Consider the following 72,089-nt stretch of genomic DNA (forward strand, 5'->3'; position numbering starts at 1 on the left):
TAGAGCTGATTTGTCCTGATGCTTCAAATCATGATGATTCATACTTGGAGATTTTAATGGATGTACCCTGAAGTCTGTGCTACCCACCTACAATCAGTATGTAACATGTTGTAAACGGAAAGACAAGATCCTTGACTTGTATTATGGTAACATCAAGAACGCCTACAAATCATATAGTAAACCAGTATGGAGCTTCGGACCATAATTCTGTGTATTTGCTGCCCACATATCGTCCAAAGTTAAAAACAGAGAAGGCTATTGTTAAGACATGTCAAATCATGGAACAGAGAACCTATTGAAACCCTACAAGGATGTTTTGCGTGTACGGATTGGGACATGTTCTATGATGCAGAACAAACATTAGAAGGAATGTGTGACGTCATTACGGATTATATAAATTTTTGTGTCAACAACATAGTTCGAGAAAAAGAAATCAGAATTTTCCCAAACAACAAGCCCTGGATCACAAAAGAAATGAAATCTTTATAAATTAAACGAAAAGAAACGAGCATACATGAAGAAAGATAGAATAAAACTCAAATGCATACAGAAGGACATCAATCTTAAAGCTCGTGAGTGTTTAAACTAGCGTACAAAGAGAAAGTTGAGAGACAGTTTCAGCAAAGCAATCTGCAACAAGCCTGGCAAGGTGTGAACGCGATGATTGGCAAGAGCAGGCGACGACAGAGGAAGAGTAGAAGAAGAAATATAGTTTATTAATGTGTCACATGCTGCAGAACATTAAAAAAAATACGGTACATTATTGCAAGAATTTAAAAGCAGCGTCCGGCCATAAGGCCTATGAGACACAAATGTCACAGTTGTATAAAACATTAGTAATAAAATCACACCCACACATACACACACGCAGGCCGAACCGTATGCACAAACACAAAACGCATACACCTTCACACACCCACACGCACGCACGCACGCACACACACACACACACACACACACACACCAACACACACACACACACAAGCGCACGAGCCTACAGACAGACACCTACGACAGACAGACAGACAGACAGACAGACAGACAGACAGACAGACACACACACACACACACACACACTTACACTTTCTTACCTAAAATGCATAAATTACATAAATAGCAAACATGTTGAACTTATTATCAAAGTACATTGTAGAGTTAACTATTCTACAGAAATATTCCGGCGCCTAAACATAGTATAGATGAGTGCGGCAAGGGGCTATACGAACTGGTTATTTGTAAGTAAGAATACCATTTTATCTACTGCTGACATAGATGGGAATGTAGGATGGACACTGGTTATTTCCTTCCAAAGATTATATCTGAGATCTGAATAATAATCACAGTTAACAAGAAAATGAATTCATCTACAACGGCATTGCTACTACAGCGAGTACACGCCCTTTCATGAAGGGGAGACTTCGGACGAGAATATCTACCCAATTCTACCTCTAATGGCAAAGTGCCACAACGGAATTTGCTCAAGATACTACGATGTGACCTAGGTAGAATTGTTTCAACATAATGTTCAACTTGTAAAAAATCTTTAAAAGACGATAAGTACGTAATTTATTTCCATTGTCCTGCCCTTTATCATTCCAAAGCCCAGAAAACCAATCAAAACTGTCTAGCGCCTTAAGGTGTTCTTAAGCAACAACAAACTCCTCATGTGAAATACTAAACAGATCACTTATAGGTAAATGAAAACTAACTAATAATGTATGAGCTCCAATATACCAAGATCTCCTCCAATTAAATGACCATCTGCTAATAACGCTGGGTTAAAATTCAAGTAACTGAAGTTTACGCCAAAGACGAAGAACCTTAATTTTTTGTTTGGTATGCTGAGAAACCCAGCCCATTTCGCCATGAACTGCTAAATTGGGAGTTTTTCTAGCGACGGCTAAGAAGAATCTGGCTGCCCGATGTTGAACTGCATTGATACAGCTATACTGCCGTGTTCCCCAAATAGAGGCTCCATATGAAAGAATGGGCTGAACAAGATTATCATATAACTTATTATAAACTTTATAATCCATACCACCAACTGCCTTAAACTTACAAAAAATCACACCCAAAGCTCTATTAGCAGACTTAGCTATTTCCTTAGCAGTAACATTTAAATCAAGATTCTCATGCACCCACATACCCAAGTACTTGTAAGCACAACAGTGTCGGCGACAAAGCACAACCTTGTCGTACACCCGAGTTTACATCAAACACTTCAGTGAAGCTATCATTAATACGAACTCGTGACAAAGTGCCCTCGTACATCGACTGGACTGCATGGAGAAACTTACCATTAATACCCAATTTCAACAATTTATACCATAAACAATTACGATTAACCTTATGAAAAGCTTTCATGGCATCAATAAAACAAACAAACGTAGATTGTTTAGATAACTTTCTGTTGTTAACAATGGAGAAGAGGCTATATAAATGTTCACATGTGTACTACGTGAAGAACGGAATCCATTTTGGACTTCTGCCAATAAACCATTAGCTTCTAGCCACTTGCTAAGGCGCATATTTAAAATGTCTCAATATATTTTACAAGGCACACATAATAGCGAAATGCCTCTATATCCCAGAGCATCACGTGCATCACAGTCCGTTTTCTTGATTGGGTAGATGATGCTGTTTTGCCAGAGTTCAGGACACACACCATTTTCAAAACAAAAGGTCATCAAGGTAAAAAGAAGTTGTATGCACGTATTATTTTTAAGAGACTCAGCTGGGAGCAGGTCAATACCAGCAGACTTTCCACGTTTAGCGCGTGCCATCGCGCACTCGACTTCTTGGAAAGTGATCGGCGAATTGAGATCAGTTGTGTCATACGTTACATCACATGTCGCAAGACCATTGATGATTTCATCCCGGATGTTTTGATAGTGAATGTCATCGTGATTCGGCGATGTTGAGTCACCAAAAAGAGAGGAATAGTCTTGTTTCCATTTGTCCAGAACAACTGTTTTATCAGTACAAACATTGCCATTTAGCTCCACCTCCCAGGGAATCACAGTAGTCCTGTCGTTGGCGATACCAAGTTTACCGATCTTTCTCCAGAAACTCCGGGAATCATTGTCATTACACTTATCTAGTAATTTCTGTTGTTCAGATAACTGATGTTCACGCTTATGTTTTCGTAATAGTTTGTCAAAACATTTTCTCTCCACAACATACAATTCCCTGAGGCATTTACGCCTTCTGGTACATTTACAAGATAAAAAGTTCTTCTCACACTCACATGCCTTATCCCATTGAAGCTGCAGCTCCTCGCACCAGTATGGTTTATACTTGGACTTGGAGCTAGATCGAGTAAACGCTTTAGGTTTGGCAACCTTGTCCAGTTCTGAGTACATGAAATTTAGAAAATCCCTGTAAGCATCATTGATGTTTCTTGCTGTGGCAGGTTTTGTTTCAATATTTCTAATTACAGAGTTTATCCTTCCCAATAGTTCATTTTCCTGCAGAAACTGGTTGGAAATCTTATTGGCGTTGTACCGATCAGACTTGTTACTCGAGATAACGTCATATTTATCCTTGCTGGGAGGAAGCAACATTTCCCACGTAAGAACAGAATGATCGGGAATATTTACGGGGACGTTGGATCCATCAATGATGTCCGACATTTTTATCACATTAAAATCTTTAAAATACTGCAAATGCTCATGCGCAGTCATGACATAATCTACCACCGATGATCCGTTCCTGATGCATGTGTATTCCTGACTGCCCAGTCTACCGTTCAATACACACAAATTAGCTTCCACCAGGAAATCCAGGAACAGCTGACCATATAGGAATTATCTTTGTGATCAATTACCTCTCTCTCTGGTACTCCATCCACACCCTGAACATAGTCCAGGTGATTACTTATCCTGGCATTAAAATCACCACAGATACACAATATTCCTTCATGCTGGAATGGGTACAGCTTTTCGAGTAGCGTATTAAAGAATAATTCCGCATCATTTGCCTGGGTTGATCCCAGGGGTGGTAAATAGCAAACACACAGCACAATATTAAAACTATTATCACTGAATGGAATTAACTTTAGCCACATGATGTCGTCGTCTTCACGATCCAATACTTCCACTCTAAATGACTCTAGTAGAGAATTTCTTATAAAAACTCCAACTCCACCAGAGCCTCTCCTAGCACGTTTACTGATTTTTAACCTGTTATTTCCAAACCAGGTATACCCGTCTAGTGCAATACTTGCAGAGCCCTGTAGAAATGTGCCACAAACACCAAACACATCATAATTTAAATGACTAACTACATGTTCACGGAACTGACTATTATCCAGATCTCGTTGTGCCCAGCCCCCTACATTCCAGAGTCCAAGCCGCAAAGGATCCTAGGCTTTGTTTTTGTTAGCAACCAACCGGTTTCCATGGAAACGGAATGTTTTCTCTATTCCTATTTCCTTGATCAACGTTTGCATATTGGCCCTTGCAATAAGATCCTCGTTGGAAAGTGCACCGTCGATATACACCCGAGAAAAGTCTTTGGTATTCTTCAGATTCTTTTTATGCTTTAAGAGTTTATTTCTCTCTTCGTAGATGTTCAGTACACAAACAACCACACCCGGCTTCGTGTCAGTGCGAGTCTTACGAGTCGCACTCACAACCTGAACGTCTTTCAGTTTTAGTCCGTCCCTTATTACCTGATGTACTCTATTACAGAGCACCTTGGGGTCATCTGCTTCTCGTCTACCAATAGGCAGATTCCGAACAATGACACTTCGCTGTACTTCACTTACAGGGATGCCTCCGGCCTCCAGCTTCTCCAACCGATGCTCAACTGAAGCCAGCTGATTTGATTTACCTTCCGACGTGATTTCCAGCCGATTTAATTTCTCTGTTAGCATCTTTATCTGCACTTCAAAGTCATTTCTTATCCTCAACATTTCTTGCCTCAGAATGTCAGTCATTTTTTCGGTCACTCTCTTTTCGCTGTCCTTGAGCTCTTGACGAAGATCCGTGAAACTATTATGCATTATGCAATAGCGTTCATAAGCTCAAAGTTAGAAACTGCAGTGTTACTGTCCTGAGTGTCCTTATTTTCAGAAGCTGTCTCAAAAGCGTCATCTTTTATTATCTGTTTTTAGCTGCTGACGGTTTACAAAAAACACTCTTATTGCTTTCACTGGTGTTAGGCATCAGCACTGCCTGTACATATTCAGATGAGTCCATCAATGCGTTGTCTCCCATTTTCGAAATGTCACACTAAAAAATTCTCAAATATATATTTTTGAGCAAAACTTCACCAAAATATTGGTTGGGACTGTCAATAGTGATTACAAATAGCAGTAGCAACTTGTTTTTAAAGTACCTTGCACGTAGGATTAGTATATGACATCTAACGCCGGGGATAATAAAACCTTTACTGAGGACCTCAACACTTTCTACAGCCGCTTTGATTGTCACGACTTTACCAATGAGAGAGCTCAAGTTAGTGAAGCCGTACATGATAGTGAAAGTCGTATCCATATAATTAACATCTGAAAAGCAAAAGGACCTGACAACCTTGACGGCATTGTGTTGAAGGAGTGCAGACTTCAACTGTGTACAGTTTTCATTAGATTGTTTCAATTCTCAGTGAATACACACGTTATTCCTTCGGTCTGGAAAACATCAGCAATTGTACCAGTTCCTAAAAAGACACAAACTAAAGAACTCAACGACTACAGGCCAGTTGTTCTCACATCTATAGCAATGAAGTCGCTGGAACGCATCTTGTTGAGACATCTCCGTCAGGAAGTTGCCGATGTACTGGACCCGCTTCAGTTCGCCTACAGGTCAAGGAGAGGAGTTGTTGATGCCACACTGTCACTCCTTAATAATGTCTATAAACATTTAGAGACACCTAAGTTCAACATCAGGATCCTCTTCGTTGACTTTTCATCTGCGTTCAACACTATCCAGCCACATATCATGATACAGAAACTGTTAGACATGGGCGTTAACTCATACATCATCAAGTGGATCGAAAACTTTCTTGTGGACAGACAGCAGTACGTGAAAGTTAACGGGGCTGTATCGAGTAAACGGACCACCAACACTGGTGCACCACAAGGCTGTGTAATATCTTCTGTTCTTTTCACCCTCTACACTAATGATTGTGCAAGCTCGAATTCAACCTGTTCAATTGTAAAGTTCGCAGATGATGCAGCAATTGTCGGCAAACTGAACGACACTGATTCTGAAGAACTGTATAAAGAGGACATTAATCATTGTAAGACTTGGTGTGCAGAAAACCACTTACTCTTAAATGTCACAAAAACAAAGGAACTGAAAATTGACTTTCGGAGTAAACCCACAGAAATGCTTCCAGTGATAATCAACGGTGAATGTGTTGAGACAGTGTCAGAGTATAAGTATCTGGGAACCTTCATTGACTCTAAGCTGAACTGGAACTCTAACACTGAAGCTCTATACAAAAAGTGTCAACAACGTCTTCTTCTCATGCGTAAACTGAGATCTTTTAATGTTAACCCGTCTGTGATGTCATCTTTTTATGTAGCATTTATTCAGAGTATTTAAACATTTTCCTTCCATTGTTGGTACGGGTCTCTCTCAGTTCATCTCAAATCTAAAATAGACAAAATTGTTAACACTGCAAGTAAAATCGCTGGAGTCAGATTTGAATGTTTATCATCAATATATGAGCGGCAAATCGTGAATCAAGCTGTCAAAATCATATCTGACCGTACTCACTACTTAAATTCGGAATACAACCTCCTCCCTTCAGGCCGCCGCTACAACTGAAAACTAAGAGAGCCCGTACATCCTTTATTCCAAGTACCATATCTCTCTTAAACAAATGTGAAGATACCTAAATCAAAGAATTTATGTAAATATGTTTGGTATCTCTCTAATGTGTCAGTAGCTCTGCTGATGTAACACAAATTCCTGAAAAGGCATTAAAGTATTATTCTATTCTTCTATTCAAACACCTTTATATTTCTATTTACGTGGTTACTTTAGCATGCAACTTTAAAATTAAATATCTAATAAGGGCAATGCAGTATAAAAACGGGCTTGAAATCACCAGCAACTGACGGTAGATGTGTACTTACATTTCGCGACGACATTCACGTTGTCTTCACTGCGTTGTGCCCCGTAGCCCGCTGACACCATAACCTTGTATTTTTTGTCGGGGTCAAGGCCAGTGAGGTCATATGATGTGTCATCTTTGGGCACGGAGACCTCATGGACTGGCCCTGAATCCGACTGGTAGCTGACCAGTATAACTGTGCGTTCGTGGCAAGCAGGGGCGTGGTCCCACATAACACGGATAGATGTTGAAGACAATCGTTTGGTTCTCAGGTTTGAGGGTGGTAAGTCTGGTGAAAGATCAAAACATTTCTGAAACAGCTTTACTGTTGTTCCGTAAGATCAAGTTTTGCCTCTTTTTGCAAAATAGATTCATTACGGTACTTCAAGTCAGTCTACATCAAATTTGGAGGGACGTAAAGACGGGGTAGTATCAGCATTTGTTGATTACTTACAGGTCGTGGTACCGTTTAGTTCCAACAGCTTCGTTACCTATGAACAGAAATTGTCAGAATGAACACACCAGTGCAGTTTGGAATACGCGCCATCAGTGGCTCTTATGAGCTATGTCCATTGTATGTCTCTCCAATTAATTTCACCTTATCTGCACTTGCTTCAAACAAAGTATCTGGCCGATAATCAAGATTTATATTGACTGTAATAAAACAGGTCTTATAGTTACTTTGCGAAGTGTATGAAAGTACTTAAGAGCCCTGATTAAAAACACAAACAGATCTGCAAAACATCTGTCGACGCCCATTGGACAGTTGACATGTTTTGCAAAATCTCCAATCGATTGAAATCTGCACGGCATTTCATGAACCGGATGTCGATTTCGTTACGCAATTTTGATTGGACAATGCATAGACTCGTCAATGAGGCCAATACAAGTCAACTCCGTCTTGTATGGGAACTGGACTTTTAAAGTCAGTTACCTCCCTTATCTCGAGACTTTCACAGTCAGTTATGTCACTTCTCTCGAGACTTCTAAAGTCAGTTACGTCCCTACTCTCGAGACTTTTGAAGTCAGTTACGTCCCTTCTTTCAAGATTTTTGTAGTCAGTTACGTCCCTTGTCTCAAGATTTTTGTAGTCAGTTACGTCCCTTCTCTCACGAAGATGCTATGGAAATAAGGTATTGCTGACAGACGTATAGATAACACCCGTGCAATCTCTCGAAGAATGCCAATTTCCGGCAATCTTCTATGGATACTCACCACCTGTTCCTCATATGTGGAGCTCTTCAGCCCCGCCCTGTTGACAACGCGCACCTGCAGCCGAACCTGGGCAGTCGCTAGGGCGTTCTCGGCCACCATCAGCCAGCAGTTGCTGATGTAGACTTTGTTGATCCGTTTGTAACACACGTTCAGGGCGTTGGGGCAGTAGCAGTCGTGTACCCTGTCTGTGCAGTAAAGCGGCTGAAATAATAACATCATGTTTTATTCAATCACATATATCCCCATGCATATCAGACTAAGGAATGCCATTACCGTGAAGATCAGGGTTACCATGCTTGTCGTAAGAGGCATCAGCTTGTCGTAAGAACGATCAGGTGGTCAGTTTCGCTGATCATGACTTTGTAGATGCATATCATCGCATTCCTATTGCGTAGATCGATGTTGATGATGTCAGTCACTGGATTTTCTGGTCCCGACTCGATTACTTTAATACGCCGTCATATAGCTGGAATATTGCTGCGCGTGCTGTTCCTGAGGGAAATGCCTGAGGCTCCAGTCATGACAGAATTCTATAGAATGATTTATTATACTTAATAAAGATGCCTGAGTCGAATTGGTTCCAGAACTCATGAACAGTACAGTCAGTGAGTGAGTGAGTGAGTTTGTTTAGTTTTACGCTGCTTTTAGCAATGTTCCAGCAATATCACGGCGTTGGACAACAGAAATGGGCCACGTGGGGAATCAAACCCGGGTCTTGGGCGTATCGAGCGAACGCTTTAACCACTAGGTTACCATACCGCCCCGCATGAACACTATATGTAACGGGATCGGGTGGTCAGGTTCGCTGACCTGGCTGAACATATGTCATCATATCCTAAGTGCTCATGAGGTTGATTTACAGATCGTCGCCATAGAGCTGGATTATTGTTGACTGCGGCGTATTTCAACAAACTATTTCATGTCACTGTAAATGATATTTTCATCTTGGAAACCAACTGTTCATAAAATCACCATGGCATTGGCTTTTAAGCACTTTGGCCGATAACACAAAAACATATGACTCACGTGGATAGATGGAATGGATACATTGTTTGTTCTCAGAAGGCTGCCATCTTCTGTATTGAAGACCTTGACCTCAAGATGGTCGAGCCCACTCTCTGCATCGTGTGCGGTCACCGTTAAACTGCGAACAGAGAATGTTATATATAAAAGGTGAGGTGAGGTGAATTTGGGTTTATTTCGCTCATATGACGACGTGCATGCGTGTGTATGTGTATGTGCGACTGCTTGTACTAGCCCAGCCTGAAGCTGGTTTTATAGTGCTAGCCCACTGAGATACCATGCCGCAGGGAAGCATGAATACCCTACTCAGACACATTATACTGACTCCGAGCCGACCAGTCCTTGGTGTACCCATTAATGCCGAGCGTCAGGCAGGGACCAACAAGTACCATATTTAACGTCTTTTTGGTATGAAGCGGTCGGGGATGGAACCCGCGACCTTCCGCTCTCCGAGCGGACGCTCTAACCGCTACACCACGGAGGCGGTCTATATATAAAAGATAGTCTTTAGAGGTATGACTGGAAAGTCGAAAGATATATATGTTACTATGTACTTACATTGTAAATATCACTGCTGATACTTCAGCAATATACATGTAAACGTTGTTAATATACCACACCTTTGGTTTGTTGTTTTGTTTGTTTGTTTGTTGTTTCCCCTTTACATTTTGTAGCTCGTTCCATGTGTCAAACAGACGTTTTTCGTTGCACGGATACAAATTAACTGATAAACATAAGTTGATTTTAGGACGAAGAACACGGGCCAATAAACAGGAAATCAATTTGGAATTTTGCAAAAAATAATGAGTAATTAGAGATAGAAATATTATAATAGTTGTAAAGAGAAAGTCCTATTATCTTTGATACTGTAACACGAAATGAAGCTCATAACATGAAAAAATATATAAAGAATCAATACATTCTGAATGAAAATGTGAAAAATACTTTCTTAAAAATCTGAACATGCGAACTTAACACAGATCTTAGATTCTACAATAGTTCTGCAAAAGAGGGTCACTCTGCAGTCAGGCCAAGTTACAATCTCCTTTCTCTTACCCGGAACTGAAGGGAATGTTGGATTTTTCATTTTTGTGGAATGCCATCAAAGTGAACTGTGGTTCGGTGAAGTCGTAGGTTACACTTGTCGAGTCGACTTTCCTGTTGTCAAGGATGTCCCGGGCTCTTACCCACACAGTAACTGTGGTTCCGCTTGTTACACCAGCTGAAGGACAAAAGACTCGTATGGTATTGGTAACGCAAACACGTCCAGTATATGCATAATTTGTAAAGAAATGTCCCGCTGAACCGACCCGTGAAGATCCGGGGTAGAATAGGTCTTCAGCAACCTATGCTTGCTACAATAGGCGACTATGCTTGTCGTAAGAGGCGACTAACGGGATCGGGTGGTCAGGCTTGCTGACTTGGTTGACACATGTCATCGGTTCCCAATTGCGCAGATCGATGCTCATGCTGTTGATCACTGGATTGTCTGGTCCAGACTCGATTATTTACAGACCGCCGCCATATAGCTGTAATATTGCTGAGTGTGGCGTTAATCTAAACTCACTCACTCACTCACTCCTGCTGAACCATATCATTTTATCAAATACACATACATTAACTTTTTGTCTTATTTGTGTCATGAAATCCGTAAAAGAACAGATGAATTGTTTAATGAATTGTGCTGGTTATTTCCAGAGGTTATCTGTCCACAAACACTGGACAATGCCAACACGAATAACTTATGACCCCCTCACATGCCCGAGTACCTTCAGATGCACACTATGAATTAAAACGAAAACGGGTCTTTTGCGTCACACATTTGACCAGACGCAAAAGTTTAAATATCATTTGTCCGACCTTACGAAAACACTACTAACCAACAATAACATTACAGAATACTACCAACCAACTGTTGACTGCTTTGTTGTGTTCAGACCGGAGATATCATTCCAGTTTACTGGTGTGTGAAGCGGTCTGCCTCCACTCTTGTTGACGGCATGCGTCCACTCAAACCTCACAATGCCACGTACATTGGGGATAGCCGCTCTGGTTCTTCTGCCATAATGATCATCATTTGTATGAGGTACTTCCTTGTAGATGGGTGGGTCTTCTACAACCTTCACACGGAAGGGGAGGATGCTGTTCAGGAATTTACCACTTTCATGGACGTAGTTCAGAAAATGATCTTGCCAGTTGGTGACTAGTGGCGTGGAGGCATCGGTCATCCACTGGAAGCCATGGTCTTGCACTGCTGATGATATGTACAGGGCATGGTCTGGATCAGTCGTAACAGATGACTCCTTGTCGTATAGAGCAAACCTTCTCATGTATACAGAGTTATTGGCCTTGTCGGCTGCTTCAAGGACGAAGGAATACATCCCTGGTCTGTCTGGGGCATAGGGAAGAGGATAGGAAATTGGATCGGTGTGGTCAACTTGTCTGTGAACAACAGGTCTCAACTTGTCAACTTCCATCAAGCTTCCGTTCGGACTGGGTTCAAGTTTGAAGGCTTCCCATGTGTACTTGTCCAATCCAGATTGTAAATCTCTCCAACCATCCCATTTTATGTTGATTGGTTGCTATTTAAGGACAAAGAAAACCAATGCAACTCATCCATCATCTAAAAATATACCGTGAAGCTAAACTCTTAGAGACATGCTGATCCAAAGTTTCACAAATGTAGAATATTTCTTGAAAGCTAATTCACATCGCATAGACAACATTTTTCAGTGAAATCAGTATGTAAATATCAGAATATTTTGTAAATACTGCTCTTGCAAAAACATAATATATGTCATAACATGCACAGGCTGTAATGAACAGTATATTGGTCAATCAGAAAATTTAAGAGCCCGGGTTCGTGTCCACAAACAACAAATAAAGTGTCGTGAAACCCGACGTATCCCACTGAGTGAACATCTAGATGTCTGTGCGAAAGGAAACGTTGTTAAATTTACAATATTTCCTTTTTATCAAGTTCAAAATTCGGACAAAGTAAAACGAATTTTAAAAGAACACTACTTCACAGACAAGTTCAAACCAATGTTAAACCATTGCAAGCTGTGACCTTGTCGCTCTAGAATGTTGTCTCTATTGTGACGTCACAATATATATGTAATGACGTCATACTGTAACCGCTATAATCTCCCTGAAGAGTAAAGAACGAAACATGTTGGAGAAAAAGGCATTCTGTTTTTATTTATCTATGTAATATATATATATAACTCTGTAGTTATGCATGCAATGAAAACTGTTTCATATTGTAAAATGGTTAGAAAACAAACGACATTTTGATAACAAAGGGAGGAATGAACGAGTTCTCATGTAAGGCTCTTGATGGAGATGAACATTATTACTCAAACAAGACACCTTTAGAACATCTGATTATTTCATATCACTATAATCAGTCATTGCATGCAAGGGTGCGGTGGGGTAGCCTCGTGGTTCAAGCGTTGGTTTGTCACCTCGAATACCCGGGTTCGAAAATCCCAATTCTGGTGTCCCCTGCAGTGATATTGCTTGAATATTGTTAAAAGTGGCGTAAAACTAAACTCACTCACTCACACATTGCATGCAGGATTAACTGTTTACTGGCTAAGGATATATTATAGTATTACTTACTTTTGTGAATTCTGGGTGAACCTGAAAGGCATCATTGGGGTCGTTGTACACAGGTTTAGTCATGTCAAGGTGGAAAGATACAGTGCTGGTAGCCTGAGTGCCGGTATAGTGCTGCGTGGCTGAAGCGCTTAATCCGGTCAGTCTTCGATAGCCACCACTTGAAACGTGGAAGGTCAACTTTAACCTGAACAGAAACAGTTTGTCTTCGATCATAAATTGGAATAAACATGTATATGACGATTACCATGAAAGTGATATGGGGGATATGTAAAATGAACCACAAAAGAAACGTCGCTTTTCAGAACCAAAATGCAAGATTTTGTTCACACAAAATGGTGTTTTATATTATGATTGTATCGTTTTATTAACATGTTTTTCAATCAAAATTGACAGTTATTACCAACATCAGTGTGTTTTCGGATGAAAAACCATATCGACCAAACGCACCTAAAATGGCAGACGTGGTAAAAGGTTCCGTATGACATTCGTGAAAATGAAAATGCACGTGCATATAGTGACAATCCTACCAATGAAAATGAGTCCTAAACTCGCCTGAAATCATTTTTTGTTTTGACACAATCGCCATGGCACGACTTACGAGAGATCAGAGGAACCAAGTCTTGGGACGATTGCAAGTTGGCCAGACTGCATGGAGGGTAGCCAATCATTTTAATGTTCCTGTTTAATGTTCAGTCTGCCGACAGCAGGAGCGGTATCAGGTCACTAACAGCATCCAAGACCGTCCACGCAGTGGGCGACCTTCAGTCACATCACAACGTCAAGGCCGACACCATCTGCAGGATCGCTTCCCCAGAGCGACGGAAACAGCACGCCAGACCATTGGGACCCACAACAGACCCATCAATGCCGATACAGTGCATCGACGTTTGCGCGGGAGAAACCTCTGCTGTCACAGACCATATCGTAGTCCTGTCCTCACCGCTAATCATCACTAAAACCGACTGCAATGGGCAACTCAGCATCGAAATTTGCGTTATCGACAATTGAGAACTGTGCTTTTATCTCATGAAAGCCGATACTGTGCTTCGACGGTCGATGGCAGAGTGAGAGTATGGTGAAAGCGTGCATGGGGAACTGTTTTCCAATAGAGTATTGTTGAAAGAGACTTATGGGGTGGTCCAAGCATCATGGTGTGGGGCGCAATCGGTCTGAACCAGATAGTTAGCACCGTGTTGTTCAAGAATCTCGGTCCAGGATGAGCAATTGACGTGACAGCTGCTTGCTATATTGACCAAGTCATTAGACCCCACGTTTTACCACATTTTAGACATTACAGAAATCACATCTTCCAGCAAGACAAAGCTCGTGCCCACACTGCCAGAGTAACATTGGGCTTCCTAAGACAACATGGCATCCAAACCCCACAATAGCCTGCACTCAGTCTTGATTTGAGTCCAATAGAACACCTTTGTACAAACGATGCAACGCTTTCATCGATGCGCATAGAGACCACACACAATACTGACTTTCGGGTATCTTACTGGTACCTTTTTTGGTCATTTTGTTTGTGTGAACTCTAAATGTGATTCCCGAAATGTGTTAACCATAATTGTCAAGTTTGAACTCAATCCTCCGTTTTGATTGTTAATTTGAGTGAGTTAAAGTGTGTGCTGTAAGAAACCGGTATCAGTGCGACATTTCTTTTGTGGTTCAGTATATATGTAGTATTAGTAAAATTTATATATTTTCTATATTTGCATACTTATCCTGCAATTCCTACTTTCTGTATTTATTGTTTACGACTCGAAACGAAGAACTGCGATCAGTTCCTGGACCCTGTTCCCGAAAGCGATCGTAGCTCTGCGACAGTTGTAAGCGTATGTTAAAGTATGGGAGTTACGATCATCTTAGCGCTACGATCGTTTTGAGGAACGGGACCCTGGTCTCGAACGATCATTCGTCTGCACACGCGTCGCTGATTATTGCTTTTCGCACGCCTCGTCCTCGTAAGACATGTGGTTTGCCCGATTGATTGTATCCTGTGGGTTTGTGTTTATTCATAAAGAATTTTGTAGTTGTTTTCCTTTGTCCTACGGAAAATGTACGTATTACGCTTCTCTTTCGTTTAGACAAATAGTACTGCTGTAGTGATGGTGTGTGCTTATGTCAACGTGTAGATATGTGTCTACAGGGGAACTGGCTCGGAATTAAGACGGAGTGTACGTTGACGAAGACGAAGGAAGACGTTGAGTTCAAACTTCTTTAGTTGACTATAAAATACATGATAAACAAACTCAGCAGCTCACCATCCCCTAAAGAAATTGACCTTCTGCCTTGTCTTTCTTCCTACGAAACACAAACACGACGACGTCAGGAAAAGAGTTGTTCCGGAAAAAAGGAAGATAAACTCTAGTTCACGCTTTTAACTGCATTTCCCTAAAGCTACCAATGCTTCAAAATCCAGTGGTCTTTTCCCATTTAAGTCTGTATGTCTTTACCCGTGAAGGTCCGCGTTATATTGATCTTCAGTAACCCATGCTTGTCGTAAAGGGGCGACTAACGGGATCAGGTGGTTTGGCTGACTGGAATATTGCTGCGTACGGCGTAAAACTAAACTCACTCACTCTATATGTCTTATATGCGAATTACTACTGATTGATCGTCGCTCGCTGTCAGCTCTTATTTCATGGAGAACAGCGCCTTTCCATCAACACCGCGCACTGGAGGACACTGACTGAGCTGGGTTTGATAAAAAAGGACGAGCTTTATGGATGAACATCTTTATTCAGGTGATGTGATGTTTCGATTCATATTCTTGTATTGTTGTCAAGCAGACATGAATAGGGTGGAAAACCGGGTTATATATGCAGTACATAATTAACAAAAAGGATAAGAAGACAATTGAGAAGTGCAGTAATAATGTGATGACAAGGGATTACATCTAGAAGCCGGTGGGTTGTACAGAGCAGGAAAAGCTGCGCCTTATTGCCAACCTCGACCCTGAGTTATTCTCCTCATTACGAACTGCTGGGACGACCGCAAACAAGAAACTCGACGCATCTACTAAGACATTGCGTAAGTGGTCCAAGACCATGCTGAGATTCCAAGTGGGTGGTTGAAACTTCGAAATTCCAATGACAAAACATTATTCACTTTAAATAACTCTTAAAGTGAAGAATTCGTGTAATCTTCCTGCCATACCACTGGTTGGATTTTAAATGAATAGGTTGAAAATATTTGAAGAACCCAAGAAACGTGAGACTATAACATCTCTATCAAATTGAAAATGTAAGCACAATGTTTTAAGATCAAAGTTGATCATTTGTATATCAATATATGATTGTGAAACTCTTAATACATAGTAAAGGGGATATATAAATGAAATAACCTTGAGAAAAGCCCCACACAAATAGATCCAAATAGGCAAACTTTATGGATAATAACAGTTACTTCTTTATTACGAGAGTGCCACGTTTCGATACAGGTTCTTGTAATGTTGTCAAGCAGTCATTTCTGGTTGACAACGGTACACGAATCTGTATCAAAACGTCGCACGAAACGTGATGAATCTACGCAAACCGATCTCGTTAAATCGCCTCTTACACAAGCATAGCTTACTGTAGATCACCTTACGAGGATCTTCTCAGGTCGGGTCAGTGATGATAACAATCGATAGGGGGACGACTCTTCTTGGAGGTTAGGGAAAGGAGCGAGTGTTGACGAATGCTCACCATCACGTCATGACTTTTTTGACAAGAAACAAATATTATCAACACGTTGCCAAATAGACATGTTGAGGGTATTGTTCAAGGAATGGGATGAAACCGACAACGATGTCTGAGAACGCACTTCCGTATACCTAGAGATAACATTGATGTATTTCATCGATTTCATATATCATTCATGTTTCATCTCTACTGAATAGATCACTGGATTGTCTGGTCCAGACTCGATTATTTGCAGACCGCCGCCATAAGGCTGGACTATTGTTGAGTGCGGCTTAAAACTCAACTCATTTAATCTCTACTGAATATTCCCTGAAGATCCGTTAGATGTCTTCAGCAACCCATGCTTGTCGTAAGAAGCGATCGGGTGGTCAGACACGCTGACTTGGTTGACACTAGTGGTGGTCCGATTAATTGAAATAATCGAAGATTGGTCGTAGTGACTAAACGACCAAGCAATCGATCACAATTTCTCATAATCGAACACGAACTATTCTGGAACACTTGTTTTCATTAACAATATTTTTCACATGGTTGGTTGTGTCTGTTACATTTCGTAAGCATTACAAGCTCGTTTCCAGTCATGATTGAATTTATCTTAAAGATTCCAAGAAATTTATGTTCCTAACATACTAGTCATCCTTTAAAGATGTGAAATTTTGCCAAAAGAACTACTTGTTTTTTTCCTTATTTTTATGTGCATTAACAAATTTCATAAATGACGCTTACCAATTTTTTTCGATGATTGATCGGTAGTAATGAACCAATCATCAATTATGAGATTTTAACCAATTCCCAACACTAGTTGACACATGTCATCGCATTCCAAATGTGTAGATCGATGCCAATGATGATGATCACTGGATTGTCTGGTCCATATGGCCGCCATATAGCTGGTATATTGCCGCACGGCGTTAAACAACAACCGAACCAAACGAAACTCTACTGAATAACGATACTACAGACAGTGAGAGATACCTCTAGATTATTTTAAGGGACCTACCTCTCGCCCTCATTCAAACGGGAGATATCATTTTTCGTAAAAGAGCATTGGACCATCTCCTTCGGATTCTCGGGGTCAACGGCTTCATCACATGGAAACTCATCGTCTTCAGATCCTAAAGTGGGTCCACCTAAACGTTGAGAAACGAAGATTGACTGTAGGGAAAGACGTCTGATAATAATTTAATCAATTAAATTGAATTGCATTTAACAATGCTGAATATATTTTAAACTTTCGTTTTATTGTCATCGATTCAGTACGCCTTATAACCACCTTTCCTATTGTGTAGAAATATCTCTTTGATTCCACGTGCGTTTAAAACAGGATTACTTACCAATTTAATTGAACATTGTTTTCATTAGAAAAGTCATGTGTCTCATATCTACGATAATAATAAGTATGATACCCACAGAGTGTTGATGGTTAAACAGTTCAGTTGTCACGGCTAGTTCAATTCCCCAAGTAGCCAATTTCAAGTCTAGTGCAGCAATGTTAGTGGAATGCTGCTAGATGCGTACTAAAATCACCCGGAAATGACACGACATTAGAAACCTGCTCCCTTTCGCGACAAACCAAGCAACCCATTCTGTGTAACAAATTGTGTATGGAATTACTAACTCAGCTTGAAATAGGCTCTGGCAATCCCCGTCTTGGCATCCCTGATGTAGTTAGGGGGGTATAGTAGATCTGGGCCTTTAAACATAGCCCCAGCAGTCACGTTCAGCTTGTTGAGTTTTTGGCGGTTTGTCCACACTTTGACCTCCTCTGTCTTGCCTGTTGCATCCGCTATAAATCCAAAGATCTCTCTCTTTGTATCACCGTCATATCCCCAGTAGGAAAACTGTGCCGTCATCTGTGTGACCTCCGGCGTTTGGTTATCATCCACTGTTATGTCAAATGGAATAAATTAAACATTAATGTCCTCATGTATTATTGGTTGGTTGGTTTGTTGTTTACACCGCACTCAGTAATAATCCTGCTTATTTATGTGGCAGATGTTTGTAAATTATCGAGCCTGGATGAGACAATCGTGTGATCAACAGCATGAGCATCCATTTACACAATGAGGATACGACCACCCAGTCCCTTTAGTCGCCCCTTACGACAAGCATGGGTTACTGAAGACCAATTCTAAACCGGATCTTCACGGGTCACCTTATGTTTTACTAGTTTGGTAATTAACACTATGTCCTAAGATGTATTTTCCCACATGGGTACAATATGTGAAGCCCATTTCTGGTGTCCCCCGCCGTGATATTACTGGAATATTCCTAAAAGCGGCGTCAAACAAACTCACTCACTTTAAGGTGAACTGAGGTGAAATGGGGTTTAACGTCGTACTTAAGATTATTTCGCTCATATGATGACTTGCATGCGTGTGTATGTGTGGTTGCTTGTACTAGCCCAGACTTAAGCTAGTTTTATAGAGATAGCTCACTGAGATACCATGCTGCAGTTAAGTATGAATACCCACCCAGATACATTACACTGCTTCCGAGCCGACAAGTCCTTGTTATACCCATTAATGCTGAGCGCTAGACAGGAACCAACAAGTACCATATTTTAACGTATTTTGGTATGACGCGGTCGGGGATCGAACCCGCGACCTTCCGCTCTCCGGGCGGACGTTCTAACCACTACACCACGGAGGCGGACTCTCTCTGAGGTGTAAATCATGGAAGAGAAAATGATTGCAATTGCTTCCCTTTAGATCGAGTAAAACTGACAAAGACACTTTGTCCTATAATTGCAAATGCGCAAATTCAGTTAAAGCAAAGAATACAACTCAATTTCCACATCATTTCTGCTAAGAGTTGAGCCCATTATGACATTCCGACCATATGAAATGATTCTTAGTAGTATGTGATTTTAAATGTGACTACAGAATGGTAATGATACGAAGTGTTCACATATGCGTGTCCTGCCGCACCTGTAACGTCACCGGTCATAAACACAAGCAAAGGCAAATCAATCGTTCAAGAAAACAAACACGAGACCATCTGGTACAAGTCAAAATATCAAATTATCAGGCAAATATCACGGGTACGAAAACCTTCGCTGTTCAGTTAGTCCAAGTACAATTAAAATGCATAAGGGCTCGTGAAATTATGAGAGATAATGACTTGCCACATATGTCTGTCTATTCTTTAACTTGACAGCATTTGTAAATTTAAAGGTTTATTTTAAAGCAGCAGTTATAGTTATATTGTGGGAGAAACCGTAAGGTTCACTACTTACGGTGATTACAATATTGATTACTGAAGTCACGCATGCAGTTGCACACCACGCTCAAACCGTTGCGTTGACAGTCTCCAGGGTAGCAGGGCCGTTCACGGTTACAATCGACTGAAAATATCAACAGTTCATGGCACCGTCTTACATTAATCAGATAGTGAAAAGTGAAGATATGTACATTTATACAGTTACCTTATATAAATAACGAATAATATTATCAATCGCTTCACCTGTGTCATAGAGACGCTTATGCAAATCCTCAGTTTGCCGAATTGACATTAATATTTTTAGGTCATGGCACACCAGTCGACCCTCCTTCCCATTTACAACAGTAACACGTGACATAAGAGTCGACAGCCTTCCCGCTGACAATAACAATACATGGCACGCCAGTCGACCCTCCTTCCCGTTCACAAGAGCAACACCTGACCTCCTAGTCTACCCTCATACCAGATCACAATAACAACACGTGACACCTGAGTCGACCCTACTTCATGTTTACAATAGCAACACGTGGCGCCTTAGTCGATCCCCTTTCGTGTTCACAATAGCAACACGTGACATAATAGTCGACCCCTCACCCGTTCCCAATAGCAACACGTGCTGCCCCAACACGACCCTTTTTCTGATTCAGGATAACAACACGTGACATCCCGGTAAACCCTACCTAACGTTCACAATAGCAACACGTGACATCCTAGTCGATCCTACTTCCCGTTCACAAGAGTAACACGTGACATCCTACGTGGCCCTACTTCATGTTCACAAGAGCAACACAATAGCTGTTTGCTATTTTGAAAGGGATGTAGGGTCGACTAGGATGTCACGTGTTGCTGTTGTGAATGGGAAGTAGGGTCGGCTATGATGTCACGTGTTGCTGTTGTGAATGGGATGTAGGGTCGACTAGAAAGTCACGTGTTTCTATTGTAAATGGGAAGAAGAGTCGACTATGATGTCACGTGTTTCTCTTGTGAACGGGAAGTAGGGTCGACTAGGATGTCACGTGTTGCTCTTGTGAACGAGAAGTAGGGTCGACTAGGAAGTCACGTGTTGCTATTGTGAACGGAATGTGCGGTTGACCAGGATGTCACGTGTTGTCATCCTGAATGAGAAGGGTCGTGTAGGGCGTCACGTGTTTCTATTTTCTATTTCACCATAGTCGATCTTCTTTCTGGTTCACAATAGCAATATGCGACATCCTAGTCGACCATCCTTCCCTTCACAATAGCAACACATGACGCTTTATACGACAGGATAACAACACTTGAGATCCAGGTCGACCATCCTTCCTGTTCACAATAGAACACGTGACATCCTAGTCGACCATCCTTCCCGTTCACAATAGAACACGTGACATCCTAGTCTACCATCCTTCCCGTTTAGAATAGAAACACGTGACATCCTAGTCGACCATCCTTCCCGTTCACAATAGAACATGTAATATCCTAGTCGACCATCCTTCCCGTTCACAAAAGAACACCTGACACCCTAGTCGACAATCCTTCCCATTCACAATAGAACATGAGTAGTATACACAATGGTGGAACTGGATCAGGTACTTCCCCAAGGACTCAAATAAGTCCCTAATCCAGTTTCACCATTGTGTATACTACTACTGAGGTGCAAGCCAAATTTGATGAAAATCGGTCAAATAGTTTCTGAAATATTGACTTTTAAGTAAGCATGGCGTTAGTCAGGAAAATGTCAAACACAATGGCACAATGTCCAACTTTTTGTCGTAATCAAGTCTTAATGAATGTAATGAAGTCATTGAGAGTGTTCCCAATGCAATTTTGCTATAGCGTAACTATCTGCCGAGATGCATGCAAGATTTCACGAAAATCGGTCAAATAGTTTAGGAAATAATCACTTTTTAGTGAGCATCGCGTTGGTCTGGCGAAAGGCTAACAATCCAACGTATTGTCGTACTTGTTATATATTATCGAGGCGAGAGGTGTTTTAAGCCGAATGAAACGCAGCTCTCGGCAGTTCCCCCGAGCTGCCTTGCTACCATCTCATTAGGAAGTACTTGTCGCGATGTGTGAGCTGTCTGAAGGTGAATGTAACCAAGGTCTCAGCAGTCATCACCTCGCTACCGTCTCGGGGGTTGCCCTGAGCGAGCGCCGTGGACGAGTATAATTGTGTGTGTGCATGTGTCTCGGCTCGGCTATGATGATGCACGGCCGGCTGACTAGCGAGGCTACAGATATCTGAAGGTGAATGAAACGCATCTCTCGGCAGTTCCCCCGGGTCGCCGAGCTGCCGACTCGGTATCACCGAGCGAGCGCTGTGAGCCAGTCGCAGTGTGTGTGAGTCTTGGCTCGGCTTGTACAGCCGACCGGCTGGCTTGCTGGCTGGCTGGCTACGTTATGTTTATTTCCACTAAATCATACCGCAGCTCTCGGCAGTCCCCTCGGGTCGCCTCGCTGCCGTCTGGGTAGTACCGAGCGAGTGCTGTGGGCGAGTCGCAGTGTGTGTTTGTGTGTGTGTCTCGGCTCGGCCATTATTCACAATGTGCAGCTCGCTGTAGAGCTGGCTGCCTGTTGGCTACATTATGTAATGATAGTTTTGGACCAGATTCCTCAATTTTACGATCCATTGCTCATGTGGGAGTAAAAATATGGTTAGAATGATGGTGGGTCGTCTCTCTCTATTGACAGTCGTACAGCTTATATCGATAAGTAGCTTTCATTTGCAAGTGCTATCAGCGTCCTCCGAATGTAATGGTAACAGAGCTAGGCTCACTATCCTAAGTTCCAGCATTCGAATCACACTTTGAGCAGAAACGTTTGCGACTTGGATGCCCTATTCAGACTGTATAGTCACCACGGCTCTGATGTTAAAATTAAAAGGGGTGTTTGTGAGAGACGAATTTAGGCTTTGAAATTGATGGCTGATAACACGAGAAAATACAACTCTGACATATTGTTGCGTTAACTTTGCGTCTATAGCCACATAGCATACCGCAACCTTAATAGCACACACACAGAGAAATAATCATGAGAACTATATCATACAGTGGGCGATCGAAAAAGGACTGTGTCATGAGGTACGATCATCAACTCCTCTCTGACGAAAGCTCTCGGCGGTCCGTCTTTCAAGTAGTACAAGTTCGGTTCGTTGTCTTTGATGTCGACCAGGTCTACGTTGTACGTTTTCATGGACCATATCAGATCGGTGGTGCGTTTTCTGTTGTCTCCCTCGTATTCTCCCAGCTGGTACAAGTACCTAACGCTGACCCAGTCCGGTAATTGTTTCTCTGTTATATCGCGACGTCCTGCTGCCGATGTCGATTCGACAGATTTCATTTTGATGGCTTCGACGGGTCTCTTGCCGACAAGTCTGGTGACTTCATTGTTGATGGCATCCACCACTCTAGGCAAGCGTATGACCCATTCCGTGTTTCTGTTTTGGGGATCCATTAAATCCTGCGAGTACTGATGTGAGAACAGGCGTTCGGCTAAGGTGGGATTGCATCTCTCGACTATGGCTTGGCTTCGGTGAGCTCCTGCCATGCCTCGTCTCACCTGGACAGCAGTTGTGACACGGCTCCCATGAACTCGCATCCGGGATCGATTTGCAATCTGGCAGGCCAGGTCAATCGACTGCATTTGTAGATGCATTCTAAGGCTTTGGCGACTTTGTTCGAATCTTTTGTCATCAACGGTTCGGCTTCCTTGTAGCGACTGGTGATGTTGACGACTGTCAGGGCGTACTTGTAGGTTTTGCCGCTCACCCTGTCGTGAGGTAGAAACAGGAGGTCGGCTTGGTGAACGCGATTCAGCGTCAAAATGCCAAATTTTCTTCTCGGGATGTACCGAGGCGCCGGCAGGTAAACTTGCCAGATAGCTTGTTTTTTTAAGCCAAGCTATGGCGATGTCTTCCGAGACTCTAGCGCCTTTGGTGAGTTTCAGGATGGCGTCCACACCTTTCCAGTACCGGCGTGGGCTGTAATACATTTTCTCCATGATGTATGTATTGCGTGCGTTTTAATTATTTAATATGTGCGTGTGTCCATACGCGTAAGTTGTGACGTCCTCGATGGCGATCCATCATTTCGTGTCCATGGGAGACAGCGACATCTTGTTGATGTGACTTTTGTTCATGTGTAGTGCTGCCAAGTTGTCATTGAATATTTTACTTCGATTGAACCTCAGGCTGGCTATGACTAGCTTCACGTTCTCGAGTTTTTTTCAAATTTTCCATTGTTTTGCCGAACACCGAGTTGTCTTTGAGCTTGTACAAGTTTTTCTCGAAATCGCTCGTGACCAGCTTTCGTAAATCCGTGTTCATTCTGGTGTAGGGCTTCATCCAAGGACTTTGATCGAACTCGAGCACCCTGTGTATTTTCATGAGCTTCATTCCCAGTGACAAGTACAGCTGCAGGTTGCGATAGTGAACGATGTATTTTGTCTTGTTTGTCTTGTCAAGTTCGTTACGAGTTTTTTTTTTACGTATTCACTTTATTGTTTCCCAGCAAGTTTCGTTGATATTCAGACATCCAGTCCGGGTTCACCATCAATCGTTCAGGACCTAGCGGATAGCTGTTGTGTGATTCGTGTAGTTCTTCGGGATAGTCCAAGTCCACTTCGAGCACGTAGCCTTTGTTCGAATCCGGAGCGATGCTATTCACGTCAATTATCTTGGGCGAGGAGACCCAATTGAATTGCCCGGTGGGGAGATACTGACTCATGGCCTAGCTGTACGGGTTGTTGGCATCGACATAGAGTATGTGTTTGGTCGGTTTGCCGGGGTCATGACCTGGAACGTACTTGTTGTTGCCTTTGTCATATCGTTTGGAGGAGATGGAAATCCCACCTCGCAAGCCTTTCTTCACGAACAGGTGCATGTCGTAATCCGTTAGCAGTTTCAGCTTCACGTTGGCCTTTCTCAACAAGGCGTCCCAAGAGAGACCGGGGTCCAGGCCGTACTGTTTCGAGCACATTTTTTTTTTTAATATCTCAAACACGTTGGCCAGCAGGAGCACGTCGATTTTCAAGTACAGGTCGTGGTAATCGCCAAAATTCTTGCTGCCAAATTTGTCCCACACGTTAATCGCGTGCGCGTAATCATCCTGAGAGATATTGGAATTGGTCAAGTTGCTGTAAAAGACGTCGATGGAAGGTAATCGTGTCTCATCGAACTTGGACCAATCGTCCATGTACTCGTAGGGGTAGACGCCCTTCCTCAGCAGCAGGGTCGAGTCTCGGGGTCGGTGTATCGATTGGTGATGTCAAAGTCGTCCAAGGTCGTTGGCATTCACCAGACTGTCTAGAGACAACAGCAGGAACTGAACGCTGTCGATAAATCTCAGACCATCTAACGAGAACGAGATGTCTTTTTCCATGTTGTTGGGGATGCACGTAATGTTGCCGTCGACCTTCGCAATGGCCTGCATGATCAGGTGAGAATCGTAACCGTGAAGATTGTGAGACACGACTGGGATTTTGATGGTTTTGGGATCGATTTTGAGCTTCAAGTTGCACCCGTTGTGAGCGCACCTATGTACTTGCCGGTGTCGTGGCAGTGATCTCTCGCGACATCCCCATTCAGGGGTTAGTCACAAACGTGGCAATTCTTACCTTGCCACGTTTGTGACTTCAGTCGTCTTTGGTCATGCGCATGGGGACGATGGTGTACAACTGTTTCCTGACGATTTTCTCTTCGTTTTGCCAACACGTGAAAAATCGTTCGGCCGTGTTGGGACCACGGGAGCGTTCGTTTGTCCGTCGCATCAAACGACCACGTACCAGAACCCTCAGGCTTTGTGTTCTTGAGTTTTATGCATGAAACTTTCCTGGGATGGAGTGACGGTGTCGACGTTTTTGATGAGGGCTTCGAAGTCGGAGTAGATGACGTAAGGCACGGGCATTTGATGATTGTGGTTGACGAGTTTCAAGATGTTGTCATTTTCGTCGGGCATGTCGATTCGGACGGCCGTCTCTCCCACGGCAATCCTCCCGTAGGGATTCCATCAGGTTGGCTCGCGTGAAGCCGTGCTGGCACCTTTCGCAAAAGTGTTTTTTCCCCGATGTGTTTCGATTGATCGTATAACAGTCTGCTCAGACTTTCAATATGTATATAGTGATACATACCCTCTTTTCCGATTGACTCGGTGCATATCATTTGGCATGGAACTGATTCGGTGCATGATGGTTGTATTGCCTTCGTGGTCGAAGATGTTGATGGCTTAATGGTTTATTTTTTTCAAATAGGGTCCAGTAGGAGATGGGTGTTGGTTTAACTAAGCCATCCCAGTTATATCCGTCGTCTTCGGGATAGCTTGAAGGCCTATTCTTATTAATAGCTACTGGAAATTTGGCAGCTCTCATCGCATATACTGCACAAGCATCGTCTTTATTTTTAATGTTATTAATGGCCTTTTTATTTTTGTAGTAAGGTGGCAAGTCTAGGTACGTTCCACGACTTCTTGCTTGTCTCTGAAGAAAGGCTGGATGTGCTCGTTGGTGCCAAGCAATCTCAATAGCTGAGGTTTCCACAAACGGGAGTAACCAATCACTCCGCGTTTTTGGCAATCTTTTTCAATTCTCGAACAGTAATCATCGTTGCTACATCAATGTGTGAAAACTTTTTTCTAAATGAAAAAAAATTATATTCAGATGCGAAGTCAAATCTCTGATAGGTTGTTCGCTATAGTCAGGTGCGAAGTCAAATCTCTAATAGGTTGTACGTTTTGTTTTTTTTATCGTTGAGATAGTCTCTTTTCATCAAGTAGATGAGATGGCCTCGTACCACGTCCGCTCCATGGGTTTTGCAACAACGATAATGGCACGTAATGCAGTTATACAGTGCATACCTTCCCATCTTTATGTATATTCCCTTAAATATATTTTAGTCTAATTGTTTGGCGATCAACACGGCCGCTAGACCCAGAGCCACAAAAATCAGTTCCCGGTCTTTCTGTTCCAGGGAAGGCATGTAAAACTGCAAGAGGATGGCTTCGTCGCCGAGAGGTTCGAGTCGTTTGCCGGTGAGCAGGTAGTATTCTACCTGATAGTTGGTCGTTGATGAACTGTATTCTCTGCACGCTTTTTTTGGTGTATTCGGCTTGCGCGACTTGCAGTTTCTCCAAGGCCAAATCGTTACGATTATGTTCCACTTCCATTTCGGCCGCGCTCGATGTTCGTAATTTGGAGAAGAGATAATTGCTGCCGGAAAATGCCAGGACGTTGACTAATGCACCACCGACAATCATGGCGATCGTAGCCATTCTTTTTATATTATGTGTTTTTTAATATTACTTCAAAATATTTTCCGGTAAAATTCCTTGTTTCAATAGAATGTCCTCGGTGGCCATCGCCATCCCTAAGTCCATGACGAGCATGCCCATGTCCTGCATGTTGAAATCGAGTTTGATCGTAGGCTGTTTGAGAACAATTTTCGTTAAGCGAGCGTAACCTATGCTTAGTCCGGCGACCACGGCGGCATGATATGCATCGTTGACGAATGTTTTTCCTTCGGACGACATCATGTGCATATAATATATATATTTTCAAACAAAAATTATAAGATAACATAGGGATTTATTTCTAATTGCTTCGTCTGCTGTTGCAGTGGTTGCTTGTGATTATATGGCAGCATAACGACGCCCACCCTTAATCCAGTTGCCACGGCAGCAACAATCCACTGAGTGTAATCGGTATTATTATTATTATTTTTGTGGTGCTTGGCTAAACCACCTTTTCTACCGGCAGCGACTTTTTTAGGATTCTTGATGGTGACTAGTCGTATCTGTGTCGTTGTCGTTGCTTCCTCAGTTGGCGTTGGTGTTTCCTCCTCCTGTTGTGCATCCATGTTGTATATTATTATCATTATTATTTTTTTCTTCTTTAAATTGACAATGCTTTGCCGTGATGATCGCCGCTGTCACCGGATCCAAAAACATCTGTGGTACAGCATGCAGCTAAATGCGCTCAAAGCGAGGTCGATGAACAGATCTTTCTCGAGATCTTCCAACAGGTAAAGTCGACGTTCCGGCAGAATGGGAAGGAAGTACGACGCTATGCCGGCGTAGACCTGCGTTATGACTGACCCTATGGTTTTCGTCATTTCGGCGCCGAGTCTGGCTTCGTATCTCGCGTACAGCTGTCGATTTCTTCGGCTGGCATTTTGTGAATTTTTATCGGGAGTGTCGTCGCCCCCACCCAAGTATTATTTGGCTTTGCCACCGACCGCGAGCGCCACCAGTCTCTCTCGCTTGTCGTTTTTATTATAATCATCATCCAACATTTGTTTGAGCAGTTCGTCGCACTCAATCTTATAATGTAACAAATGATTTTTAAGTCTAACAAAATAAAATGCGACGTACGCAAAACACAGCGAAATGAAAGTCAAGTTGCACACACCGATAGTTTCGAACATCATTTTGCTCGAGAGCTTTTTGAATTTTGCTCGATTTTTGCTTAAGCTAGCAGACTCTATACCCAACCGGTTTGTCGGTTTTCAACAGGAGTTTGGCAAGTTTCGTTTCGCGCGCTGTTTCTTTACTTGTTCCCATTCTTGTTTGCTCGGGATCACGCTGTTTTCTCGCAAGCAGTCCTCAAACGAATCCCTGTCCTTGCAGTGAAACAGGACGACCCATCGCGTCTGTATATCTTTTAGAACCGAGCTGAATTTCTGCGTCAAAACCCAAACGCTCTGTTTCATGTGTCGGTGCGAGAAGGTCAGGTACGATAGAGCGTCTCGTTTTTTAACCATCTCCTTGTCGGCGCTGCAGTCATCCAGGATGAACAGCATATCTCCTTTCAGCTTGTTGTGGTAAGTGCACAACCAGTCCTGCAGACGAATTTCCGGATCGATTTTGTGCACGTCCGGATCCGTCATCACCCACAGTCTCTTCGTGTACGTCTTGTTCACCCATAAAGTGGGGCAGAGAATGACGATGTGGTCAAACACATCACGATAGTAACCTCCCAGCATGTCCAGCATGAATGCGGTCTTGCTGCACCCTGTCTGACAACGCATGATGGCGCAGTGGGGATTGCGAGGTAAATCAATAAATGGCTTGCACGAATCTTCCATTGTCTATATTGAGTTGCGCGTCCATAATCAAGTACAAATATAAATTTAACTTGCCGACCGGACTTTGCGCTTTCTTGGTGATTTGGATGGTGATCCACTCGCTGCCATTGTCAATGCGGTGTCTGTCGTCGTACGTGGATCACATGTCCAGCCGCAGCGCGTAATGTTTTTCCAGGCAATCACCAATCTTCACGTAGGGCAAACCCAGTTCTTTGACAACATCGTTGACTTCAGGCGAGTGTTCCTTGATGGCTGGCAGTTTTCTTATCTCATCCAACTGCTGGTGGACTCACATGCCTTGTCTGAACAACTGGTTGGGTGACCTCGACGGTCACTTCCACTTTCGTGATCTCGGGATTGTATTCCGCCACGGGAATGATCACGATGCCTTTCATTGATCGAGCCGTCAAGTTCAGGTTGATGTTCCACAACATGTCGCTCTTGTCCTTGATGATCGTCCGGTGCCTCAGCATGCGATCATACAGGATGAATAGCTTTCCCGAGTACTGGTTGCGAATCTGTCGGGCTAGTACCTCGATCATGACCTTGACGAATTCCAGCGAGATGTTATCACCGATGTAGCTGGCCCCGGTGCCGTCCGGCAGGAAGATAAACTTGCCATAGTTGTTGCACGTGAGTTCGTATTCCAGGCCTGGTAAAACGACATGTGTCCCTTGAGCTGCTCGAAGTTGAGCGATATGCAAAACCTGTTCCCGTACTTTGCCGGTATCCCATCAAGCTGGTCTTGCATGAAAGCTCTTCCCACATGGATGTCGTTCGATTTGCAGGTAGCCCAACAAAGCCCTTGATACAACATGTTATCACGTTCGTTCTCGGTTCTCCACAGGTCCCGCTGATTTTGATGGCGGTTTTCTAGACAATGGCGCGACTCAGGTTGCGCATGATCGTGCGTTTGTCGTTCGTGGACTCCAACGTGATTTGAAAATCCAGTTGAGCCATGTCGGGTTTGATGACATCATTTGCGCCCAGATTGGGGAATCGAACCAACAGTGTTTGGTTTTGATCGATAGTGCTCGGATTGTTGGTGATGGTCACCAACTGACGCACAGCTTTGACACCCAGTGGCTCTCTCGATCTTCAGAAAGGATCTAGCTTTCGTTGGTAGTGCGACATTGTTTATATTGAAACTATGTATATAACTAAGTTTAATATAAAAAATGGCTGATTATATTCAGATGGACGATTTTGACGTCCACCAGCCTCTGCTGAACTACGATGATGCAGCAAAGGACACCTCGTTCATGGACGACACCGTGGGCAACGAACACCTTTAAAGCGGGCCATGGACGATCATAATGATGCCCTTAAGTGCGATAAAAATTACGTCGAACCATTGGGTCGCGACTATCCGAATTTCAAAATCGACAACGAAGGGACGCTGCGATTGAAAGCTCATCCGGAGGTCTATCTCATGAACAAACACACGCGAAAACCGCTCGCCTTGTCAACACTAGCCAGTCGCTGTGGCGGTAGTCAACTGATACGTGACGAACTAAACCTGCGAGATTGTGTCAGCGCACGATCCAAACAACTTCCACCGAAGGTCGTCTGAGATCTGCAAAACGTACAGACCGAACTCGGTGATGCTTGCGCCGCTGATGATCCGAGAGAAATGCCCCAGCATGCCAAAGAAGCGTCAGACGAAATCAAACAAATATATGACGAACCCTTGCCCGGTTTTGAATTTCCTCTTAGGGAACTTCGGGGTCTAGATGAAGCCTTGAAAAACGTGCGCAGAGAACTCGTGAACAACATGGGTAAACGGTACGAAATTGACGAGCACCTCATCGAGACATGCGTTTCATTCAGCCTCAGACAGCTCACACATCGCGACAAGTACGTCCTAACGACATGGTAGCAAGGCAGCTCGGGGGAACTGCCGAGAGCTGGGTTTCATTCCGCTTAAAACACCTCTCGCCTCAATAATATATAACAAGTACGACAATACGTTGGATTGTTAGCCTTTTGCCAGACCGACCCCATGCTCACTGCAAAGTGATTATTTCTAAACTATTTGACCAATTTTCGTGACATTTTGCATGCATCTCGGCAGATAGTTACGCTATAGCAAAACGGCATTGGGTACACTCTCGATGACTTCATTAGATTAATAAAGACTTCATTACGACAAAAAGTTGGACATTTTGCCTTTTCCCGACTGACCCCATGCTCACTTAAAAGTCAATATTTCTAAACTATTTGACCGATTTTCATCAAATTTTGCTTGCACCTCAGTAGTAGTATACACAATGGTGGAACTGGATTAGGGACTTATCCAAGGCCTTAATTTGGTCCTAGTTGACCATCCTTCCCGTTCACAATAGAACACGTGACATCCTAGTCGACCATCCTTCCCGTTCACAATAGAAACACATGACGCCTTACATGACAGGATAATAACACGTGACATCCTTGTCCATCCTCCTTCCTGTTCACAATAGAACACGTGACATCCTTGTTGGTCCACCTTCCCGTTCACAATAGCAACATGTGACAGCCTATTCGACCATCCTTCCCATTCACAATAGCAACACATGACATCCCACTCGACTCTCCTTCCCATTCGCAACAGGCCAATTTGATGACACAATACACAAGAAAACAGCCCATGCTTTGGCAGGTAATGATGGCCCTCCAAAAGAGAAGAGAAATGAAATAGGGTACCATCTCGCTACAACACAAAATGAACTCAACCCGTGATTCACAGTAAGATTTGGTAGCCCAAGTGTTTGAATGTTCCGTTATTCATCGATGACTGTTCCTCAAGCTGACTGCCACGGAATTACAGTATTTGTGGCTCCATCAAAGACTATTGCTAATAGCGGTATGACATCTCACAATAGGTTGGTTGGTTGTTTAACAGAGCACTCAGCAAATATTCCAGCTATATGGTGGTGATCTGTAAATACGCCAATCTAGACCAAGACCAATTCTAACCCGGATCTTCACGGGTGCCTGACAATAGGAGTACAAAAAACCCTAGGCAACTTGCCTTTCTATGAATTTTTAGAAAACACTACAAAATATGTACTTACATCCAGTGCATGTCGCTCCATAATATCCGGGCCTGCATGTACATCTTCCTGGAGACGTGCAGGTCCCACCGTTAGCACACTGCGGGTAACAGATTGCTGAAAGAACACAAAGTGCACAAAATTAGAAGATTATTGTCAATTGTTCTTTAAACAAATTCAGAACAACCTATCACATGGTCTACAATTGTTCTGAAACGACAACAGAGAAGTAGACAACCGTGGTATTAATCCATGATCTTTTTGTTCAACAGAAAAGTAAAAAGTGATAGATTTGTAACAGTAATTACGTCTGTTGCAGTTTTGGTTTCCATTGTAGTCGGTCCACCCGGCACAGCACTTATAACGCGAGGTATAAACGGCTACAGTTACAGATGCATGGCCACAACACCTGAAACAGAAATAGTTTTCATCTCGTCAATAATTTAATTACGAGATTGTAGAACTACCATCGGGAGTGTTTTCTACTGACGTTTCTGAGTCACTGAATGTTTGAGGTAAGCCAACCTGGCTATACCTTTTATAAATTTCTTAAAATTCTCTGCTGGATACATGGACGGAAGTAACACCAAAACGTATCATAACAGATGCAGTTGTATCAATGCTATAAACTAATGCCATGACATTTGTCAGGTTCCTATCCTTTAAAAATTAATCGCGGGTGTACAATTTCATTCAGAAACACTAAACAACCAAACTGTTAAAGGTCATAGGTACAAGGGTCACTAACATGAAATCACAAAACAGTCTTAATTTAGATGCATTTACACCATCACAATAAGGGAGTTCACAATAAAACTTATTCAATGGATTCGGACCCGTGGGGTCCGGGGTTAGAATATTGATCTTCAGTAACCCATGCTTGTTGTAAGTGGCGACTCATGTGATCGGGTGGTCAGGCTCGCTGACTTGGTTGACACATGTCATCGGTTCCCAGTTGCGCAGATCGATGCTAATGCTGTTGATCACTGGATTGTCTGGTCCAGACTCGATTATTTACAGACTGCCGTCATATAGCTGGACTATTGCTGATTGCGGCGAAAAACTAAATTCACTCACTCAATGGATTCGGATAAACTCACCTCCACCACCAACAACGTGCTGTACAGTGTCCTCTCCGGGTTTCATAGTGAACCACGGCATGAGGACAGTGGTGTCTGAAACAGAACATTTACACTCGAGAAAACAAATCTGATCGAGAGGATGAGGTATTGAAATTATCCTTGTAGCCCTCTGGAAAGTTGTTTTTGTAATACAACACAATCTTAAATGTTTCAGTTACTACAACTATTGGACATGTTCAGGTTACTAACTGTCTCTCTCGTTTTTCTTTGCTTTGTTACACTTCTGCGTTAAGAATTTGGTTATCATCAAGTATGCACTATCTATTTTATCAATTAACTGAACTCTTAGTGACCCTAAGCAGCCTGACTGTACCAAAAAATGCTCATTTAAACAGATTATAATATGTTGGTGCAATATTCCGTCCACAGTGTGGTTGATCAATGCCCAAATTAAAGATGATAAGTCAAAAGTCCTATTCTTGAAGCTGTTTAAGATTAGCCTGGAATGCAGAAAGAGAGGAAGATTTAACTTGGTGAGAGATCTACTGTGAAGTGCCACAGGATAGCTGGTATCTTTTCAAAACCGTCTTGGGAGTGACATTTGGGACAGATTACATTTAAGATTCCTGACTTGTTGTTGCGTCACGACCAACTCCTGGAAACAGCCGGTACAGATGCATATGTGAGAGAGATCCCTTGAGGATAATTCGTGTGTCATCTGCAGCCAATACAAGAGTAATGAGTGATATCTTCTTGCAGCAATGGATCACACAAACACCAGCATTTTGCTTCAGTTGTTTGTTGAGGAGATTTTGTCTGATGTTAAAGAAGTCTCACATACGATGATGTCCGAGGCCATCTATCTTAACTGACAAGGTTTTTTTCGTTTTTAAAAATTCAGAAGATATTGAGTACTTTTACACACTCATTCTTGTGGAAATAACCTGTTATTCTGATAGATTTCCTCTTTTAATTTTTATCACCCATAAGTCTGTCATTGGGATTTTTATCGTCCACTGTGTCGTCCTCTTGTTTTCGTGAAATGAGATTAAATATTAGTTCAAATGTATCATAAAGGTGATACAAAGTTGAACTTAATTCTATGGATAGTGGATTTACCTAGAAACAATCTCTTCTGGATCAAGGAATGCTACACACTACATCATTGATAGGCTTATGTATATGTTTCTTGTCTCCATCCCTAAGGGTGTAATTTAGGTGAGCTTCAATAAATGGGATACAGCCACATGTGTCAACAAAGTCAGCAAGTAGTATACACAATGGTGGAACGGGACCACAAAGGTGTACCAAGCCTATAATGTCCAAACTATCCAATTCGGCTCCCAGAGTCACAAAAAATGAGTGTTTTTGCACAAAACTGTATTTGAGGTTTTGGCCCACTCTTTGTTTGCATTCTTTTTCTTTGGTGGTTCCCAATAGACTATCCAACCCCAAGACAGGGTTTTCGGGGAAAAAACTCACCAGTATGTCAATGCAAGTGCACTCGAATTAGAGATGCAATAGGTACATAGGTATAGAACACAACAAAATGCCCAGAACCAAGCTATCGTGCGAAGCCTATGCCGAGATCCGATCAGGTCGTTTGTCACTTTGGGAAGCGAAGAGGAAGTACCACATATCGCTATAGACCCCAAGCCACAGAAAACGACAACTATTTCCGACATGGCCGAAGTCTTCGAGAGCCTGCTGGAGAAGTGTCCCCACATATTGCTTTCGGACTGAAATACTCCATGGGGTTCTCATTCCGGTATGCAGCCTCTGCTTTGTCGAATGCCTCGAGTGGGAAGCAAAGGCGGATTTCCTCTCTTGTATACAATATGCATTGCTGCAAAAAATATGTATTTCTTTATACTATATTTCCCCATCGCGTACACATATATTTTTTCTACTTCATGTAGTGGGGGTGCCTGGGGTAGACCTTTGAAACTGGTTGGGGTGTGGCGGTTCTGCTTGTCCTGATAGCTGTCGGAACATACAAGACTCTTTCTCGCTGCATGGACAATTGGCTGCCAACTCGTCGATGAGGAATTGGTAGCACAGGCACCACGAGAGTCAATCGTCGTCGTACAGGTTCTCTACATTTGAGAGAAAGTAGTGGATTACGATTTCTTCCAGAACCTCGAGTGGAAGTCACTTCTCCTTGGGTGGTGTGAAGTCTATCACTTTGTTTTTCCAAAGAACGCATTTCTTGCTGTTGACACAGTGGTCGATGGTGCTGCACTTGCACATAGAATTATCTCGCTTGAAGAGAGTTGGGAGTTCCAATAGAGCAGCCAGGCAGTCGGTGCATCAGTGGTGTCTGTCCTTGTGTTCCGGTCAACAGTAGTCATCCACGAGAACGATGTGGAATTTGCCCGCCGCGGGGCAAAATTAGTTGGGTGGGTAGAGGTAGACGAAATCAAGTATTTTGCCGTCTTCTCACGAATGGGGAAAGTACAGTTATTGTCGTCGGAAGTTATTATCGTCTGTGGCTCGGTGTCTATACCACCTCGGATTCGCGAGTATCGGGCTTGTGATATGTGGTACTTCCTCTTCGCTCCCCAGAGGGACAAACGACCCGATCGGATCTCGGCATAGGCTTCGCACGATAGCTTGGTTCTGGGAATTTGTTGTGTTCTATACCTATGTACCTAGTGTACACTTACATCGACATACTGGTGATTTTTTTCCCTGTCTTGGGGTTGGATAGTCTATTGGGAACCACCAAAGAAAAAGAATGCAAACAAAGAGTGGTCCAAAACCTGAAATGCAGTTTTGAGTCTGGGAGCCGAATTGGATAGTTTGGACCTTATAGGCTTGGTGCACCTTTGTGGTCCTGTTCCACCATTGTGTATAGTACTACATCTTACGACAAGCATGGGTTCCTTAAGAACAATTCTAACCTGGATCTTCATGGGTTTTAGCTTGGGGTGAATGGGTTAAAATAATAGACACCTTCATCTAAGGGATATCTAAATAATTTAAGAACTGATAGTAGCAGATTTACGCAAAGTGTGCACATCGGCTTTTACGTTTATATCCTCATAAACGCAAAACGCTAATGAAGTTTATTCTTATAACTAAAGAAAGACAACAATAATAACTTCACAGACTGCAAATGAAAACATTAACAATAAAAGCCCAAATTGATGAGAACCGAACGAAATGAATGGCATCATTCAGAATGGATTAAAATAATAAAACAACTACATCTTGGGGATATCTAATTAATAACAAAATGATTTACAAACAATTGTTTGGTCGATTTTTAAATGCCACTTTCAGCAATAAGTATTCCGGTGTGTAAACCATCAGGTCTGAATCAGACAATCCATTGAGTGGCACACACCGCTGAGATAGATGATAGCTGATTCTAAAATAGATGAAAAGAACGTAGCAAGGTCATGTGCCCATAATTAGGATGATTTTACCAATTCAAAATGATATAATTTACACAAAATAGCATTTGTAGTGCATGAGTATTTATCAGGAATCTAGCGGCTTATCCCCGGCCTACCATATATGTTTTAGGTTTAATATTTAAATTTTTTAAAGTTCAAGTTTCTGTGGAACAATTCAACACAGTCAGATTCATTTATCAAAATGGACGTGTTTCCCCATTTCTTAAAACTTAATGTGATGACTCAACTGTGTTATTTGTTCCTGGAAACAAGGGATAGATGATGCCTGCATCATCTGCAAATGGGGATAATACCAGATCACGGTTATACCTTGGTGACAATTTTCAGTCCTGGTGTTTTCAACAAACATTGAAAACGAAAGTTCACCTTCAAGTGTTGATTGTTTATGCTATTGAACAGATACTTTTACTTCTTAATCTTCTACCATATATTGTCACATCACAATAATCACTAGCTGAAAACCGCGTTCTCAATGTGATGAGATATGTGGTGTTTATGTTTTTTTGGAACAGGTCGACTGAAGCGAATGGGTCGAGTAAAGAAATACATTCATGAGTGTATCATGATATTCAGGATTCAATATACTACTCACAATTTGTGTCATAGAAAGTTTGATGAACACGTGCAAGCATGTTTTTGTACTGCCGTTGGTGAACGATACATTGTTAAAAGGACATGTAGGCAGTGCCATATATACATTTGCACGTGCATTTTATGCTATTAGATGAGCATGCAACCTCACGCTGTCAGCTCACACTTTGTGTGTGTATTGTTGATGAAGGTTTTGACATTTCGTTACGTTTGTCATTACTTTTAACACTCGTAATACCTCCTCAACGTCAAAGATGTCGTTTGATGTCAGAGCAATTGGGGATATGCATGCTTGAATCAGGCTTCTTACAACGTAACATTACCAATGCACTAAATGTCAGCCAAAGCATTGCTAGCAGAGTGTGAAACCGGCATCAACCGTCATGATTGTGGTCGTCAAAGCTCGACTACACAACGACAAGACTATTTAATCACCGTTCAGGCATGACGTCATGCCTGACAGCCACCAGCCTCCGAGATGACCTCAACGCGTTAACGTATCCACCCAGACAATACGGAATCGTCTTCATGCAGCTGGCCTAAACTCCAGGAGGGCATGTGTTCGCATCTCATTGACCATACGTCACAGGCGGGAACGTTTGATTTGGGCTCATGATCATGTCACTTGGACACATAACGACTGTGCACAGTTCTCCTTACTGGCGACAGGCGTTCGGTACTGGGATGAAATCCGCAATGTGTACGTGAGACCCTTCACTGGTGCCGTTGGTCCAGAGTTCATCTTTATGGACGTTAACGCCCGTCCAAGGTGGTGGATAGGTTTCTGGAAGAGGAAACACTTGTCCATATGGAATGACGCAAGCCCTATTGAACAAGTGTGGAACATGCTAAAGGTTGCCCTTTCTGGAAGTCAGGCACAACCCGGGACTCGGAAGAACTCGGAAAACCCTGGTCGAGGTATGGAATAACCTTCCAATGGGAAGCATCCGGGTTCTTATTGCCAGCATGAACCATCGATGCCAAGCTGTCATTCAGGCACGGTGAGGTCACACTCGTTACTGACATTAACTTTGAAATAGCTAAAATCAAAGGTCATATTAAAAAAAGTCGGAATTTCAATGAAAATTCCTGAACCATCAACTCTTTATAAAAGTCTTATACATATTTCCAACGTATGCGGTGGATAAACCGAACTCATAACATGTGATCCCTATCGAATTGTGAGTAGTATATGTGCACATGTCTGGTATGGGACATGAGGTAGACTTCTACTTCATGCACAACACTTGACATACGCCACCAGTGCGGGATATATTTATATTGCCATTATTTGTTGTCACCTATGTAGCGCACAATGTTAGTGGTTTATCGTGAAATTCCTGGCATTTTGGTATGGTTGAGAGAGTCGCTGCGTTGTTACCAGTAAAGAGGCAAGTGGATTGTTCGATGCATTATAGACACAGAGAACAGTATTATGCTCAAGAAGGAAGAAAACTCTTTTCTCTTTTCAACCTCAGCTCACCAGCTTCTAAAATACCTTTCATGCATCCAGACAGGGAAGTTGAATAGGTCAGCCATTGTCGAACAAAGAAGTTAGTGTTCAGTTCACAAAGCCTTTGTATGGGAAAAAAAATGACAATCTGCACGTGGTGTCATATTTTGTTACGTGGCTATCAAGTCGTAATGCTTTGGCGGCAGGTGTGACCATTACTTGGATTCACTTCAATATGAAATTGTATTGACAAAAATGAGTCAGATTTATATCAACTGTTATAGTATGCCAGTTGCATGTTCTATAACCTTCAGAATTGTGATATAGATATGTTGTAGACAAAACATAATCATTGTGAGTCGGGATTCGAAGACCCTATCATAGACAACTGGAAATTCAATGAATACTATCATTTATGATATACCCATGTAAACTTAGGATAATAATACAGGGGTGCAATACGGATGACATGGTCAAATTCCGTATTGCACCCTAGATTCCGTATTGAACCCCTGCCGGTTCTACTTTCTTATCTTATTAAGTAACAGATTCAGGCAAGATAAGAGGGTATATAATAACTATTGAACGTCATACTAGTGCATTTGGATGTTTTGTATTGAACGAGAAGATGTCATGGGAGCAGAGAGGCAGCGAGTTCGAAGAACATATATATATATACATATATAAAACATATAGAACATATATGTTCTAGCAAAGCTCGGCTCCATCATTATTCTCTCAGAACGTTCACTAAAGCCATCGTAAACACAAGACGTGACAAGACCAGGAAGTCAAAAAAACCAAAATAAAGCCAAGGGAGGCACTATCGAAAAGACGTGCCGCTACAAATACTATTGCCATTGAACATATATGATACGAGATGTGAGCCAAAATCCACACTCAAAACTTTAAACATTGTGACCCATAATGACTATCACTTAATCAATGTGATATTACAAATGACAATAAAACACACTCTCGTAACACAGTCAACTACATACTGAAAATCATTATGGAATCAGAGAAAGATAATATGACACTAATCAAGACTGAAGCTTTAATTTCACATACCTCCAACAGCAGATTTCACAAATTATCAGCATTACGTTTCTTAGTGTCGTCTCTTTTTGGCGAAAATGTATTTATTCCACGAAAATATATGTTTTTGTCTATATATCCGGATGTTAATGAATTTTTATCAAATTTCGTGAGAATTTCTAATGCAATCGTATTGGCGTAGTTTAAGTATAAAATTTGTAGCGACTACGATAAAATCGTAGAGGTTGGCATCTCTGCATGTGAATGTGGACGTAGATAGCTACGTTTTCACAGCCTCTTTTCTCCTACTTATTGATATCTTAGCCAACATAGACTCCGGTTAACTGCGGTCGGTCGGATTGGATCGGATTGGCATTGATCGGTTCTCACAAACTCCATGACACGTGAGTTGCTCGTTGTCAGGAACGTATGTGGACAGGTCGACTGAAGAAAGACAGTCATCTGTAAATGAAGTCCTTTAGGGTTTGGAAATGAGTCACACGATATATTTTCCACAGTATGACATTGTGTCCCCAGTACCCCATGTCTGTCCTTAAGGAGGGTCTACCTCTATTATATATTAAACAGGTTGTCTGCCTGGAGAGTCGGACCGTTGTGATCCGTTCCGATCGTAGCCAAATAAACTCTGTCAAAAAAGAAACGCAACCCCTGTCCTCAGATATGAAAAATTCGTTTGAATGAAGTTATTGCTTCCAAACTGAATTTTATTCGAATGTATTGAAATGATACACGTAATAAATGAAGATTACCATCCAAACAACTGCATTTGTACGCATAAGTGTATTTTATTGCTTATTCCGTCACAACGCATGAAATGACCCTCATGGTGACTTCGCACAAAAGAAACACATGCAAATCATGAAAATGGCAGTTAATGTAGGGGTGTATAAAAGCCCATGTGCTTCCGTATTATATTCATTCATTTGTCGCCGAAAAGCTGTGTTAAAAATGCCACGATTGAGTGCTGCCGACCGAAATATCGCCATTGGTCGTGTTCAAGCCGGAGAAAGTTTTGGAACTGTTGCACGGCACCTAAATGTTCACAAAACAACGATATCCCGACGTTGGAGCCGCTACAACAACTTCAATTTGACCAACGATCGCCCGAGAAGTGGAAGGCCAAGAATCACGACCCCCCCTTCAAGATCGGTACATCCGGGTCCATCACCTGTGTAATCGGCATGCCCTACCAACCGTGACTGCCACACAAATACCAGGTTTGAGGAGAGTGTCAGCTCAAACGATTAGGAACCGTCTGAAAGAAGCGGGTTTACGTGCCTGTAGACCAGTTGTTGGACCTGTACTACGCCCCCTACATCGACGCCGACGACTCAGGTGGTGCAACAACGTAAGGATACGGACTTTACAAAACTGGAGGCGAATCTGGTTTTCTGATGAATCACGTTTTCTTTTGCAACGTCACGACGGAAGACAGCGTCTGTATAGGAGACGTCATAAACGTTTTGCGCCCATCTGCGTCCGACAGGTGGACAGATTTGGCGGAGAAAGCGTCATGGTTTGGGGAACCATCTCATACAACCAGAAATCAGACTTGGTGATCGTTCCAGGGAACCTGACAGCCCAACGTTACATCAACCACGTGTTAGAGCTTCACCTTCTCCCGATTATTGACCAACAGACACAGATTTTTCAACGGGACAACGCCCGGCCTCATACTGCACGTGCAACAATGAACTTTCTGCAGAATTCCAACGTCAATGTCTTGCCATGACCCTCTAAATCACCAGACCTCAACCCTATTGAACGCCTGTGGGATACTCTGGATCGACGCGTACGTCAACGTCAGCCGCCGCCACAGACGCTGCAACAGCTCGCCGTTGCACTGCAGGAGGAGTGGAGAGCCATTCCCCAGGAAAGAATCCGGCGTCTTATCCGTTCTTGTCCAAGGAGATGCCGTGCAGTGATTGCAGCGCGTGGTGCTCATACGAGATACTGAGAAAGACGCCCCCCCTGGTGACAAACTGGTGTCTGTGAGATGACTTTTGAAATGACAATTTTAAACATGCCCATCTGGGTTATTATTCTGCCAAATTTCAGACTTCTGTCTTAAATCATAAAAATGCCGTGTCGTCCTAAAACTTCAGATCAAAATCTCTAAAATACAGGGGTTGCGTTTCTTTTTTGACAGAGTTTACATTAAAAGATGGCCCCATTGCTATCTTGCATGGCAAGGACCCGATGGTTCGTATTCAGTGTAAATGTCTTCTATAAAGGCTAATTGTAATGAAATGGCACAGCTCTCTAGCGTGACGGCATTATGCTCAAGGAAGAAGTACAACTCTTTTAAGTAAAGTATTCCTGTACATACAATGAAATCTTGAGGACATATGCTTAAAGGCCACGTGCAACGTAAAACACAACTTTGCAGATTCTGATACCTTTCGGTATGGACTTACCGAAACAAATCATCAAAAATGCAAATTCAACTTATAAAGTTGAAAAATAACGCGATGTAAAAAACCCGGAGTTCAAACGATACACAAATTTTTCCTCGACTTTTCGGTGAAGGCTTTGGTGTGAGCTATTTTCCTAATGTTTTGTTGATATCTCACAGGCGCCAGCTTTTTATATGTTATGACAGTAAATTAACTGTTTATATAATTTCATTTGTCTATTTCACCACACGTTCTTCTTACCGAGTCACTTTCTCAGTTCGATACTTAAAAGCAATGTCATTATTTAGCGTTGACAGAATTTCTAACTGTGATATAGATATGTCGTTGTCACAGACAAAACTCAATGTCTTGTTTTATTGGCACCTGTGCTCTGCCTGCCTGTCTGCTAATGACAATATTCAATACACAACTGCGATCACTGACCACATGCAATTTGAACTTAACACCTATCAGGCTATACACCATAAACAAAACGCATTGATTTATGGCCCGAGTTCGGTCTCTGTCACATTATGTAATTACACGGACAGGCAGGCGTGATACTTGAACACATGACATGTTATGATGTCTGTTGATTGCAAAATGTTATACAAAAAAAATGAGCATGTATTTACAAAACCCAACATCTCTATATATACACACACAATCAGCCGTGAGGGCATCTGCAAATGAACCAGCCGTTACACTTGAGTGCACACCCACCCGCTCTGACTAGGTTCGGTATCCCGGCTGCTTCGTTTCTTGGGAAGTAAACCCAAGTACAAAATACATGTATTGCACTTTTGATTTGCAATTGTACGCTTATAATTTTGTTTATATGTTTTTTCATAACCAGCAATGTATATTATATGTCATGAATAAGTGATAATTGTGTTTTAATTATGTTTGATTTTTTGGTTGCATGTGACCTCTAAACTATCCTTTCATTACGAAATATTTCCACGATTGCAATGACTTTAGTTGGCAGTCAGACATTCATGCATGTACATTATCTAACAAACACCTCGCGGAGATATTAATAGTGAATCACCCGAGAACACTGAAATCAAAGCAACAGTATGAACAGGTTTATCTAGGTTACTTGACATTGTTTTTATTTTCCTTGTGATAGGTGTGCCTATTGTATTCTAATCGCTATTGTTATACTTGCAGTTAAATCATGAGTAAATATGGTTGATTCAAAGCCAAACCGGGGAGGGTCTTCGAATTCACAGTTAATAACATGCTGTCCCTCGAGACATTGAATTCAGTACTCAATTCAGCGTGACAATAGAAAAGAGAGGTGATTTATAGACGCAAACGACAAAGACCAAACTCAACATTCAAATTTCATATCTTGTGTGGCCAACTTGAAGTTTGCACAATTAACATTTAATGAACCAATAATATCGTTCGTACCTTCAAGTCTATTTAAAGTCTCACTGCAGACAAGGAGGTATTTTTGCATACATCGCTCTTCAACAGTTTGAATGAGCAATTTGTTTAGATAAGGTTATGAGTTAGTGTATGTCATTATCGAGCTTCAAGATTCAATGCTGGGACAGTAACACCAATAATATTTTAACGACAGTCTTCGTTCATACATGTTCATTTGTTTCGTAGATTGTTTTTTAAATGCAGCACCTTGCACTGTCAATACATTGTACCCATGCGGGTAATCGAACCCGGGTCTTCGGCGTGACGAGCGAACGCTTTAACCACGAGGCCACCTCATCGCCCCCATTGCTCAAATATTGTAGATCGTCCGTACTCGCGGCATTCATGGAGCAAAGGAACCGGAGGAGGAATGGCAATGCCAAATGTGGGACCACCAGGAATATTGAACTGGAGGAATAATGCCAAATATGGGCCACCGGGATGGTGAACTGGAGGAATAGAAATGCCGAATGTGGGACCATCAGTAAAGTTGAACGGGAGGACTGACAATGCCAAATGTTTGGTTTGGTATTCGGAGTGCCAAATGTTTGGTTTGGTATACCCCGAATCATAATGCTACAACGAATTTATCCTACAGAATGTTTAAATCACGCATTATGTAAATCTAACATTAAAACAAACTGAAATCCAATCAGATATTTTACTAACATGGTACTCACTAGTCGATCCGAACAACTGGTTCACTGACTGCCGTGGATGCATACCTTTTCCATTGGGCGGGGTATAAATGATTTATACCCCGCTTGGGCGTACATGGCATACATGGTAATTTATTCAAGGCCACGTGAACCAATCATAGATGGACATTCTTACATGAGGTAGTATAATGCTGCATATACATTATCTTAAAAAAGAATGGAAAGAGATTTTATATTTTAAAAAACTAATTCACCTCCTAAACCCGAAATCAAACCAACAATATGATTACCTATATGATTTTATAGTTTGGTCAACATGCGGAATTGGCAAACCATTCAGTCGACAGTATGAAGAAGTGTCTACAGTGAAAGATCAATATCTGTGATTTTGAAATTATAAAACCGCTGTTGGTACACTTTCAGATCAAGTCGTATTAAATCTTTTGCAAATGTCATTGATTCAAAGTCAAACTGGTGAGCATCTATTCAATGAATCAATCAATCAATCCCCTCGGGACCGAAACTAAATACTGGTTTAGACAGGGTGCCGGATTAAACAGTGACGATCATTTTCCGACGTGGCTGCCATTTTCTCTCGTTTTGTATCTGAATTATGGTTTTCTTCAAATTAGGATCGATAAACATCACGCTTTTTCAAAATGTCCGAAACAGTTGGCCTGCCAATGTAATATTTTACTGCAAGTCTTTTTCGAGAGGCCGAGGAAGAGTATCAAAGTAATTGATAAGCTGAATTTATTGAACACGTGTTAACTCCAAACGTGCCCGCTTAACTGGTCTAGCCATCATGACACAGAAAGTGACTGACGAGTCAATAAAACCATTGCCTATTAATTTACTCTCTGACACATGTCACTCACTCGGAAACAGTTAATGCAACCCCCCCAGTGTTTACAAAGCATAACCGCGGTAATCCTTCGAGCGTTTCATTCACCGTTTAATCACTTCCTGATTATCTAGCGTGCCAAGAGGATAAATTAGTGTACTATGGCCCATTGATTGGACTTCCGGGTTAGACAGTGTTTAATTCAGTTAAACATGCTTGTTGGGACAGGAAAGTCGTGATGTGATGTGATGCATGTCTTGTTGGCATGGTAACACATACATTATGGATTAGAATAATACCCACTGACATGGCGTTGTCAACAACAACAACAACAACAACAACAACAACAACTACCCGATGTGAATTATATCAGAAAGATGTTTAAGGAATTCTGGAACATTTGTCAGTGCCTGGCGACATTACTGTTTTCAACTCATTGATACCTAATATGATATCATATGTTGAACTAGGAGATTTTACAATATCAGACGCATAAAATTGTTCTTTAAAATGTTTGTACCAGCTTCCCATGTTTGGATCATGTATATAACGCTCGCTGTTCTCGATGTCTCTCACTTTATTCTCTCTAATACCCCTAACCCGTAAAGATCCGGGTCAGAATTGGTCTTCAACTCACAGCTTCAGGGAGTGGGTGGTCAGGCTCACTGACGTGGTTGACACATGCCATCGTAATGGCGTACATCGACGCTCATGATGTTAATCATTGGATTGTCTGGTCCAGACCACGACAATGTGCGACAAACCAGTAAAAGTGGGAGTGAGTGAGCTAAGATTTAACGTCACATCGGCAATATCTCAGCCACATTGTGACGAAAACGATTTATACAATAAAGATGAAAACAATTTGAAGAGTAAAACCTGTCAATGATAGACATTTAATATATTCAGATATGAATATAAAACTAGCATGTAAAACTAAAACATTTTATTTAAAGAATACAATAAAATATAAAACACGGGCTATAGATCGCCAATACTACCATACTAGTGACCATGGGGACTTACATTACTTTTGCATTTACACCATCCCTTCAGCTGTAAGCAATTTTTGACAATCTAGCCATAAAATTAAAACAACATATATACTACAATTCAAAAGTTTAAAAACATTTTCTTCGAAAACTTAGTTTGATATCATTTTGATATCACAAGATATCTAAGAGCACCCCCTAGCCGTTCTCTGGCTGGATATATCACTACATTGCATATTAAAATGAGGACGTGCATGCCTAATCATCAACTGATCTATCCTTAGTATGAGGAAGATATCCAAATAAAACTTTATAGATGTCAGTCACATATTGTTGTATATACATTATCTAAGAAACTATAAGTATAAAAATATTCGTTAAGTTTAAAATAACTAAACTTCCTCAGAAAACCTAAATCAAAGCAGCAGTTATGAAATATTTCTTACCCCCTCCATTGAATCGAAGGCTGGACCCACAAAGCAAGGACGAAGATCAACAACGACACAGCGGCAGCCATTCTGGACGGGTGTGCACTCACACGCAGAGACGCGCCGTGTTATATAAATTCATCAAGGAAGTTAAATACAGAACAAACTTATGCAGTCACATGGCTCTGCGTTCAAACACTTCAGTCTGCAAAGAACCTGACATAACTACTCATGTGATGGTATATCTTAATCTGCATTCAGATTGTCCTCGTGTACAGCTGTGGGACAATGAAACAGGACCCCACGAAAGCCTTTTAGGACCATGCGTTTTTTCCTCCTTCCTTCATGATCTTATTGCGATATCTTGAAATTTCAGCTTAGTATCCTGAAATTTTACGAAAAAACGAAAAAAACACCCCGATCTGTGACAGTTTGACATATCTTTTTCCAACAACTGATCGAAAGCAATTTGTGAGAGGGAATATTAACACTACAAATGCACCCAACCTTCTGTGTGATTGTTTGTTGTTTAACGCCGCACTCAGCAATATTCCAGCTATATGATAGCAGTCTGTAAATAATCGAGTAGGGACTAGACAATCCAGTGACCAACAGCATGTGCATCCATCTACATGTATAGCATATGAAAAACTACCACAACTGAGAGAAGCTCAAGGCAACAACGCCACGCCTGGCTGCAGAAAGACGTTCGCCTTTAACCAGGTTTTTCCACGTGTAGCTAGACAGCATTGCAAAACTATGGAACCGATATCAGACGCAAGGGGCAACACGAGGCCTACACAGATGCGGTCGACCACGTGTCACAACTGCAGCGCAGTTACGTGATACACTCACCACGGCTACAGCTACAGCCATACCAGGATTTCAGCCCAAACAGTGAGGACGCGTTTATGTGCCTAAGATAGGGCTGGATATTGCCCTGATTCTCATATTGCGATATATTGCAATAATTCAAGAGATACTGTAATACATATTGTGATATATGACGTTGGTATATGACCACATTGTGGCCTCACGAATACGTGCAAACACCTAGTTGCAGGTACAGCAACGTGCAGTAAACTTGGACAAAGTACTGTGACTGTGTGTCCCAGTCCACCAAGCTGTGAATGGGTACCTCGTAAGGACGGCAAAGCCGCAATAACTCGGCGTGCCTTGTGGCAGCAATAGTTGTATGATCCCCAGGGAGTTTAGATTGATAATAAGATGTGTCGTTGAGATTGTAATCCGAGGGAAAAAATACCAGCGCCTTTAGCATGCACTAGTGCATGGATATGTGCGCTATATAAATATCCAATAATAAAAACAAATATATTGACTGGAAGGTTTCTGTCCAAGTGCGTACAGACCGCTTCCGTGGTGCAGTGGTTAGAGCGTCCGCTCGAGAGCGGAAGGTCGCGGGTTCAATCCCCGACCGCGTCATACCAAAAAGACGTTAAAATATGGTACTTGTTGGTCTCTGCCTGGCGCTCGGGATTAATGGGTACAACAAGGACTGGTTGGCTCGGAGTCAGTATAATCTGTCTGAGTGGGGTATTCATGTTTCACTGCGGCATGGTATCTCAGTGGGCTAGCACTATAAAACCAGCTTCAGTCTGGGCTAGTACAAGCAGCCGCACATACACATACACACGCATGCACGTCGTCATATGAGCGAAGCATTCTCAAGCACGACGTAAAACCCAATTTCACCTCACCTCACCCCAAGTGCGTACATCAAAATAATTCATAATAGCTCTCTGTGTGCGACATCAACTTCTTAGTTACTGTTACACCATACTTTCAGGCTCCCTGTCCCTATTGTGTATGGGTGTATGCTAATGATGTACAGATAAATGATATAGAGCCTTAATGTGGAATGTTTCATTGAAGTAACTGTATTGCAACACAGTTGTGCGAAAATAATGATTAAGGTAAGAGTATAACGTGATTTTCATGGTCAGTGTTGTTTGCTTCAACAGAATGCACTTCAATGCAGTATGGAATTATTGTTACTGCTTGTCAGTGATTCATTCAGATTCAACTACAATATAAACATGACATTGTGTTAACATGAACTGTTGTAAAATGAAACAAAAACATGATTTAGGTGAACTACTTGAGCTTAAAATCTTATGTTACCTCCAATAACTAAGATCCTTGACTAGAATGTCATTATACAGCCCTACAAAATTTATAAGACTTTGGCCTTAATCATAAATTGTCCCATTACAAAACCAAACAAAAATAACAAAATAATGTGAATTGTGAAATAAAAGATTGGTCAAATGTTTGAATGGCATTTAGAAGTGGAATGCATAAGAAAAGCAAGAATAATGGATGTCAACTTCTTGTTGTGAATAACACAACGTTTCGGAGTGTATACTTGCTCCTTCATCAGGTCATGACTATTCAAAATAAAAGAATTCTTAAAAAATTGGTCCATTTGAGGCCACTAAATTTCTTCAAAACGTCACATATGAAACCCTTCAAACCCCAAAACTTGAAGCATTTGGTAGAATATTTGGCACTTTTCGAGCCACTTATAAAGACACTTTCACTTGTAAAATGTTACATGAAACAGAAAAGAAACTAAAGTATAGTTGGCACTTTTAGAGCACATTTTGTTTCTATGGAAATCAAGGGCAGATAATTCAAAGGGAGCTAACTCTGGATGACCCAATATATTGCAGAATCTGAACCATATCGCGACACTTGTGTAATGTTAAACAAAGTTGTTAAATTGATAACATGATTTTTTAAGTCTTGACGGAAATATTTGATCTCAGTATTTTAAATACATAATTTAATGTATGTTTTTGCCTTGGATTGCATGCCCAAAAGGCGGTTGCTCTTGGGCCAATCTGGTTGAATAAGTTATCTTAGTTTTTCTCCTGGACAATATCATCCGTGTATCCCTGGTGCTGCAAGGAGGAAATCAACTTCTTTATACATTGTCTTTATCATAATCCGTAGTGGGTGGGGGGTTCGGATGATGAAATCAAAATAACTACATACGGCTGACGAAACCCCCCTTAAAAAACCAAACGTCCACTCGACACCGATCCTGTTGTTACTGACCACAGACTGCACACATCACTTGAATACCGGCCACGTTTTCTTGTAACTGAAACTAATAACAAAACACTATTTAAGTTTAACCCTTTTGTCGTATCTAAATATATACAAGGCGTTCCTGGTGATGTTAAGAACATTAAGCGATTACGTTCCGTCGCTCTGCTGGTTGGGTGTGGGAAAAGACAACATGCCACCAACTGAGTACTGAATCTTTTGTCGGTATTCCGGTCACCGTCACGGCCCACAAAACAAATACAAATGAATTGTCAGAGATCGCGATCGATTGTCTGCTAACATGTCGCAACTAGATATCGTCTCTGAGATGTGAGATCAGGGTGTACTGTACGCAAAACGTGCCAACATGGCTATTTGCTCGTGTGTGAGATGTCTGCTGTCCCAGCCTTCAATGTATCAGTTACATGTAATGAGTGGTGTGTTTCATCTTGTTGAGCAATCGGAATCATGTTATACAGCTGCTGTACTCATAAACAATATATTTGACAGTTTCACAGTCGAGGACCACCAAAGCCTGCAATCATAGAGTATTATTTCAGGCAAAGTCATTTGATGGGGGTGAATACATGCACATGTACACACACATGTACACACACATGCACACGATGCACAAGCCCTTATGATATTTGTGGCAATCGGATAATCGGGATGAACAACCTCCTCGTGGCGAGTGCTGTGTAGCGCTAATAGCCTTTCCCCGTGTGGACCTAGGGTAGAATGTATCCACAAAACCCCTTTGCTGGTCGTAAAAGGCGACCAAATTGGGCAACCTGTTAAACGTTTCAGTTTCAAGTCTGCGTGGGGTCTACCCAGTCATCTTTACAATCAGGATCGGGGTGTACCACAAGGTTGTATTTTGTCTGTCACATTCATTAGCATTACAAATAATTTATTAAAAGTTTTAAACGATTCAATTGATGGGTCGTTATTTGTGGATGATTTTCATATTTCCTGCCGTGGCAAAAACATGAATACTTTTGAAAGGCAACTACAATTATGTTTAAAAAGAATTGATAAATAGTGTTCTGAAAAAGGAATAAAATGTTCAAAGTAAAAAACTAATTGTATCCACGTTTGTCGAAAATATAAATTTTAATTGTAATTGTGATAGTCTAGTTGTATTACTGTCCTGCAGGATTAATACTATTGATATTCCTTATCAACGTCAAATGTATTTTGAAACTCTTGAAGTCCGTCAAAAGCTATCCTCATTTTATACTGTACAAAAATATATAGGGATATATGTAAATTTTGAAAGTATGAATAATGATCTATTTATTCATTGACACAAATAAAATATCAATCATAAAAATACCAATATCCCTAACTTATTTTGTCCAGTAGAGCTTTCAGGGAGTTTTACGGTTGTCATGACATTTTCAGATACCCCGGTTTGACTTGAAATAATGTCACAGGTTGATATGTTCATACAGCACAGCACCCCTTGCCAATTTCAAACATTTATAATAGGTAGTTTCCTTATTTACAGGGGTGCACGTTTTTATTTATTTCAGTAATAAGGCCTCATGCCCACGTACATATTATATGCAAATATTATACAATTGGTGCTACATTTCCTAAATTTTAAAGATATGACGATCGTAGACTGACAGCGTCTTTCACAAAATTTGCCAGGTTTTTAACAATAAGACATCAGGGGACTGTAGCATTCTTATAAGAGTCTCTCTGTGACTGATAGTGTCCACGTATAAAGAAGGAAAATATTTAAGACGTATACAATGATAAACAGGACAAATAAAAATAAAATGAATTTCATTTTTAATAGCATTTAAACTGCATAGTGGGAAAAAAACGGATGTTTTTGTCCATACCCTGACTCCTTCCTGTATTTTGCATTATATCGAGTTCGCCAAATCTGAACAAGGTAAGCGTGCGTGCGTATTCTTTACGTAAACTGCTTAGGTATAGCTCGGGAAAGAGGGACACTTTGAACTCTGCATAAAAAATTAGTTTGGAACAGTTGGCACTTCAGAATACCATGTTTGTGTATAACAATCTTTAACCCTAAGCTTAAATTCATTTATAAAGCAACCCACATCACCAACACCTTGGAATTGCCAAACTATTCTAAAACCTAGAGAATACAATACAATTGTTCATATCAAAACAATTTTTCCTATTTTTAAGTCAGGTGTAATCATGTATTCCAGTAAATATAGTCAGTGGTTGAACTTTAATATTTCTATTTAATGATCACGTAAATGTCACAATGATAGTTTTACTACACCATATTAATTTATATATAATGTATGACACACCAAGTTGGCAGGGGTAGTCGGGTAAAGGTAGTTTCCTTAATCACAAGATAAAACCAATGACGCGTCTCTGTTGCCAAATGGCTTAAAATAATGGTGAGAACACCAGCCCAGAGGTCGTGTTCTAATCCTGCGACAATAGCAACATTTCAGTTATTTGATATCATCACGTGGCCAACGTTTCAATTTTTAACGGCATTCATAGTGTGATGTGGTATATGTCTAGGATTATAAACAAACAATTCTAGACAAGAGAAGGCATGCTTCAACTGGTGGAAAGAGTAATGAAATATTTCGCAACAAAACACACATACTTGCAAGTGTGTTTTCTAAATAATAATTAGGCACTCATTTTGGGAGTTAATTTTTTATAGCTTCGAGTCTCCTTACAAAATCAAAAGCGTCAGTAAAAAAAGCAGGACGAAGCGCATTGTCTGTCTTAACTTCAGGGGCGGATCTAAGAGAATGGGGCTGCACATTACATGAAGTCCCGAGGTTAGGAAATCATCTCTCATAATATTGGTGCATTTATTCTAAGCAGCATTCAAGTAGGTCCTAAGTCATGATAATTATTAAGCGGAATTGCGAATGTGGTCCTTACTCAACTATTTACTGACCGTCGTCAAACAGCTGCTCAAGACATAGCTAAGTGGTGTTAAACAACAAACTAAATCCATTCGGGATCTTTTAACACAATATTGTATAAATTAGTCCAGCTAAGGGAACTGTGACAAGCCCATAATGATACATTTAGACAAACAGTCCGAGTAGCGCATGACATGGTGAAAAGGACTACAGATCTTGCTTTGGCGGCATCATGTTTTCAAAAGTGCAGTGTTTATATTTGGAATGTATGACAAACAGTATGTCTGAGCTGAACACGTATATACCCCGTTCAAACGTCTGTATCCCTTTAAGAACAGCACCAATACAAGCAGTCACATACACCTGCAAGCACATCGATATGTGTGCCAATGAAACTAGGAAGCTCAGTAATGGAAAAAATACTTCGCCTCAGAGGCTTTTATATTTGTTCGGGTTTCCAGGTATAGAGACGAGTTAACATCTGGATATCGCGTTAATATAACAGTCGCTCGTTTGCTGTTTCATTGCCTGGCGGAAATATGCTCATAAAAGGTAGAGCTCCTTTCTGCACACGTTTCTCGGGATGCATTGTCACACCTCAAACGTTTTGAAAGGTATGATATAAAGAAACATCAGCGTCTTGAGCAAGCACTAGTTGCCTGTATATGTGCGCTATATAAGTATCTATATAATAATAATAATAATAATAATCATAATAATTGTATTGACCTCCCTGAGCGACTACTTGATTTACTCAAGTCTTTAATGAGTTGCTGGTCGACTCAACTTGAGATGTACTCGCTGGGGCAGGTGCGAACTTCGGAATCTATTCAATCAGAAGGGAATATTTCAGGGGATTCCTTTAGTCCTTTGCTTTTTTGTCTGTCTTTAAATCCTTTAAGCTTTCTGCTCAACAGAGGAGGGTTACCATCCCGGACCTCCGCAGCACAGATCCCCAACACCGCTTACTCATCTTCTTTATATGGATGACATCGAGAGCTCCTTGCCAAGGAGATACCATTTGAAGAACAGGTTCTCCTTGTCAGTCCTTTTCTAATGATATTGGCATGGCATTTGGACTCGACAAATGTAATACTTTTCATTTGAAACGTGGCAAGGTAGTTAATGATGGATCGGTCAGAATTACAGGGGCAGGAGTTATTGAGCATCTTGTGGAAGATCGGGCCTACACCTATCTTGGAATGCAAGTTCGAGACAAGCTCCAGAATGCCCGAATTCAAGACAAACTTCGAGCTGAGTACAAATCTCGCTTAAAGGTCACATGCAACCAAAAAATCAAACATAATTAAAACACAATTATCACTTCTTCATGACATATAATATGCATTGCTGATTATGAAAAAACAAATAAACAAAATTATAAGCGTATAATCGCAAATCAAAAGTGCAATATTCTGTACTTGGGTTTACCTCCCTCGAAACGAAGCAGCCGGATACCGAACCCAGTCAGAGCGGGTGGGTGTGCACTCAAGTGTAACGGCTGGTTCATTAGCAGATGCCGCCTTCACGGCTCATTGTGTGTGTATATATAGAGATGTTGGGTTTTGTAAATACATGCTCATTTTTTGTGTATAACATTTTGCAATCACCAGACATCATAACATGTCATGTGTTCAAGTATCACACCTGCCTGTCTGTGTAATTACATAATGTGACAGAGACCGAACTCGGGCCATAAATCAATGCGTTTTGTTTATGGTGTATAGCCTGATTGGTGTTAAGTTCAAATTGCATGTGGTCAGTGATCGCAGTTGTGTATTGAACATTGTCATTAGCAGACAGGCAGGCAGAAACACAGGTGTCAATAAAACAAGACATTGAGTTTAGTCTGTGACAGCGACATATCTATATCACAGTTAGAAATTGTGTCAACGCTAAATAATGACATTGCTTTTAAGTATCGAACTGAGAAAGTGACTCGGTAAGAAGAACGTGTAGTGAAATAGACAAATGGAATTTATATAAACAGTTTATTTACTGTCATAACATATAAAAAGCTCGCGCCTGTGAGATATCAACAAAACATTATGAAAATAGCTCACACCAAAGCCTTCACCGAGTATTCACCAGACAGCCCGCTTCCAAGTTGCGCGAACCTATTTCACTGCGCACGTGCTATGAGCGCAGCCCAGCTGTTGAAACCCATATTCCCCAGAAAAGTCTGGGGAAAATTAGTGAAACGTTTGAACTCCGATTTCGCGCGTTTTTTTTCATCGCGTTACTTTTCAACTTTATAAGTTGAATTTGCATTTTTGACGCTTTGTTTCGGTAAGTCCATACCGAAAGGTATCAGAATCTGCAAAGTTGTGTTTTACGTTGCATGTGACCTTTAAAGAAAATCTGGAGCTCAGCTAAATGCTCGAAACAAGGTCAAAGCCACCAATACTTTTGCTGTGCCAGTCCTCTCCTATTCCTTTGGAATAGTTGACTGGACAAAACAAGACATCTAGAGCTTTGACCGTCTGACCAGAAGGATCATGTCTGACAACAGAGCCCACCACCCTCGTTCCTCTCTTAACCGTTTATACCTGCCAATCAATTCTGGAGGTCGGGGTTTGATTAATGTTGAGGCTCTTCATGATAGAATTTTATTGTGTACTTTAGCACATATTTATTTATCGGATGATCCTCTAGTGATGCATGTGAAGACTCATGATGAAAACAAGCAATTCCACAGCTATTTTAAGCGTGGCAAGGTTGTTGGACAGAATCTGAAATTTCAGGTTGATTTTGTTGATGGCGATGTACCGCTGGACGGTACAGTGATGGGAGTAAACCAGGTGAAGTTATTCACCAAGTCTGCCCAGAGTCGGTCTTTTGTGGAGAAGCTTTCTGAGAAGCCATTGCATCGTGTGTACATGCAGTGTGTTGAACAGAATAGCAATCCCACCGACTCCTGCGCCTGGATGAAGTCGGCTGGTCTTAAATGTGAAACTGAGGGCTCTGTTTTTCGCTGCTCAGGACCAGTCACTTCCCACTCGCAATCGCCTAAATGTGATTCTTAAAGAAAATATTTACATGAAATGCCGACTGTGTAATGAATTTTCTGAGACTGTCCAACACCTTGTCAGTGGATGCTCTTCTTTGGCACAAACAGCATATCTTAAACGACATGATGGCATGGCTCGTTGCTTTTAATACCGTTTCCGCCATGTCTGTTGCTTTGACTCCGAGGTCCATCCATGGTACGACCCTGAACATGTCCAGTGCGTCATGGAAAATGATGCTTTCAAACTTCTGTGGAACAGGCCCATATACAGCCTCATCAGAATTCCAGCTAACAAACCTGATCTTGTCCTTTTTTGATAAAGCCAATGAATTTATTTATATCATATAATTTTCCGTCCCTTTTGACAGCAATGTGATTGTCAAGATTCAGGAAAAGCATCATAAATATGTGGACCTCGCCTTTGAAATGTCTCGTTTGCATCCCAAGTAAACTGTCGTCAGGCTCCCCATTGTTCTCGGTGCCCTTGGTTTGGTACCTCCTGATCTCTTGGCGCAGATCAGGAGAATGCTCGGGTTCTCCACCGGGAGTACAGCCCTTCTGACACTCTGGGTAATGCAGAAGGCTGCAGTGTTGGGGAGCCTTCATATTCTCCGGAAAGTTCTTGGTCGGTTCGACAAGGCAATGTTTCCTGGGAGAAGTCCCATTCGCTGTCTGGGCTGCGTGTAGAGGGGGGCGAGGGCCCTGAGCTGATGATGAGCCTTACCAGCCTGACTGTGCCAGGATCACCCAAACCCTCTCTGCTGCATACTATCTTTAATCTGTAAAACATAATAATTATGACTACATGCCAGTTTCGTGACTGATGTATTGAAAAGAAGGTTGTAATGGAAGGGCAGAGTTCATTTTCTCCTGTTGCCTTCAAAAGTGACTAGTCATGTATCCTGACCGACACTGCATGACACTGTCAGACATCGCAGTTAGTGTTACTTCTGAAGGCCCATGTATTCTGTCAAGATTGTACCCGAAGGTTTCTTTACACGTGACTACCACGTTGTGCAACATATTCTGAGTCATTCGTTAACGCTATTAAAACACAGAATGAAGTACATGAACCACCAGGGCCCTTATTCTCGAAACGTTCGTAGCCCTAAAATTACAACTTTGATCGTAGCCAATGTGTTAGAACTGGCTTAGAAGTTCGTAGGGCCACGAACGTTTCGAGAATAACTATCCTATTCCGAAAGTTACCACCTCACAACGACAGTTTTACCCAGATGCAATACTGATTGATCCATAACCATAGTCCTTGCGAACATCATGAGCTGAGGGTGGTTATGTACTTTAACACAACAGATTAGAGTTTGATCGAATGCCTATTGTGGAGATGCTTTTTACATGTATACCTGCCCGATGTAGGTCTGAACTGCACCTTTGCCACTTTTGGTTACATGCACTGGTAACGTAGCAAATGAAATTTAAAATGTAGGTGAGCTATGTTAACTGGAGTTGGAAAACATTCAATATATGATGGTATATAGACCCGTGAAGGTCTAGGTTGGAATATTGGCCTTCAGTAATCCATGCTTGTTGTAGAGGCTACTATCGGGATCGGTGGTCAGGCTCGCTGACTGGGTTGACTTACATGTCATCGGTTCCTAATATCGCATATCGATGCTCATGCTGTTGATTACTGGATTGACCGCCGCCATATAGCGGGAATTTGCTGAGTCGGCGTAAAACTAAACTCACTCAATGATGATTTCACAGGCATTATTCAACGAACTACAAATTCGCGAAATAGGGCCAAAGCTAAGGTGAGGTGAGGTGAAATTGGGTTAACGTCATGCTTGAGAATATTTTGCTCATATGACGACGTGGGCAACGCTAAGAGAAGTATTTTACTGTACATAAATATGCGCTATAAGTAAATTGATACCAGCTTCTAAATGCCACTTAAGGAAGATAGTGAATGAGTGAGTTAAAATGTATAGTCACATCGGCAATATTTCAGCCATATGGTGAGAATATCACAATTTGAGATATTAAAACTAGCATTTAACGTAATAATTATATGACTATTTGGGACAATACAATATAAAAAGCGGGCTATATATCGTCAACAAATGAAAATCATAACAGTCGAGCAGGACATGTTTGACCGTGATTGTCTCATCACAAAGGGATTCAAAACGGAGGATCCTCGCCTTTCGTGAGTATATAGCGTTATGGCCAATACAACATGCGTCGTCATAATGACTTCCTCAAATGTGGACTGACAACCCAAGTAGGTGTAACCGTTAGTTGGTTCAATTGCATATAATTTATTGATACCTACTTGGGTGTCCCGCTTCATTTGCATTAGATCTCGGATACACAATCTAATCATAGTTTTATAATCAGAATATGGAACAAGAAGTGGTGTCACAGATTTGTTGAATGCTGCCTTGGCAGCAAGATCGGCCACTGTGTTAGCACATATTCCAACATGACTGAGTAACCAACAAAAGACGATGGCGAATTTTCTAGTAGCAAGATCATTATAAAACTCGATTATTTCAATTAAAAGTGGATGTTTAACAGATACGTATTTAATAGACTGAAGACACGAAGGAGAGTCAAATAAGATGATATATTGTTTAGGGTGTTTTTTAATATATTTCAAGTCTGTTAATATGGCGTTTGAAAATTGAGCTGTGACCGTCCTGTAATCTAGAAGAGATTATTCTGGATCCAGTGACTGTGACACGAGCCACTGCGCCGCCATCCTTGGGCCCATCTGTATATAAGGATTTGTATATATTATTTTTACGTTTTAATTGACTATATTCTTGTGTTACTGTTAATAAATTGCCGTGACAAAAGGTTTAAGAGTCCCCTTTGAACCAGCAAAATAGAACACAGACAAGTCTAAAATATTCAATAATATATTGAACAAACAATGATCAAGCTACAATGAATGACAATACAGTACAATGCAATTAAGTCACAAAACTATAATATTGGGTCAAAAATATAAAAATATTAACCCACCAGAGTCTTGACATTTACAATGTGAGCAGATATACTGATTGACGCTTGTTTAAAATGAGAGTAGACGAATAGGCAGGGACGTAAGTCTTGACGATGTCGATCAACAATGGCAGACAGATGTACACAACTCCAGTGATATGAAAAGTCCGTGTGTGTGTGTCAACACAACAACCAGCCTTTATATAGCTCTTACACAGTTCTCGAGCATTCTAGTAAAAGTGGGCAGCATCATTAACCACTCTCAACTTTATGCGATTTTCTCGAACATACGACCGGTCAAAACAAAAATAAAGCCAAAGGAGGCAACTCTGGAGCACTATCTCAAAAGGCGTACCGCTTAAAAATACTATTGCCATTGAACATACATGATGCAAGATATGAGCCTCAACCCACACTCAAAACTTTAAACATTGTGACCCATTATAACTAATAACTAATATATTGTAATTCATTTGTTTACAAATTTGTAAAAGCCTTGTCGGTGTGGCCTCACTAACTGCCAAGGAGGAGAAAAGAAGACGGGAAGGAGATATATTGTCCAGCTCAATGCGAGCAGCAGAAATGGACGTTTTAATTCTGAGCCCAAGAGGCGGAACAACAACAGGCTTTTGTTATACAATTCCCCATAAAGAGGATTAAAGACACAGTTAAATGCAGGGTTAGAATATAGTTTGTTAATATATTGTAAAGATTGTGGTTGACTGAAAATAATAGTTTTAGGTTGCTTTTGCAGGCTCCACCATATAAAATGGAGCCATAGTCAAGTTTTGAACGGACCAATGATCGATATAGGTGTAGGAGAGCAGCATGATCCCCTCTCCACTTAGAATTAGAAACGACTTTCAACAAGTCAAGTGCCCTCAGGCATTTATTGTGTAGGGATTTGATATGCGGAAAAAGAAGTAAAATGGGAATCGAAAATTAGACCCAAGAACTTGGCCTCCTCGACAACGTTGAGCGAAGTGCAGTTCTCAGTTTTATGCGGTTAATTTTACGGCAGAAATGTGTGCAATTAGCTTTAGATCTAGAAAATTTAAGGTCGTTTTCAAGAAACCATTTATTTATTTTGTTTATACACAACTGCAGTTGCCGTTCTTTTCTATGCATGTTATTCCCGTGACAGGAAATATTAAAATCATCCACCAAAATTGATCCATCAATTGACTCTGTTACAACCTAGGGATCAGTTAAAAGCATTTAAGCATAGGCCACTTTCACACGGGATTAAATAACTACTTAGGTTGCAATCGTAGTTTGTGCTAAGCATATACATGCCAGGCAACAATAGAACACAATTTCAAAATGATCACGACGCATATGTAAGCATTTTTGCAGCTTTAGGCATATGTACTCTGGCTACGTTTCAGCCTTTTCTCACAGGAGTCAATCATTACATAGGTGCAATTGTAGTTTATGGTAAGTATGTACATGTCACGCAACAATAAAACACAATTCAAAATGATCATGACGTGTATGTATATGTAAGCGATTTTAACACAAACGCAAACAAGAGATACCAAGATAAATAGTTAATATCAATGATAGTATTACTATCTCACAGACTGCTCACATTCATGGCACACCTCAGAAAATAAAATAAATTCAAACACTTCCAAAATGTTTGACAGCATGGCATATAAACCTTACTGAACCTCGATTCATAAAGTGCAAATATCAAATGTTTGTGAAATGTCTCGTCACAAGCACTTTACAGGAAGGCAGAGAACATCTGTCTGTGGTTCCTTTTCACAAACAGGTCTCTAACCTCTTCGACTTCAACGACATTGGGGTGCATGTTCATCAAAGCTAGACCAGCAAGTTTATCTTCCCCCATCTTGTTTCGAAGGTAGTTATTGATCCTGTAAAGCGCAGAGAAAGATCTCTCTGCTCCAACGCTTCCAACAGGTAGGGTACATGCTATCATTAGGTGTGTATGAAGATTTGGATAATTTAACATCTGCATCTCCAGACTGTCAGATAGGTTTCTGGGACGATCAAACTCAGTCACGTCAGCCCATTTTTCTTTCCATACTTCACTTTACTTTTCTAAGATAACGGCATAACCAAATTGACCTCCCAAAATAACAGCATGTCTACATACTTGGTCATATCCTGATTTGAGCTTACATTTGCAGGTACCAGGGAAAATAGAACTAATCCAACTCTATCATCCTCTGAGAATTGCAAACTCAGTTCTTGACTGAGATAATCAATAAATGGTTTGAAGTTTATCTTGAAGTTTTCCTCAGGGCATTTTGTCTGGACCTTTCCACAATGCCTTTAGCGTCTAGCAAGACGTGGAACAGTGATATCTCCACCGATCTGTTCAGCCATATTTCGTGCGTCATCAAAGACCTTGGAGCTGACATCAATGTCTTTTCTGACACTGCTGATTTTGTCTTTGATTGCATCGATCATAAATATCTACATCTCTCTTTTGCAATTTGATGGTCAGTGGCTTTATGATACCAAACATGTATTTGGCAGTAAAGGAGGCTACTAAATAAGACCCAGACTTGATTGTATGAAGCAGTCACTTGAGCAATGATTCACGAGTCTCTATTCCAGGACCAGTCATCATCCTTATTGGATAACTCAGGTTATGTGGTCGTATCTACAAGTGTGTCAAGGGAAATACAAACATTCTCAGCTCAAGGAATGTTTCACAACCTGTATGGCTTTCGACCTATCGGGTTTTGCACAAACCTCTGGGAGACTTCCGTCTACTCTGAGAACCTTTCACATTTAGTACATGTTCAAAGAACCATTGCTGCTTTGGCGTAGAATAGAAAAATATAAAGACTTCACTCAGACTGTCGATCATGTTCCTGATCCCTGGAAGCATACAGAATGATGCAATGCTTAAATTCAGCCGTGAATTCTACTGCAGTGAACAAAGATGGCCAATGGCTGAATTCTTTTATAATTGATCCTTGTACCCAAACTTTTGATAAGGACATGGCATCAGCACCGCCATAGGATTGATCTCTAATATTGGTAACAGGCACCAGTGAAGAGCCACCTCCTCGTGGTGGGTGCTGGGTAACGCTAAGAGCTCTTCAACACCCTGTGTGGACCCGGGGGCGTATTGGTCCACTGCATCCCATTCCTGGTCTTTAGACCGAAAAAAGGCAACCTGTTTGCCGTGGGTTGCGCCCCTGTGTCGGTGGAGGACGGATTCTGGTGGCTGAGGGCACCCACGGACAGTCTTGAATGTAGTCCAGCATATGACTAGACGACTTTGCAATATACCAAGGTGTGCTCGACGTCTAACCAGCAAATTCAAGTTCTTTGTCGCACTTCGCTAGACAGAGAGGCACAACGGATTTAGAAAAAAACGAGGATGGAAACTCAACCTGTCGACTAATACATCGCATGGATTGATAAAACTTTCATTCATCTTCAAAACGTAACACTTACACTCCTAAACGACTCATTTTATTACTTAAATGACCTAAAACATAGAGACCCCACCTACTTTCCACCATTTGTCGGCCATACTGTTATGGTAATTAGCGGTTGAATAAAAAGTGGAAACGCACTAAAACATATTTAGGAACAAATAGAAACTAGTAAAAGTTCGTCCCCCTTCCCCGACTTCAGAGCGTTATGTAATCACGGTCCGTTTAATACGATTCCATTTTTTGATACAACTGCTAATTACCATAACCAAAATGGTCGACAAATGGTGGAATCTTGGTGGGGGTCTTTATGTTTTAGGTCATTTAGTAATAAAGTGAGTCGATTTTAGTGGAGGTAAGTGTCCCGTTTTGAAGACGAATGTTTGTTTTAGCAATACATGCACATGCATCATTGTTTTTGCCTAAAACTGTTCTGCTCAAATTTCTTCAAAGGTGCGTCAAAGAAAATGCACTCGCCGTATAAACTCGATGTATGCCTTGGCTGGAATACGAGTTTATTCATACGATGGCAGACAGATATATGTACACAAACCCAGTCATGTAATAAAGTCCCGTGTCGCACAACGCAACAACCAGCCTTTATATAGCTCTTACACAGTTCTCGAGCATTCTAGCGAAGCTAGGCATCATCATTATCCACTCAAAACATTAGGCGATTTTCTCCAACATACCAACATACCAAGTCAAACCAAAATAAACAAGCCAAAGGAGGCAACTCTTCAGTGCTATCTCAAAAGGCGCACCGCTTAAAATACTATTGCCATTGAACATATATGATGCAAGATGCGAGCCAAAACCTACACTCAAAACTTTGAACATTGTGACCCATAATGACTATCACTTAACCGATGATATTACAAATTACAAAAAAAAACACACTCTCATAACAACGGAGACAGCAATCTCTTAATATTTTTTCTATCAAAACATTTGATGATGTTGAGGTTGCTATGTCCGTGCACAGGACTCCCAATTCCTGCCGTGGTATAATAAGAGACAGGGCTCGTTGCCTTACTGACATATCAGAGGAGGACATAGCTGCAGAACTTGCAGACCAGGGGGTTACGGCGGTTAAACGTTTCTCTATTAAAGTAGATGGCAAAATCACAAATACAAATACTTATCTCCTGACCTTTGCTAGACAACCCCTTCCACAGTCGATATTAACATCGGGGTGGATGTGTATATCCCCAATCCACTCCGGTGTTATAAATGTCAACGCTTCGGACTTTGGTCTCACTCTTGTCGTAATTCTGTGGTGTGTCATCGTTGTGGTGATTTTGAAAATGACTCTAAATGGGCAAATTGTGATGGCTCACATCCAGCCTAATCCAGGTCCTGTCCTGTGTTTCAAAGGGAATAAAATATAATGAAAATTAAATGTGAAGAAAATATTTCTTTCCTTGAGGCCAAGAAACCTTTCATAAATCAGTCATCATTTCCGTCAAATATCACCTATTCTGCCGCAGTCAGCCGCTCTGTTGCGGTGTCCTCCACTGCATGTCAGACAGACTTGACGTGGGTCAAGTCAGCAAAACCTGTCTCTTCAACCTCAAAACCTACTTCCCTAGTCGGTCAATCTACGTCAATTCAGCATGAGACATCACAAGCTTCTGCGTCAAAATCAGCTATTTCTCAACCAGCAACAGATCAGTCCAAAAAGAAGAAAGGAAAAGAATTGAATATAACCCAACCTACGCTCACTTCACCTTCGGAGGTTCCCCTCCAAAATTCATTTGGACCTCTAGACATGGAAGTCAATCTGTCCTCACAAGAATGGCAGGGGAGCTTATCCTCCTCGCATTCACGTGAACGGTCGCCCTTTGAGCCACTATGACTCAATTATCGAATTTATTGCAATGGAATTGCAGAGGATTGCAGAATAAATTCAATGAGATCCACTTATTGATACAAGATTTTACAACGTCAGCATTATGTCTGCAAGAGACGTACCTAAAAGATACAGATACTTTTAATTTGAGACGGTACAGTGATTACTACTCCTTTGGGGAAGTGTCCATACTACTAATAAAGGTAAACTCTTTGGGGAATTTATTTCCGATAATAATTTATGTATTTTCAATGACGATTCAGCCACCTATTTACATCCAGCTACGGGAACATATTCTTCCCTGGATCCATCACTCGCCGATTCAAACATATATGATGAATTTGAATGGATGGTCCATGATGACTTATGTGGGAGTGTTCACTTCCCCACCATTCTCAAAACAATCAACCCTTGTGATGATCCACCATTATCAAGAAGGAACTTCGCCAGGTCTGATTGGTTATTATATGAGAAACTGTGTGTTGAACACTTGAAGCACGATCTTTGTAGGAAAAATGAAGATCCTATAGAGCCTTTTTCGGATATACTAAATGACATTGCTGACAAAGCAATTCCACAGTCCTCTGCAATTCCACATATTCGTAAAACATGGTTTAAACTTTCAAAGTTAAATTTAAGCTTACCAGCCTGTATATGTAGTGTTTTTGTTCTTTTAAAATTCGGCTAAACATATCCTACAATCGCCAGCGGCTGAAAGGATGGTGTAAATCCAACTAGGGTCCATGCAGGAAGCAATTGTACTGTAAGTCCCCATGTATGGTGATCTACCTTCAGCTGTTGGCGATCTGTAGGTTGTTTTTATACTGTATCGTCCTCTATAGTTTAAAATATTTTAGATTTAATTACTACTTTTAAATATATATATCTGTGATAGTCTTGTTGATTTTCCTGTCCTTTGTCGACAGATATTTTAAAATGATTACCTTGTTTTCATCGCTATATGGCTGTAATATTGCCGATGCGATGTAAAATTTCAACTCACTCACTTAATATTGGTAACATCAAGGCCATGTGACTGTAGGCAGTTGATGCTCACCAGTTGTTCTTTAAAATGATAAGTTATCCAGAAAGATTTCCCAGATTTCTGGTTTATTTTTAACATCAACAAACCGGAGGCATACACTATGCACTTCCTTGTTGGACGTTTTGCCCGTTACTTTATCAGCTATGACAGAGTACACGGCTCATTGTTTACGTAAACATTCTGTTGTTTTTGTCCGAATGCATTCCCCAATGATGGAAATTATCTCATTCTGAACGGTCTGTGTAGATGTGTAGGTTGCATTCCTTTTGCCGCCTTGCAGGTGATTGTGCAGAATGTCATTTGATTCAGCCATGAGTGTCAAAAGGGCCAAAAAGTTTCCTTTATTGAGGGCAGTGCTAGAGGCGTCATCTCTCTGACCTCTCAGAGAAATATTTTCTTTTCCACCAAGTACATGTTTTTTGTTCAAGCTGTTCTTGTTAAGTTTTTATTTCCCAGTAGATGTTTACATGGCACATAATAATGCGTAGATGTTAACATGTACATAAGTGAATAGATATGTAATAATTTGTGCTCATATGAAGCACAGCTATTACAGGTTTGACTATATCTTATAGCCATAGGGCCTAAGTCAAGTTTACATTACCCACTATTTCTCAGTAAATGTTTACATATACATAATACGCGTAGATGCATAGTATTATTTCATATTGTATATGAAATACGACTAGTGCAGGTTTGACAGCATTTGGTGACATGCAAGGTATAAGCCATGTTACATTACCCATTATTTCCCATCAGATTGTTCCAGTATTGTTCATGTAGTATGCGGCCGGTGCAGGTATGACTGTATCTAATAACCTGCAAGGCATGTCATTTTTAAATTACATTATACTCTTTGAAGTTTATAATTGACTTTTGAGCTCACAAATCTAAAAATAGTGTGTCGAAAGAGGACCAAAATGCGAAAATGTATTTGGACTGATTATTGTTTGTAAAAGCAATACATATGCATGACTGATAGTAACTTAGTATTTCTTTTTGGATGCTTTACATGTTTTTCCTTTTTCTGCTCATATTGTAGATATTTTGTTTCACCATTAGACAGATAGCATTCAGTGGATTATTATTTCTCCCCTTGAAACCAAAAATACACTTCTGGTGTTAAATCAATGTATCCTTCAGCCAACTTTCCTAACCACTTAGCCAACTCTTTCCACACTTTGCTTGAATGAGTACAATCACATAACAAATGTATAACACGCTCATGCACCAGTTTACAAAACGAACACACAGGTGAATCAATGTATCCAATCTTATGCAGTTGATTATAAGTTGTCAAAATATTGTGACTTATCTTGTACTGAAACCATTATAGATTAACGCCTTGAGTACATCGATTTGCCATCAAAATTATATTTTCCCATTCGTACTGTTGGAAGTATCTACGTAATATTTCTTTCCAAATTTAATTGACAAAGTTTTTTATAAAAAATGTTTACTACTAACTATTTTTTAGATATTAAAGGGTAAAATAGGGCAGGCAGGTAAGTTTTCCACGTGTTTAGTAGTGATTTTTCTGGGTTATTTTGTATATAATAGAGTTCATATTTGTAGTGCGCCTAAATCCAAAATTTGCTCAAAGGCGCAGGTCATAGGCTCCTTTGAACAGGAGGGTCTTCAGTTCAGTTGAATATGTCACAGTCATTGATTTGCTGGATATTTAGCGGGAGTTCATTCCAGTTCATTCCTGCTTTGGCAAAAGTCCTGTCACCGTAGAGTGTTGCTCTTGTTTTTGGGACATTTAGTTGTTGCAGTGAAGCTGACCGCAGCGCTCTCTGAGGTTGGTAAGTGGTTAAAAGCCGTTCCAGATACAGAGGGTCTAGACTGTGAAGAGCTTTAAACACGAACATCAGTAATTTGTAAACAATCCAATGGTGAATTGGAAGCCAGTGAAGGTCGTATAAGATTGGCGTAATATGCTCGTGTTTGCGTGTTCCACTTATCTATCTTGCAGCTGAGTTCTGTACCTTCTGAAGTTTGCTCAGGCATAGGTGGTACGACCCATACAGCAGTGAATTCCAGCTGAGATGTCACAAAAGCATGGATAAGTGTCTTGGTTGCCGCAATGCCAACATACCGCTTGATTTGACTTATATTTTGCAGGTGGTAGTAAGCAGCCTTGCATACCGCATTCGTATGATGTTCGGTCCCTAGTGTTGCCTGAAAGATGAAACCCAAGTTTCTGGCTTCAACAGATAAAAAATTCTCCAATGTGAAGGGGTGGTGTGACATCTTGGAGAGCATTTGTCTGGAACTGATGATCATGAGTTCCGTTTTGTCATCATTGAGTTTCAGAAAATGGGTCGACATCCATAGCTTGATATCCTGTATGCATGATGACATGCAATCAAAGGCATTCGTCACTGATGTTGACACCAGTGGCCTAAAGCCGAGATACAACTGTGTATCATCCGCATACAAATAAAAGGATAGGTCATGTCTTCTGGCTATTTCTACAAGAGGAAGAGTATAGATTGTGAACAATACGGGCCCTAGGACTGATCCCTCAGGAACTCCAATGTACGTGATGTTGCCATAGCTGATGTTAGTGTTCTGCCAAAGGAGCCACCATGGTTGCTTGACCTTCCATCAGTTTATCTTGACGTTCTGGAACATGCAAATAAATCTGATCCGGCGCCTCTTGTTAAAGCTCTTGCCGAGGAACATATCCGAAGTTTACAGTGGATCAATGCAATGCAGATTTACACTGATGGATCTAAGTGCTCAGTGTCCGGTCGTGTTGGTGCAGGTATCTTCATAGCCACTGATAAAAGAGAAATATCTCTACGATTAGCTGATCACTTATCTGTATTCTCTGCTGAACTTGCAGCAATCATTGAAGCTTTGTGGTGGATTCATTTTTTGAGACCTGTATCAGCGGTCATTTTCAGTGATTCTGTCAGTTCATTGCAAGCAATCCAGACAGGTGCCTCCTCAGCAAGACAAGACTTGATCAATATTATCCTTGATCTTTTTAATGAATTAAGTAAAGACCTGTTAGATGTTGAGTTTTCATGGATACCAGCTCATGTTGGAATCTTTGGAAATGAAAAAGCTGATCATTTGGCAAAAGCTGCATTAGCTTTTGATGTCTCAGACCAGGATGAGACAATATTGCCCTCTCCTGCAGAATTATGCACAGTCAGTAAGACCCATGCGCAAGCGAAATGGCAACAGAGATGGACCTCATCCTTAAAAGGACGCCATCTTTATGGCATTGAGCCGTATATAGCTAAAGCAAAATTATCTAGAAACAATCGTAGGGAAGAGGTTCTTTTAACCAGACTTCGTCTTGGGCATTGTGGTCTTGGTGCATATCTAAACATTATTAATAATGATATTCCTGCAAACTGCACAGTGTGTAATCAGCTAGATGATGTTGCTCATTTTTTTACTGCATTGTCAAAAAATATGTAACTCATCGTACGGCGATGGTGGGATCTTTGACAGCGCTTAATCTTGACCTCTCCTTGACTGGATTGTTGTGTACAAGTAATATCACTCGCAATGATGTTCAGAATGTCATTCTTGCTTACATCAAAGCTTGTGGCAGCTTTACTACTTTGTAAACATGTATCAACGTAGCAAACCTTTATGATGGGCAAGGTGTAAATGGGCCCAGTTGCCCGAACACCTATCAAACTTTCAATTATCCATCCATCCATCCAAATTTAAGGTGATGCTTATTGATGTTGAGCCATTGATGACAACTGTTTGGCACCCGTCAGTTAAGTACGCATTGAACCATGCCAGAGCGTTACCTTTGATTCCAATGACGTTTTCAAGAAGGGCAAGGAGAATTCCATGGTTAATAGTATCAAAAGCTGCTGATAGGTCCAGCAGGACCAGCACAACAGCAGCCTTAGTATCAACTTCAGTAAGAAGGTCGTTCTGTACGCGCAACAGGGCCGACTCAGTGCTGTGTCAACCCTTGTATACTGATTGCATGACTTCATGAAGTTGTCGGCTTTCATGTGGTCCTGAAGTCTAGCTGAGACTACTCGCTCAACCAGCTTAGAGAGAAACGGAAGGTTAGAGACTGGACGGTAGTTCCGTCAAATATCAGCATCCAGACTCGCTTTCTTTAGTAGAGGTGTGACTAGTGCTTCTTTGAGAGATTTGGGGAATTGGCAGCCAGTTGACATTGTCCTTGTGAGCACTGGTGTGATATGATTGACGCACAGTTTCAGCAGCCAAGTGGGAATCGGATCAGAAGAGCGCGATTTTGTTGAACTTCGTTTAAGAATCTTCTCAATTTTCCAAGTCGGTAGTGTGGTAGAAGGATGACAGCGTGTTTGGGTGGTAGTCATTAATGTCTCATTTGTAGACAACATGTTGGCTGTTGGTACCTCCAGTTCAGATCGAATCTCCTGAATCTTTGAACTGGAGAAGGCACAGAAGGTCTCAGCTAGCTTGTCTGGTGATGTATGAGAGGGGAGAGCACTCTGCTTCCTCTTGAAGAACAAGGTGTTAGAAACACTGACTACCTCTTTTGGACTGGTGGCATGTGCAATTGCTGTTTTAAAATGGCTAAGTTTAGCCTCTTCAATAAGTCGGTTCATAACATCACGCTGAGCTGCATGCATCTGTTTGTGGATTGTCAGTTGAGTGCGTCTCATTTGCCATTTCTAACTTGGCTGTCCGTATTTTATCCGTGTACCATGATGTCTGATGTCGGATGGTAACCTGAGATTTCTCGGATGGCGCATGTTTGTCAAGAAGTGCACCAAGTTTATCATTGTACCGGTTCACGGAAACAGCAACGTCATCCGAAACAATGTCTGAGCTTACTGTTTGAATGTCCTCAGCAAATGATGTCACATCAGTGTCTTTCCACTTCCCACAGAACACTGTCTTCTTGGGGTTTGGTGGTTTGGGAACACTTGTAGTCGCTATGATGCAACAGTGATCAGACTTGACGGAATGGTCATATTTAAAGTCCCATAGTCGAAGTTCATCGGATCTTGTTATGAGAAGGCCCAATGTATGTCCATTTCTATGGGTTGGTGATAGTACATGTTGGATGAGACTCTTACGCTATAAAAGAGAGTGAAAACGTTGAGCGTTTTTGTCGAGCTCAATATCCATGTGGAAATTAATGGCTCCACAAACAATAACTTTCCGTCAGATGATATACCATTTATCCGAAATATCATCGAATTCGGAGAAGAAAAATCAATGAGTGCTTGATTGGGGGGTCTGAATACAACGTGAAGTAGTACTTCTTGATTGTAGACTGATACCTTTAAGGAGAGTATTCAAATGAGACCGCCTTGAACAGCTCAACAGTCTTACAGTTTATGGTGTCACAGAGAATAAGCCCGCATCCACCACCACGCTTACTATATATTCAATGATTGCTCCTTTCAGTCCTTGGCATGTAAGAAAATCAACATCTATATCATATTTACAACTCAGTTCTTCCAAAGACAGCATATTACCTCCACAACATCCCTCCAGAATGTAAATGAAATAATGGTAACATACATTTGTTAATATAAACACCATCAGCAAGCCATTGTCTACACATGTAGAAATGTCACACAGCAGTCTTTTAATCCATGCAAGTTTTAGGGATTTTGTAATGGGTTTTACTATTGCAATATTGAAACCATATTCAGCAGTGGAGGTAACAAACTTTCTTTTAATTTCATCCTTCTTGCCCTTCCAAAACGACATTAAGCATTTCGTCTGAAAACATTGAATCATGTAATGTGGTGAGCTTGGTATAGATGAGAAGATTTGATTTAATTTTGACAGTAATAATGATTTCAACATTAGGTGTCATGATTTCTTAGTATGGGTGTTAGCAGTCTTGATTCCCAGGTTTTCATCTCTTTCTCAATTTTCCCAAGCTTGTCAGAATAATTAATGTCTACCATAGATTCTAGATCAACATCAATTTGTTTTTGGGGTTTTGGGGAAACTGAGTACTGGAGACATGTATCTGGACTCTCATGCACTCGTTTTTAATTCAAAACTGCAGCCCTATGCTATTTAAACTGTTCATAACATGTAAGAACACCAGTTTTGCCTTTAGCTTTTGAAAATGTTTTGAAGGGAGTTTGAACTAGAATACCACTCTCTACACGTGTATCTTTTGGTGGAAAGAGAAAGCAATATTTGCAAAGTCCTCCCTCTAAAGTGGGACTGTACACAAGCCATTCGTAATCACTTAACCATGGCCATTCAAAAGTCTAGTTCATTCTAGTTCTGTTTTGCTTTGTGATTACTTACCCGGGTAGTACATGTTAGTGGCGATCACTCTACATGGAACAACATTTTTCAGTCGTAAAAAGGCAATGATTTTATAGCCCTAAACCAGCACAGTACAACTTCCTTGTACATATTCCCTTTTACGCTGGTTGGTCAACGCTTAACATGCCTATTTGTGTCTTCAGCGTCAGGAATTGGCAAACGAATATTCAAGTTGCTTTCGCGTCGCTGTCATTCGTGTATATGATTCATTTAAAGATAAACAAGGAAGAGTCTGTATTCACAGTGCAATTCACAAAACGTAAGACTTGTAAATACTCGTATGCAAACATACTTCCTGGTTTGCAGTTCACAAAGGATATCAACAGGGTGATAACGATTGTGTTCATGTTATAGAAGCTATACAAGTTTGAAATATGAATTATTCCCCTTGCCTTTGCCTTTACAAATCACCTTTTGAAAAAAAATCATCGTTCATTTATTGAAAGCCATTAAGTCCTTAAGCAACCACGCTTTGAATTGGTCTTCATTTTGTGTTAAATGAGTATTAATAAGTCTTACGTTTTGTTAATTGCTCTGTGAATACAGACTCAAGTTTGGAAATGTCTGGAAACATAAGCAAATCCGATCAAAGCATGTATTTTGTACTTTGTTTGCATATACTTCAGTGGTGTATAATTTAGCTTTTGATCCTTTCATGATACACAAGACCGTATCATCCACACTGCATATCTTGGTGATGTGGAACATCAGTGCTTCCTCCATTAGACCAGGGGATTAATAGTCATGCAGTTTGTAAGCACAGCGGCTCAGTTAGTTTAGTTTGCTTTTACAAAGTGCGGATCAGAGTTGACAGATAATGGTTGTTGCATTAAGTCACTCGCCATTGTCCCTCTTTGCTGTTTCCTCCGATGACTGAAAGCACATATATTGTTATATCAGTTATAGTAAATATAATGTTCATCCAAAGGAAATATATATCTGCTCACTTGTCCGTAATATAGTAGTATTTCAGTGACACTATGTAACTCAAAAGGTTATACCACTCCAATGTCCATGTTCAAGCTGGTGCTTTGAACCCTACCCCTTTGTTTCTTTATGTTTCCCTCTTGGCTATAACACACATCTGATTGAGGAGATGAAATTAAAAAATGTGCATCATTTCATGCAATTAATACTGTTCATCTCAATCTGGATACTTGTGACCTACGTCCTCTTATTTTAGACGTGGACTGTTTGGGTCAAGCAGTGGGGTAAACCTTGTTTCTTCTTAGTAACTTGGACATTCTATGGCTTGCTTCAAAGCGA

General features: G+C 41.2%; 1 protein-coding gene across 1 annotated transcript; it reads right to left on the reverse strand.

Annotated features, from left to right (window-relative positions):
• Positions 1-7,040: 7,040 nt before the first annotated feature.
• Positions 7,041-46,489, reverse strand: LOC124266311. The gene is made up of 14 exons (XM_046701122.1): positions 46,310-46,489; positions 33,029-33,103; positions 32,237-32,337; positions 31,950-32,045; positions 19,855-19,962; positions 18,235-18,501; positions 17,617-17,746; positions 12,928-13,111; positions 11,213-11,885; positions 10,360-10,525; positions 9,307-9,424; positions 8,281-8,481; positions 7,520-7,556; positions 7,041-7,354 (listed from the first exon to the last, which is right to left on the reverse strand). Exons 1-14 carry the CDS (start codon positions 46,378-46,380, stop codon positions 7,056-7,058), a joined length of 2,526 nt encoding a protein of 841 aa, XP_046557078.1. The 5' UTR covers positions 46,381-46,489; the 3' UTR covers positions 7,041-7,055.
• Positions 46,490-72,089: the final 25,600 nt, after the last annotated feature.

This window comes from Haliotis rubra, unplaced genomic scaffold (assembly GCF_003918875.1).
Source record: "Haliotis rubra isolate DU_JTF1 unplaced genomic scaffold, ASM391887v1 Scf1247, whole genome shotgun sequence".
In the NCBI taxonomy this organism is placed as follows: domain Eukaryota; kingdom Metazoa; phylum Mollusca; class Gastropoda; order Lepetellida; family Haliotidae; genus Haliotis; species Haliotis rubra.

Bases quoted from the DNA above. Each gene is read 5' to 3' on its own strand.
- LOC124266311 (XM_046701122.1), bottom strand. From the start codon at position 46,380: ATGGCTGCCGCTGTGTCGTTGTTGATCTTCGTCCTTGCTTTGTGGGTC. The intron at 9,425-10,359 runs GTAAGAGAAAGG...CTCTGTTCGCAG, and splicing joins AACATTCCCTTCAGTTCCGG to TTTAACGGTGACCGCACACG. The intron at 8,482-9,306 runs GTGAGTCATATG...TTATTATTTCAG, and splicing joins TATCCATTCCATCTATCCAC to CCGCTTTACTGCACAGACAG.